The sequence below is a fragment of the Pyxicephalus adspersus genome, chromosome 1, assembly GCF_032062135.1.
Source record: "Pyxicephalus adspersus chromosome 1, UCB_Pads_2.0, whole genome shotgun sequence".
In the NCBI taxonomy this organism is placed as follows: domain Eukaryota; kingdom Metazoa; phylum Chordata; class Amphibia; order Anura; family Pyxicephalidae; genus Pyxicephalus; species Pyxicephalus adspersus.
Window position 1 is genome coordinate 45,798,760 of NC_092858.1, and position 72,089 is coordinate 45,870,848.

Here is a 72,089-nt window from a genome sequence, read left to right on the forward strand (position 1 = left end):
TAAGGCTTCACCATGAACATTACAGAATAATCTATCCAAAGAATTTGAATGCATGCTTGCAATCCATACATCAAACAATTTTACCTATTTATTTTTAAGCATATAGGACAAGCAAGCTTGTATAACAGGTTTGCTGAAATATTTAGGTGGAAATTTGATATATAAAATACATTCACAACTTTGGCTATACATTTCAAATAACCACTAGGGTCATATGAATGGGAGTTTATGATTAATAAGTGTGAACGCTGTGGTCTGCATACATTTTGCACAGAAATATTTTGCTTAGATCTCTCATCCCACGTGTCAAGAATTTCATCTTAATACTAAATATGTTCTAGATGTTTTCATGCACCATAAGTGTGTAGGTAGCTAGACAACCCACCTAATATATAATTATAGTCCTTTATTGCAATATAATTTGGAAAAAACCCTAATTATATTGATAATCTCTATTTGGTTCCTCACTGATGATTTGGTTTTCCTCTACATTCTGTAGATCCTGCACAAAGTAAACCTTTTGTTTCCCCAACCATGTGGTGTCATCATAATCTGCTCCATCAGCTGTTTTGTACATATTCTTTCTTTCCATCAGCTTTCTTTTTCCTTCAGCTGTTTTGTACATATTCTTTCTTTCCTTTTTATAAAAAGTCAGTAGCTAATCCTTCATCTTGAGGTCATTTAACCACCCCTCTGATGTTTGCACATCATTGTTAAGAAAAGACAGAGGGGTCCATACTATGCAGGCTGTAAGATCTAGTACATACAAACAGATCCACTACCAATATTGCAATTGATTGATCCAAAAGAAATTCCTAATGGTAAATAATCAAGCAGAAGTCCCCAAAAAACGAGGAAATAAAAGGTGACAGAGTTTAGCAGAGATTTAGTTACCTGACTATATACTAGTAAATTCCATATAAAATTAATTGCTGGTGATTTCTATAAACATTGGAACATAATAGGTTTAATTTAGTCTTGGCAATCTTACTTCTAATGCATTAATTACCAGTTGTTTCTAAAGCTTCTAATAGAAAATTTCCATAAGTGTCACCACCATAAATTATCCTGATACATATCAACTCTATTCAGGTCATGTGGGTACACTAAAGGTGCGTACACACTTCCAATTTTTATCGTTCCAATCGAACGACGAACGATCGATTGGGCAAAAAATCGTTCGTAAAAAAGTAACCAACGACGCCGACGAACGAGGAAAGTCGCTGGAAACGAACGACCGGACCGACGGATCGGATTGGGCGACGATCGTTGAACATCGTTCGTGTGTACGGTCGTTCGTTGATCGTCCATGGGCTGAGCATGCGTGATGAACGAACGTCCGTTCACTTTCCTGTCGTGCACATAGTTCCTCTATCGCTCAAACGATCGTATCTATTGTGTGTACAATATCTACGAACGATCGTGTCGTTAACTCTATGTGCAGGATCGGTGCTATACGATCGTTCATATATATCGTGCATGAACGTTCGTCGTTCGTTTTCCAACGATAATAATTGGAAGTGTGTATGTAGCTTTAGAGTATGAAAGGTCTGAAAAAGACTGGAAATGGAAAACAAGTAAAGCTACCACATACATATTTTTTTAGTAAAACTTTAAATGTACATGGAATGATTGAATAATTGATACTTTAACTTATTTTGTAGTAAAAACAGCCAAGCAAGAGGAGGGGAACAACTCATTTATGTGTGGTTCTGTGTCACGTATACTGAAGTATCACTTTTGAGTAGGTTTAACTCTAATTAGACCCAGAAGCTTTATAATCTTTATTGTATCTACTAACTTCTGACAATTTGCCCCTTTTATTGCACATTTTCTTGCTACTTTACACAAATTCCTCCTCTGCTTCTTGTAAATACATCAAAAGGAGGGGAGATGCTTGATTTAGGATTTAGCCAAGTGAGAAATTAATAGCAGTCTCCTTATGCCGAACATGAAATGCTGTTTTAATTATGTGAGTTTATTGATTGCTGAATCATTCCCTTGGAGACAGAAAGAAATCAATAAAATGGTAGTGCACTGCTGAAAGCCTTCACAGAAGACCTGGCTAAAATATTCCACCCTCTAGTTATCATGTTGATGTCTTAAAGAAGACCTTTTAGATTGTAAGCTCTTCTGGGCAGGGTCTTCTCCTCCTCCTGTGTCACTGTTTGTATCTGTCTGTAATTTGCAACCCATATTTAATGTACAGTGCTCCGTAATATGTTGGCGCCATATAAATACTTTATTAATATTACTACTACTAATAATAATAACTTAACCCATGTTGGTGGGGTGAGCTTTTGCCATACTGTGTATATTTGCTGATTATAGCATTTTATTGCCATTTTGTAGGTGCCTTGCAGCAATAAAAGGTCCAGGATCCAGTCATTGCTGTATCCCCCAAAGATGCCATCTTCGCCAACAAGTCTTCTTAGTCCACTCCAATCTTCTTAAACCATTGAGCAGCCACTGATGATGTTACACATGCACAGGAGTTGCATTATCTCCAGCAATCTATTCTCGGTTGGTTTATGTTGTTTTTTAATACTATGTATAGATCAAGGCTTCCGTACTACATAAAATTGTCTACATTAGTTCAGAAATGGGGATATGCATATTGCATTGAAAGTATTGCGTTGACTCTATGGTATATACCTTGTACGGGGTGCTTTGCAATCTGAATCCTAACTAGACAACATCTAAGACCCAGAGCAAACAGTCTTATCTGTTGACAGAAACCACTCAATGGAGATTACAGGGTAAAGTATTCCATCCGAAACCTATTGACAGGTACACTTGAAACCAAAAAAAAAAAAAAAAAAGAAATGATGATAATGATTATTAGATAATGATTTTGTATTTGTGTGGGTATTGACTTTTTAAGCCAGACCATCTGATATCTTCTATGATATTTTTCATATCATGAGCATTCCTCTCATCTGTTTATCATGATTCTGTTACTTTGTTTTAATTCCTTCGATAAACATGTTTGTTTTTTCAAGCTGACCTGGGTAAGGCTCAAGGTGAAAGAATAACAGTAGCACTTGTTAATTAGCAGGTATGTAAACAAAGCAAAATACCAACCCATCCCCACTATTTACCTTAAGAGTAAACTTGTTTTAATGTAATACAGCCTGATCCCCTTGTAGCAAAACAAGCTGGAATCCTGCATTTCATCGGAGTAGTCCCTACAAAGTATAGTTACCATACCATAGTGTACCATAGATGCCAATCCCCTATTAAAGTGTGAAAATCCTAAAGGCTGAACTTATTTGATTCACAAGTAGGCATCAGGATGAAGATGGTCTACTACAAAAATAGATTAAAATGCAAATACCTTGATTTTCAATTTCAATTAAAAATAAAATTCAATGAAATTTGATGTGACCTTATTCTGAATGAACCACATTAAATTCCTTTCATTGAATTTTATTTTCAATTTAAATTGTAATCAAAGGTATTTGCATTTTAATCAATTTTTGTGGTAGATAATTTTCATCCTGATGCTATCAAAATCCCTTTTTGTGAACTGAATATGTTCAGTCTTTTGGATATATATATATGTCCCTCCTTTGTTAACGTTTAGCTGTAGTACTGCTTCATAGTATGCAAAATCTTGTTGTGAGCATACAATATATATATATATATATGTATGGCAGAGCTTGTGAAACGTGATTAAAGGCCATTGGCTTAGTTCTCCAGCATGCTTGGTAAATATGGCATCAAGTACTATGCCACTGATTTATTAAAGCTCTCCAAGGCTGGAGAGGATACACTTTCATCAGTGAAGCTGGGTGATACAGCAAACCTGGAATGGATTTCTTCAAAGTAATTTGCTAGGAAAAGTTTTGAATCCTGGACCAGATCCATTACAGGTTTGCTAGATCACCCAGCTTCACTGATAAAAGTGTATCCTCTCCAGACTTGGAGAGCTTAAATAAATCAGACCCTATAAGTCTGTGATATGGATCCAACAGTACACAATATGTTTCCCTATAATTGGAAAGAGAGGGCTGTTGTGGCTTAATAAAGAAAATATAGCCGATCTTTAACATTGATGAGTAAACTTTACAAAAGAAAAATCAGATTGTGAATGACTATACTATGAAACCATATACAATAATGTGTATGCAATGAGGAAAGGGGGATGTGGTGCTATCCAAACTTACCTGTTCTTTTCAATGACAGATTTGTCAATGTTAACAGTAATTCTGAATAGTAAATTGCATTTTTAAAGTTTAAATTTTTTGGAAAAATATATTTCTCATAAGTGAAGTTAAACTTGAGATTTGGGGCTTGTTTAGTTTGGTTAAAACATCAAAATTGAGCTCAATATATACATCACATGTTGGTGTTTGGTGACAGGATGGAAACAGGCTATTAGGTTACTTACCAACATCAGATGGTAAGTGGATGTGCAGGCACAATTTGACTCCTACAAACGATCTATTCATACACATGCATGCCTACATCAAACAATTGTGAATGCATTTGCCTTTGGGGAATAGAGAAGAGTAAAAATTCCAGAAAAATATTCCCAAACTAGACAATCATTTAGCAGCCATCTAGGAAGGGTCACCTGGGAAATAGCTAGGAAGACCACTTAAGCCCCATGAAACAAAGTAGAAGCAGAAGTCATTTTTTTAACAATTTTAAAGAAAACCCAGGTTTGCAAATATTACTGTTCATCTGGAAAGTCAAAGTGAAATATCTGGTACTTCCAAGGAACCATGTGAACCATGAGTGTGTCATAGCGGTGATGTTTGGTGAATGCACCAAGCCAGGTAACCGGACTTGGCACATAGGGAATAGTTCTGATTCTTGTTTAAGTGCCTAGTTCCTTCACTGGACTACGCAAAAAAAAACTGTGTTGGTGGAAACAAAAGAAATGCAAGTATAAGCAACGGCCCTGTGATGAACCTTGGTTGCTTGGTCATTATTGGTAAAAAGACAGGATCACTTTTTATTTAGTAATTTTTTCTTTGTGATAGTTATATGTAATAGTAAAAGCAAAGCTTCAATTGTGTATATAGTGGTTGCAGATGAATGAGCATTAATGATCTTCAGCAACTAATCATATATATGGCTGGTTGCTGGAGATAACCATGCTTTGCATATCACTATTAGGCATACAAGTTCATTAATGCTCTTTGGTGCTATAATGAGCGTTGGGCCTCGGGAGGTTTGGCTTGTGACTGCATGATCAACCAACCCCTAGAAAAATGATACATATAGGAGTTTCTACCTTTTCTTATCTGTTATTAGGTCAAAGGACCTGATTTAAAAGAGCTCCCTAAGGCTGGAGAGGATACACTTTCATTAGTGAAGCTGGGTGATCCAGCAAACCTGGAATGGATCTGGTCCAGGATTGAAAACATTTGCTAACAAATCGCAAATTACTTTTGAGAAATCCATTCCAGGTTTGCTGGATCACACAGCTTCATTGATGAAAGTGTATCCTCTCCAGCCTTGGAGACCTTAAATAAATCAGGTCCAAAGACTCAGAAGTCCTAAAGTAATTGGTTTAGGATTCATCCTGTGAGATAGTAGGAAAGGTAGATCAGCAATGGTGGTTCCTGTATTTCTTTCTTTGTTGCCTTAAGCATTTTTGATTGTGCAATATCCAATGTATGATGTTGCAAACTAGCAGCAAGAAAAATCATTATAATACAATATTTTTCTACAGTATCATAGATATTTCTGGAAATTATTATTTTTTAAAAATTTAGCCAACCTATACCAGCTGTCATTTGGCAAGAGCAAGTGCAGACCAGGCATGTGGGAGATGTGCCTGGCAGCTGATACATGACTCAAAGTTCAATGTGTGACTTTATCTTACTCTGAGTCAAAAGATGGCTTGTACAATTATCATTAAATTAGTGACTATGTTTAATAGGTAGAGCATGAGGACAGACTGATAAGTTTCCACCTTGGGGATTCATTTTTTTCAGATTTGAACAAAACAAACTCTTACTCAATATTACATGTAGCAGTTTGTGAGTCATCTGACGTTTTATGCATAAGGATATTAAAGAACAGTAAATAGGGTCTGCTTTATATTTTTGAAAAGGCTTTATACTGGGGTGGAGTAAATAGACTGTTTTCATATTAAACACAATAAACATTTTTGTTATACATGTTATTTACTTCTTGTATATCCTAAATATTTAGAGGTAACATATATTCTATCTATATATTCTAGTAATCCATCAATAACAGTGACAATAGGGGTCTCTTCCTGCTCCTGTGTCACTGTCTGTATGGGTCTCTCATTTGCAACCCCTATTTAATGTACAGCGCTGCGTAATATGTTGGCGCTATATAAATCCTGTTTATTATTAATATTAATAATAATAAAAAATAATAATAGCCCATCCTTTACAAGTTTAGCCCATTCAGACCTATGCACTACTTAAACCTCCAGCCCGAGAGGAGCCATTTTCTCATGATAGGGGTATTACTAAATACATACAGTAGATATAAAAACAGCAGCAGTAAAGTGTACATTGAAAAAAAACGCAACAGTTAGTTAAATGTTTAAATTATATGCAAACAAAGGAAAAACCACAACACATCATAAAGGGAAAGAAGGGGGAAAATAAATAGGGGGAGAACCCAGACAGGGTAGGGGCAGGGAAGGAATAGGCACAGTATATATATCAGTAGATTATAAAAACAAGGGTCCCAGGACAGTGCCTCTGGGATCTCTTAGGCTACGGAGCTGGTTTTTATGTTCGAGGGTATGCAGTGCTCCCAACATCCAAAGATGTTTTACTAGTTGGATGACCCAACATCCCATGACTAATGGCTGTAGTCTATCTAATCAAATATACAGTATATCCAATAAAAGGTACTTATGTATATAGTTACCATTTATAGATTATTACAATTAAGAAAAAAATATTAGGAATATATTTATGGCTCATATTTAATCACTAATACAGAAAAATATACATTTTTTAGCAGTGCAAAGCACAGTGTTCTAAGTTTATAGCACTGTGCCCATTCTGATTGGTTGATTAGTTTATTAGGTTCCTTGCTCTATGTGCGGAGGAAGCACAATGATCCACGTGTGCAACCAAAGAGACAGAAGGTATCTTTGTTGAAGACCTTAATGTAATGAATCTTTAATGTTTTCCAATGGGATTCCTTATCGAAAATGAAAGCAGCAGCTCATAAGGAGGGGGGAAGGGGATTGACTTTAGCACAATAGTCAGGGAAGTCATGAATAATGAGAAAACAAGGAATGAATAGGAATAATAGGAACACTATAGAACAAGGGCTCCACAACAGTAACATTTTACATCAGAAAACCCTGACATTTTTTTGACAGTATCTTTAGATTTTTAGGTGTATCCTGAACTTTGTTATTTAAACACTACATTAGACTTACATAACCAAGGCAAATATCTGTCAGCTTGCTTAGGATTGTATAGCACAGCAGGGTGGGAGGTGGGTTGTGGCAATGGTCATTGTGTGTGACCATATGGTTGACCATAGCAACCATACAACATAAGGATAGAGGTGGGGGAATAAAAAAAAAATAACCGTCTCTTCTTTTGTTATCTGATATCTGCTTTTTGGCTTGTTATCTTATTATCATCAGTTTTATGGTTATATCTTATGGTCATCAGCACAGAGTATAATTCTAAAATGCAGACATACATACTCAGAATACAATTGTCTTGGTGTTAAATGGCCATAATTCTGTTATACATATTATTCAAAAGCAATTCTACATTTGAAGTGTATGATATGCCGGGTAAAATCTAATTTTCTTACAATCTGTTAATGTAAACTGGTCAAAAACTAGTGACTATGATAAAATAGTAAAAGAAAGTGTTACCTCATATAATACCTGCTTCCTAAAATGATCAATAGATCCAGGCACCTGAATGTATGGATCCAGGTTGGGGGATTCTGAATTGGCCCAAATGGGGGTAAACAGAGCAGAGATTGGAACATAGGTTTGTTTCCATTTGAATTTGTCTCAAATGGAAAGGCCATACTGAAGGGGTGGGCAGAGGATCTGCAGCCTTAAATTTGGAGAAACCCACATTTATTCCTCCATAGCAATGGGACATGAAAGGGCTTCAATAACCTCTCGCTAGAGACAGTTAGCAAATAAGATACTGCGGGAGAGCAGGGCAATTTGGGCTGTTCTGTTATATTATTGAAAGTGTAGAACACCCAGGCCTCCCGCCTAGTTCCCCTCTCAAAGAAACCCAAACCAAGGGTGGTCATATAAAGAGGACAAAATAATTAGCAAAGAAGGGGATCTTCAAATGAAAAGTGGCCACAGGAGAGTCTGGATCCTCAGCAAATGTGGCCACTGCTACAAAAGTGGAAGTTTTGTCAGCTTGCTGGTCAGGAGAGCTCAGGTGTGTGTCAACACAATGCCTAGGAGGGAAGAGATTAACAATAATCTTGGAGAAGCATTTGTTGCTGCGCATCAGTCTAGGAAAAATTATAAGGCCATTTCCAAAGAATTTAATGTCCACCATTCTACAGGGAGAAAGACTTTTCACAAGTGGAAAACATTGAAGACCAATCTTCCAAAGAGAGGACATCCCAGCTACATTTACTTAGCTACATAAGATCAAACCAGTCAAAAATGCCAAAAAAACAAGGCTTACATCTTAGATTTATCAGGCCTCAGACAGCATGCTAAATATTTATGACAGACTAAGTATAGCTTGTTTGGAAGGGTTGCCAGGATAAAGCCTCTTGTCTCTAAAAAAGAACATGGAAGCATGGCTTATGTTTGCAAAGTTACAAGCTGAAAATCAAACACAGTATATCAGCAGAAACACCTCATACCCACTGTCAAGCATGGTGGTGGGGTGATGTCTTAGGATCTTGGCACCTTGCAATCATTGAGTCAATCATAAAGTCCTCTGTATAATAAGATATTTTAGTCAATTGTGGGGGCGTTTGCATGACCATTAAAGCTTAGACCAAATTGCGTCATGCAACAGTACAATAATCTACAACCTAATGGCTGAAAATGAATAAAGGTGCTGCAATGGCCCTCCCATAGTCTAGACCTCAAACCAATTGAAATGCTGTGGCAGAACCTTACGAGAGCTTTGCGTTAACAAATGTCCGCAAATCTCAATGTGATTTGCAGACATTTGTTGGGGGTATATCCAAACCAAGAGTATAATTTGAATATATTTGTGCTTATTGCTTGCATAGTTAGATGGGGTGGCTGCATTTATTTTTATTAATATTTTAGCATTTTTGTTCCCCTTTATATTTACTTGGTAATTGAGCCAACACACTTCCTGCCATAGGGTGGCAACACTTACCGTGCTGATCTGTGGAGGAGGAATGTAGCCATGTAGATTTTGATGGATTTTACATAAACAAGTGTGTTGGCTGAAATATGTGGAATACGTGATACCATGCATCAAGAGGGTATACGATTCTGAGACAAATCCCAAAGACTCAGACCTTCAAGCATTCTCATAAAGGCTTAATGGATATATTTAGATATTACAGTGTGGTTGCAAAGTTACAAGGTCCCAAAAAGTATATACAACAGGTGCTACCCCTAACAATGCAGGGCATACCCTTTCCACCATGGAATCCCAGCCCATGTACAGTACAATGTACTGAGTGAAATTGTCTACAGGATTATTATATACTTTTGCTACTATCAGGATAAACAGGTAGCACTGTGTCTGCGTCACACAACACACTAAACTTTGCCATGTAAAAGGGCTGAGATAGGGCAGCTTCTCTTTTCTCAATTTGAATTTCTCAATGTGATTTCACAATGTGGTTATCTTGTGAACTTTCCTTTCAAATACTCAATACATTGCTTATCCTTTCTCCACCCATTTTGTTGCAGCCCCCTTCCCCTTTCTATGTAAAATGTGTTAAAGAAGAACCTAGAGAAAAAAACTTACACCTCCTGTCTTCAAGCGCTTTCTGTGGGTGCTGGTGATGCCACAAGGCCTTACCACAGGTTCTAAGAAAGGAAATGACTCCAAATCACATAAATACCATGCCATGGACCCATTTTGTTATGCACTGTAAATACCCTGGCTATATAATCACTTCTCTGATTCGTGTGAACCATGAGAAATGAGAAGTAAACTGCAGGAATTATGACATAAACCCATTGTGAATTGTGTCAGTTAGTTAGTTGCAGTTATTTCTGCACAAGGGGGGTCACTTTTAGGTTTACTTTACCAACCTCACCCTTGATTTGTCTTGTCATTTCAAAAATATCAACTAATAAAAAAACAACTCTTCACATAAAAACAACAATTTCAGCAATTTGTCTTTGTAGCTGAGTTGCAAGAGTACATCTATGTCGGGTGTCCCAATATTTTACAGCCCTGGTGCCCAAAAGGTGGTTTGGTATTGGTCTATGTGTTGCCTGCTGTGTTCCAGACCTTGAATATAAATCTGAAACTCTCACAGCTGCCTGCAAAGTTTTAGTGATCCAGCAAGTTTTAGTGCTAAAACTGCCATTTATGAAAGCTGCAGATTATCAATGAGCCCAGGAGCAAAATTTATCAGCTCTGATAGACCTCAAGTAAGGCAATGCCTCAGCTTAGGTGACATGATTGGTTCTTCTTGTCACTCCAGTCTGTATTTTATGCAGTTCTGTCCCTCCTACCCCTGCAGCAAACTGATCACTGTAATAGTGATCTATTGTTTGATAACAGTGAGCTACAGATCACTGCTGTCAGATTGATGGTGAATTGTTGGTTAGATCAGGTCTTTCTTGACCTGATCCAAACACACCTTAAAGGAAAAAAAGTAATTACCTTAAAGTAGAACTTTCTATAAAACACCTCATCCCCCTTTCAGTTGCTGAAACAGTGTAAGTTATTTTCTGTGCGGCTGGTAAATTTGCTGGTGTTTTAGTGTCCGTTCTGTAAATGGTTTTCACATGTGCACCTCTTATAAGAAGCTATTTATGAATTGTTTACAGTAATTGCACAAACATAGACATTTTTTCCAAGGGTCCTTTGGTTTGTCAACTGACATCATGGGTATTACCTACATATTTGCTGCCTAGTGACAAATAATACATAAACTTCATACATACATACATAAAGATAGCGAGACTGGATACCACATACTGAGTATGTCAGGGTGTGGGTGCCCCACAATATAACAGCTTCCACCTAATGTAACTGAAATGTCATTATCAGCTAGCTACTTTAGATGTATTGGCTTTCTCAGTCTGTGTACCCTTTTCATTATGTTTATGTTGGTTTGTGCTATTTATATACCAAGTTAGGTATATTAGATCCTTCAGCTTGCTTGAGGGAGAGAATAATTGTGACTTCTCTTGAAAGAGATGTGGTCTAGTCCCTTCTGTTGCTGGTTCATCTTGCATTACCTTTCTTTCCCCTCCTTACTCTTCCTTCCCAGGGCTTAAAGCGTACCTAAACTCAGAAATGTCACTTTAAAAAAAAGGATAGACAACCCTTTTATGTAAGTTAAAAATTCTGTTGTTTTTTTTAAAGCTCAACACCCTTTTTTTTAATGAGAATGAATGAGAGCGCAAGCCTCCCGGGATACCTACTTTACGTTACTCACGTTATCCCAGGAGGATCTTGGGTGCTCCTTTTGCACATGCCCGAGCATCTTGGACATGCGCATAAGCCTTTTTTGCGCAAATAGAAATTTTTCTTTTTATCCTAAGTCACCTGATCTCACACCTGGGTGCGAAGGTGAGGTAGGATGAAGAACCCATAAGAGGAGAAGATGGCGTTGCCCGTAGCGCTGGCTCCAGGACAAATGCTGGGACAACGCGGGACTAGATGAAAGACACCTCCGAATGGATCAGACTGCCCTGTGGGATTGAAGGTAAGTGTATTTTTTTTTGGCAGTTTTTAGTTTAGTTCCTCTTTAAATACCCAGTGTGACGGTGATAGCTCAGATGGTGACAATATGGCAGGAATGCACAGGATAAACACAGTCTCTTTGAAGGATTTTGCAGTCCCAATTTTTTTACAAACAAACAGCCAACAGAAAGTTCTGGCCAAATCAGCTACAAAGACAAAATCAAGCGTACTTCAGCTATAAATACCACATGGTAGGCTTTGGCTCAGCCTAATAACTCACAGGTTTGTATTTGATCCTGTAGTACAGTGGTTGCTAACCTTTTCGGACCTACGGACCACTAAATTTATGGTCTCCGGACCTCGCATGTGTGGGGAGCTGTGTATCACTCAAAGGGGAAGAAACTACCCCCAGAGTGCCGTCATGATGCCAGAACCCGCCCACCACCCTGAGCCTGTGATCCATATGGGGGACATAGTCCATGGTTTTGGCTGGCACCAGCCAAAGCCGCAGACCACCAGTTGGCGACTGCTGTTGTAGTGCTCTTTGTAGAGACCAACAGCAGTCTGTAAAGCAATACGCACAATATACAGTCTCACAAAACTTCCAGCATAGCCACTTCCTGTGAGTTTTTTCGAGCTTTTTATATTGAGCCATATATTCTGGTATGGGCAGATTGTGTGTGCAGTTCTTACAATTCCTATATTATATTAGCCCACTAAAGGTTGACTGAACTACATTTCTCACTAATTTTCCCTGGAGCCACCATCTGCATACTAGGCGATATATGTGGCCCTTATGCCACCATTTTAGACATTTTTGACTATACTTGTTGATCAAATTATACAGCCTAACCCAGTAATGTGCCCATGACTTTCAACGTAATCTCTTTGTGCGGGGCCCAAACTACTCAACAAAAGAACTCAAGCTATTACATACTTTCAATCCATTAACGTCATTAAAATTTGTCTTCAAGCAACAAATTGTTCTCATTTCTTTACACCAAAATACTTTAGTGCTTGGTGGTAACTTTTAGACTATATTGAGCAGGAATCTTTTCTTCCCTTGTCTATATAGTTTGTACTTGTTATGTATTCAAGTTTGTTATCAGCAGCCTCTGTTTATTGTACATCAATGTGTAATATGCTGCCACTTTAATAAAAAAAGGTAATAATGAAAGCAATAATTTTCATGACAAACAAAATACAAAATTTATAGGCTTTAAATAATCAACTAATTTCACTTGTCAGTCTGAAAGCCCCCTCAAGGTTGCTTAATCTACGTACACGTATTGCTCGAGACAAATAGTCTTAAAGGATCATTTCCAGTGACAATCATCTGATCTATCCAATATCTGTATGAGGCTATACTTTACAACACAGAGGATACAATAATCTCCTACTGATACCAATTTATGGCTTTTTACTTGATCCAAACATGTTCTACCTACTCTTGGAACTCCAAGTCTTTTTACAGAACCCTACTTTTCCACCTGACAAGGACTCTCCTCAGTCTTTTGTCCTTTGGTCCCCATTTGATTTGCCTGTTTGTACAAACCCCATATTTCTACAGATATGAAAACCCTTCCACACTTTAGGGAACAGAACGATCTCCATGCCAGGGAACAGTTTCAAAACCATTAAATTAGGAACTGTACTGAAGTTAATACATTTCCTAAATCACCATATTCCAGGTTTGCTGGATTACCCAGCTTTACAGATGAAAGTGTATTCTCTCGAGCCTTGGAGAGCTTTAATAAATCAGGGTCATTGACTTCACATGGCCTCTCAACTGTCTTGTGGAATCTAGCACCAAGATCTAAGCAGCAGTTCACTTGTTCTGCCGCAGTCACAGTCCTATATGCAGCTAAGCTGCAAAGCACAAGTGTGTTTTGTGTCTTTTCTATCATGCTCAGAATTTAGACATTTTTTAGCCGTTATAATGTGTTCATTGGCAAAGTTACTTACACCATTCTGCTAGCTATAAAATAATCCATGTTACTCATTTCACCTAACAGTGGTTTTATTATCTTGGCTGCTTAACTGATAAAACCAAAGTCATCATTCCTCCAAGATTTGATACATCTACAAAAGTTTGGATCAGCAATGCTTACAGTATATTATATTTCTTTATCAACCGGCTCACTAAAAAAGATGGAAGAGAAGATGCCCAACACTCATATCTGTGGTACACCATGTTATCTTTAGATCAATAGAGCCTCTGTGCAGCTTTTTTCAAAAGGGTTCAGCTGTGAGGTCATTGTATTAGAAAGAGTTTGAGCATAACGCCTGAAAAGCAACATCTTCTTCTGAACAGAAGATGTTTTTGGGATATTGAATTTGTTGTGCTAAGAGAAATGTGTATATTTTCTTTTCAAAGGACAAAACTAGACAGGTAGTTGGGTAAAAGAATTCTTTTTTCAGGGTTGAATCATTGTAGAGATTTGAGGCAGCTTTAGGGAATCAGCACAGCATACAGGAAGGACATCTTAGGACAGGAAACTTTTTTTATCATTTCCAGTAAAAAATATTTGGACCAGAAAAATCCCTGTATAGGAGTATCATGGAGAAAGGAGCTCAACAGTAAAGTATCTGAATGAATGAAAGCCAATCACATTGCTTTTTCAACTTCCATTCAAGAAAGCTGAGCTATTTTGCCAAAGACACCTAGAAAAGATGACAATATCATCATAAAACCAGCACATACCGGAGGAGAAATTATTGATTTGGGCTCTGCAATATACAGGGATGCCTATCATGTTGGCTGGTACTTTGAGCTTCGTAAACCTTGACCATTCAATATACAATAGGAAGGACAACTTACAATGCATATGCTTTGGGTAACACCAGCCCAATTGCCGAATAACTTGCTATTGGTTATGTTGATTGAGGGTTGTCAGTTTGTTAATTTCCATTAAAAATTCTAAAATACAGCTTCTGACACTGGAGATGCCCATTTACAACATGCAGGTAAAAAAAAATCACAGGCTAATTTTCCAGCATACAGGGAATTGTGCCTTTTATATGACTGTGTACATTTGTGTATGGGAAGTTTTAAATTACGTACACACAAATCCTAAAGGTATTTAAAAGAACACTAATTTTTTTTTCATTGTAAGGAAAATAATCTGCAACTAAAACTGACAGGAAGAAAACCCCAAACATATTGTAAATAAAATTTGCATGAGCACCCAAATAATAAATGAATAACATACTAGCTGACGTGTGTGTAGACATTTCTTGAAGGTCATATGTTGAAAGAAGAGCAATTACTAAATGTAAGGAACTGACTGAACTGTGTAATGTTTTCGGTATGAAGTGGTTTGTACCTACCAAAAATTGTCCAAAGAATAAATGGTGAACTAGCCTTTAGGCCTAAAGTTTCGGATTGTGTTCTAATGTCAAAGATGTATTGTAGTGCAACACAGTTTACTATGGAAATGCAATAGAACACAGGATTGCCCAGGCACAGATCAGCCAGAATGTCCACGGTGTTGCCTATCAACAACCAAAGCAATGTAATATGGGCACATAAGTGTCTGAACTGGACCATGGGGCAATGTTTGTGAATCCAGTTATCCTTTAGCTCATGTAGATGGCAGCTGAGCACACATCATTTACTTGAGGAAGAGAGAGAAGGATCCTGGAAGAACACAGGCTGAAGACTAAAGAAATGTGGCTGCCAATGTCCCAATACGTAGACACAAAGTATATATTAAAAAATGATGTTGTGTGATGTAAGAATTAAGGAACAAGAAGACACGTATAACATGAATAAAACAAATTTTTAATGTACAGCAGAAATTGGACAGCTTTTTATATTAACAAAAGATTTTCTATCATACATCGTATTTACAATTGCATACTGAGGAGGTAAAGTGTCTAAGTGGTTCTTTTACAGTTCTTTCCAATACAATGAAAACCTGGATGGTAAGAGAAGTACCAAATTCATCTCTTCTTAAGCCAACACCGCACAGCCAGTGTGGCAACAATATTTTGTATCTGACTTCAATCATATCTTTCCCCAGCTCTAATACGAATGGTTTAAAATCCAATTCAATTATTCTTCACTGCTTTTTATGATTAACAATTGATAACCTATACCTGAAAAGGAACACACTTGTGAAAAACTCAACATGATTTTTATTTGGAATAAGTACCGAGGAAATACATCACAGTGTAAAAATAAAAAAAATTAAATTACAGGCATTCAGCAATTAAACACCATTAAAGAAAACCTGTCATGACAGAAAACAGGAACTGTCATGACAAACTTTCATAATACTAGTTTCCCTGTGTGTCACTCGGTTCCCTTTGGCTTAATTAGCTTTCTTGTTTATTGTCAGTGAGTGACTTTCTCACAGACCCTGTACTGGCCTAAAATGTGCCACAATTAGAAAGAACTTAACTCAAAGCCAAAGGAAGCATCGAAACAGCAGAAACTAGCAGATCCAAAACACAGAGCAAAGTTACAAGGTCATGTATTTCTCAAATGACAATACCTTAAGTTTCACAATGGTTACCTGTAATACTTGGATGCAATAGTAAGGCTGCACACTTTAAAATATTTTTTTGAATGAAGCGGGTAAACCCTATAATATTTAATATACTTGTCATCTCTAGATAGATTCTTTAACAATAAAATTTCAATTCAATAGTAATAAAGACACAAGAAACTCTGGTGATTCTCTGTTCTTCTGAGAGATTTGACAACCATCAGCCTATCAACTCATATTGCCTTTACATGTGTTTGCACATGAAGATACTGCCAACAGCTAAATAAATCTCAGCAGCAGAAAGATCACCTCCTGTATAGCCCTTCACTTATGAGGTACGGCAGGGCCATTCTATACCTACACTAGGAAAAGATTCCATCAATGAGAGTATAATCTTGTGAAATGCATTTTTATTGTGTTACCAAATTGGTTCCATGTGTACGTTCTACATGAATTAACATTAAATTCTGCATGTTCCCCTTCGTAGTGCAGGCATGGAATCCTTTTATACGGGCTTAGTATTTCTATTCAAAAATATTTGGAAACAACCAGTAAATTTCCCACTCTATCTACATCATTTATGTAGCAGCACGCTTTACAGTGACCCTACACTGTATATAACATTTTATTTTCAAGCAGCAGCAACAACTGATTAAATGCTTTGTATAAATTCTGGACTAGGGGTCCCACCATACACAAGAAATTCCATATGTTGATATTGATCACATCATCAACCATAAAACTCAGTGAATACCCAACTGCATAAAAAATGGGACATTTTTCATACAACCGACCCCATTTACTACAGCAGAGCTGATCAGGCAATACAAATCATTAAAGTTTGCTGTCCCCGTTGATTATGTACCTATCTTCTGATTACTGTAAAACATTTTTTTTGAACATCCTGAGAAATGATTAGAATTCATGCTACAGTTCAACTTAAAAAAATGTGATTCTACTTACTAAATTATGTGCTTATGGCCTAAAAACTACCAATCAGCTGAAAGCTGTAAAATAGTTACCCTATATACATAAAAAAAATAATATATATATATGAAAAAAAGGAAAGGGCCATTTTTCAAACAAAAGACGCTTCAGCAAATCCCAAAAAATAAAAATACTAAATCCACAGCAGGCTGAGATGAATACTCTGTCATGTCAGAAAAGGAAAAAAAAGCAAATATCACCCCCAAATTATTTCATGTAGTGGTTATACAATAAATGCATTTTGTGACCAAACAGAAGCCCCCATGGATGCACTGAGATGATTAAAGTAGGTGAACAAGGCACATATCCATTGGACAAAAAAAAAATATATAAATACCTGGAATACTGCCCAGGAGGAGACGTGCCTTCAAAATTATGCTACAGAAAACCAAAGTAGTTAAAATAACAAAAAACATGCCAGCAATAAAAATGGATGGTTCTATTGCACAGGACAAAGTAGGCCCCTCTATAGGCACTGAATGAAGGGGACCAAACAATGGAAGAAATCTGTCAACTACAGACTTTACCTCCCAGGCGTCCTTTAGACAAACCACAAAGACAATAGATTCAATTGGGCGTAAGAGGCAAGAAAATGATCCTAAGGATGGGAAGGAAATTGCCTATTGCCTAGGACACTATACACTTTATGGTGGCTAGAGCCATTTTAGACAGGAGGGTTGGCACAAGGAGTTGGCCTGGATAAGGCAAACAAAGCATTCTGGGTCATAACTAAGGCCTTTGCTCCAGGAAGAATACGCCAAATAAAGAACATTCACTCACTTATTTCTGTCTATATCATATGTCACTGTTGGCGGGTACGACACAAACATTTTAATGCTGAGTTGGAGCCAGGACCATGCACCTGGCACAATTCTTTAGTTATTTAATGCATGATTTATTATTAATGTGCAAGAATGTTTCAATACAGGATCTACTTTGGTTGACTTATCACAAAAGAATAATGCTCCTGCACTACAAAATCAAAGCACACATGTATGTAAATGTATGAAATGTGCACTAATGCTAACCATGGCAACCAGAAACCTGCCTAAATGATTTTCTATTAGCATAAAGATGGTATTTAGTATCCGAGTGGCTGGTATGGATATCACCAGCATTTTTTTATTTTTAACCCTTTCTGCAGTAGTGCATTTTATAGCTATGTAATAACCTTTTTCACCTAAGGAGCATAAATAAATTAAAAAAAAACAAGTTTTATTTTATAATCAGCCAACCCTGTGTTAGTTTAAATTCCACTGGAAAGTAAAATAAATGGGTGGTTTCTATGGGGACAGCGAAAATGTGCATACTGCATAGAGCTAATAAACTGCAGGGCATTTACAGACAGAGAATGCTTTCTGCCTCTTTCCAAGAAAAACAAGTATCAGTGCTTGTTATCAAATTGGATCCCACAGAAGACCATAATAAGTGACGCTGGCCAATCTTACACCTATTTAAAGAGTCACTCAGTAACACCTAATTGAACTGAGGAGGATGATATGTTGCATATATGTGTAACTGCATTCTCTAGAAATTGCACAATAGACAAAGAATAATGACAGATGAATAAGACAAATACAACAGCTCGACTGACACAGACCACACACTGCACCTCCAAAACACTAAAAGGTATACACGCCGCCTCATTAACGCACAAGCCAGCCTCACGTTAGTATGCTAGTGAGCTGTGTGAGGCTTAGAAGCACCTCGGACAAAGATAACTGGGAGTTTATTAACAGTTCTGCACAGAAAACCAAAAGAAAAAAAAAGTAATAAAATATATATATATTTTATATTATAGAACTTTGGACACATCACTAAAACCCCTGAAGGATACACACAGAGAAATGGTGTACACCTGAAGAAACAGACAATGACAACATGGCATTATAAAAAATGTGACATGTAACTGTGAGGACCAATCCAGCGTCTTGAAGAAAATTTCATGTACAAGTACAAATAGTTCCAGTGTAAATATAGCTTGGCGCATTTGGTTTTTTTCTGTGATCTCTATACAAACAATAGACTGAGAGGTAATATTTAGACATATGCATGTGTGTATATATTTATATATAGAGAGATTCTGTTTTTTATTGTTTCTCTTTTTTACAAAGAATTAAAATACTTAAAAAATGTTAAAATCCCTCCTCTGTCCACCCACCCTCCCCTAAACATTTTAAAATAATAATTCAAAGAAAAAAAAAGAAAAAAAAAAAAAAGAAGACACTCCAGTTAAAAGTTATGGCTTCAGAGTTATTGGACTGTAGATGCTAAACCAAAAAAATCCTGCCATTCAACTAAGATCCTGTATTAGAATGTGATGTGTCGCTCATATAGCAACCCTGCTTCCAACCTGCCGCAGCTGAAGCCAGGCTTGGGTGACTGGAACAGTCTCTTTCACTAAGTCCCTGATCAAAAAGACCAAAAGCTCTGCATTTGAGTTCCTTACCAAAGGCAGGCTGGAAAAGGATCTACACCTCACTTCATGCCGGTCTATTTGATGAGCACAAACTATTTAAAATCCCTGCTGTTGGCAAATGCTTGACACCTGAGATTAATTTACAAATGATGATGGATTTTTGCAGGTTGTCCTCCTCGCTTCACATCCGCTGGGACAGCACAAGCTGAGGGTCTTTTATTGAAAGATTTCTATTGCCAATAGGTTTACACCATCATCGTTTTTCTCTCCTCTGGTAAGTGGATGGTTAGTGTTATGTTCAGACAAGCTCAAAATTTGGATTTTGTTGCTTTGCAAAAGAAAAAAAAAATTAAAAATTATGTGACAAGTGGCCCTGTATGCAAACTTTACATGAAGTGTCAGGTGATCTACAAACAGACACCTGAAAAAGTGGAGTTTGGGTTTTTTTTCTTATATTTGCGCATGCAGACAAGCTCACATGTACACCTACAAAAACACAGGTCAAAAAATAGTTACACACACCCTTGCACATGCACGGACGCGGGGTCTACGTGGATAGTGTAGTGTTTGCTCCAATGTCATTCTGTACAAAGCCTGAATTGTAAGAACACAGTCCATTGCAAGGGGGATCTACTCGTTTGTGAATAAGGTAAATCCAAGAGAAACTTCAGCTTGCCTACTGGGACCTGAACCAGTAAGAAGAGAATGGTCTGGTATGCTAGGCAATACCCTGAACCACTTGGACCAAGTTAAATGAAGTGGATTTTACCATTCACAGATGGAAACCAGGTGCCACCATGGTTGTTTCATTTGGAGGGAAAAAGAAAAAAAAAATAAATCAGGCAATGCGGCAGTCACCTGAATTGGATTCCTTATCTTCATGCGGTCACGAAAAAGAAGGAAAAAATATAGAAAAGAAAAGTTTCTGTTTCAGACCCAAACCTAGAATTAATTGAAGTGTGCTGTTCTCTTCCTTTTTGGCCAAAAGGCCCCATTGTTCAACTGGCAGTTGTCTGGGAAGAAACATTGAGGTAGGCCTCATACTTATGAACTACATCATGGCAGCTTGTATGATTTTTTTTCCACATTTTCTCAGGGGCTTTGTGAGCTACTTCAGATCTTTACATCTTCTTGTATACTTAGCTGTGACAGGGTTTTCTTTATGCGAAGAGCTGTCAAGCGAGCTGCTCCATTAGCGTACCAGCACTCCCTCATCATCTTGCCCATCACCCGAAGAGCCTGTCAATAAATTAAAACAAAATGTAATACTGTAAATTCTGACTGGTCATTTTAGGAACTAACAAAATAAAAACAAACATCACACGTGTTTAGGGGAAAAAATTTGGACATGGTTTTTGAGATTGAGGGAGGGGGTTCCGATTAGGGGAGGTCAGTGGGTTTTTGAAGTGCTTCCACTTGAAACATGCAATGCTATGAGTCACCATCGAGCAGCAACCGCCAACCGGTGGCTCTGGCTGGTGCACCCCCGAGTGGAGTCAGGAGAAGGACCATGCTGGGGGGACGCACCAGCCATTGCCGCGGACCACATCCCCCGTGCAAATCCCTGGCTCAGGGAAGTGGGAAGGCTGTATTTCACAACACAACCTGCCCACTTTCCCATCCCAGGCTCAGATTTGCGATACCAGAGTAGGAGGGGTTATGGTGATATAACGTCACTCTGGGGAGGTTCCTCCTCTTTGATTGACAACCGTCTCCCAGCACATGCAGGGTCAGGAGCTGGTAAATTTAGTGGTCTGCGGGACCAAAAAAAATCCAAAAAGGTTGGCGACTTACCTTGCTGCAATGTCGTCCCCCGTCGTCATGCTGGTCCCATCAGGTCCTGGGGACACGTCCTTCTTCGATATCCAGCCAGCGACTGCAGAGACGATCTACAGGGTTTCCCGGTGACGTCGGTGCATGCGTTGGTGTGGGCAAGTTGATCGGCGGGAAATTCAAATAATTTTGTATTGGATTCAATACAAAATAGCTGTATTGAATCTAACACAAAGAAATTTTCATATCTATATCTATCTATATCTCAGATAGAGATAGATAGAGATATATATATATATCTCTATCTATCTCTATATATTTGCTACTGTACACTTACATTACATGGAAATTTGGATGGAATTCGAACACTAGTGGGTCAAGTATTCAAGTATGAAAGTTCTAAACCTCGCTTGACAGCACTGATGATGGACTTTTTACAAAAGGCTCAGTTCATGCTGGCACCTCCACTTACAATTAAAAAGTAGCTTGTCTTATTGGTTTTCATTTTGCATTCTGCCAATGCCTTTCAGCTTACTAACTTCTTTTATCTTTCTTCTGCTCTGCTCCATACAGCTTTTCAGTTTACACATGGTTTAACCTCCCAACCGCTAACCCCGTACTTTTTCGTTTCCAAAATTTTTGCTATTTTGGATAACCCCGTACTTTTTCGCCTATAGTAAAATCCCACTTACCTGGTCCCGCTGTGCTCATCCAGCGTCGGGTCCGTGTTCCCTGGGAGTCTCCTTATTAAAGGGGGCTTCCAGATTCCAAAGTCCTGCTAAAAATGTTTATAAAAGCCCCCATTGTTTTCAATGGAAGCTTTCATTCTTTGAAAGGGTTAAAAGTAAAACTTTTATAAACGTGTCATAGGCGTTTATAAAAGTTTTTTAGCGTTTTAAAGTTAAGCTTTAAAACGCTTGTAAAAGTGCATAAAAACGCATATAAATGTGGTAGGAACGTTTATATGCGTTTTTAAAACCAATCATGTAGACCCAGCCTTGGTAAGGTTTGGTAAGTTTGAGCAGCCTCAGTTCTATCCAATGGCAGTAGGGATGCAGTGCAATCAGCAATAACAACCACTTACTTCATAACTTTGCCACCAGTTGGGTATGTTGGGTCGTAACTTCTGGTCACATACTACTTTACGCATTTCTTCAATGGAAGGATCTGACTGTACCAAATCATAGTATGGAAGCTGATATTCTTCGTGAAAACCTGTTGATAAAAAATATATTTTAATTTAAAGGAAAATGTATTACTACTGTAAAATTGACACATGTAAATTCTGAAGCAATAATAAAGTTGAACTCCAGACAAAAATGCTCAGATAAAAAACAAGTGGTTATTACCTGCTAAGCAATAATTGTATTTTTTCCCTTTAATCAATGCTTTGCTGCAAAACATTAGGTGGCATGGTAGAAGATTGGAATTTGTATTCGGCAAGGTTAACTGCCCCTTAGATGTCTTATCCATATGCAGCCTGTTACTCATCAGTGAAGGAGAAGCAAAACAGATAAGCTCATAGCTCCATCATGCTGCTTCCTCTGCCTACCAGCACATGAAAGCTCTGACTCCTTTTGCTACCTCTGTCCAAGTTTTAGCCCTGTTGTATAGGGAATGCAAGGAATAAAAACAAATACAAGTATTTGATGTACTAACGCAGTGATTTTCAACTAGTGTGCCGTGAGAGATGCTGTAGTGACTGGCAGAGTAATGTAATACTCTTCCATGTCAGTGGGTGGCAGTAGGTAGCTTAATTGCCTTGTTTATTCTTAGAGACAAGAGAAATAGCCACAGAGTGTCATTTTGTAACATTTTTGATTTGTGGTGTGCAGTAGGATTATTTTTAATGTCCACACAGATCTACACATTTCACTTAAAATATTAACCACTCATTTACAGCAAGATATCACATGTTTACATTGTAATGTGGTTCCCTTGCTAACAGTGGAAAACATCTACAATAGTACATCTGGCAACATTATAACAAATTACCACCTTTAATGTTTATCTGTAGTGGAAATCATAGTAAGCTTTAAAAGCAGGAAGCAACTTCTGCCTGAAAATGTTTTTGTTTTAACACATGGCAAAAAAATAAAATAAAAATAGAGATGCCATACCTTAAAAACTCGCAGTCAGGAATGAAAACTATTCACTTCAGCTACTCATTTTTTTTTTTTAAAAGGTACTACTCCAATTGTACATTTAACTAAACTGTACGTAGCTTACTTTTATTAGCTTAATCATAGTCAGAATTATAATCATTGATATTCATAGATATGTGAGAAAACATACCTCCAGCACTGCATCTACGGGCAATTTCCCAGTAAACTAATCCCAGAGCATAAATGTCAGCACACTTGAATGAGTCGAAGTGTTTCATATTTATGGTTTCATCTAACACCTCAGGAGCCATATATCTGCAAAAAAAAGAAAACATCTTCATTTTTTTGCTCTGCACCCTCATCCTCAAGTATTAATATTAAGTATAAGAGTACTTTCAGCCCCTAAACTTTATGCTCTGTAGACCCAGCAGCCTAGTTAAAGATGTAATTTGCATTTTTCCAATAGAAGGGAGTTTCACGGGGCGTTCATGTTGCCAGAAAAAAAGACTACATCATCCTCCAATCACCACTAGATGGAGCAAAATGACACAGGATAGGTGGATATATCCCAGTACAGAGTCCAGCCAGGAGAACCAACTGGAGAAAATAAACTGGGTAGACTCGACTCATCTCTGCCAAGCTGGTGGGAGGGATGCTGGAGTTTCCAAAGAATTGAATATAGATTGCAGTGCAAAAAGGCACAAAGCACAGTGCCCATCTAAGAGTTTGAAGAGACAAATTGTGCAAACACAATGTAGCCTAATATATAACTTTTAAAAGGTGGTGCTGTGGAATGGGTACCTGACCTTAAAAGATAAGCCTCAAATTTATTTGAACAGTAAAGCAAAGTAATGTAACATGCAACAAAAGTCTTGATGTAGAAGTAACATGCAATAACATAAATTGGAACTATGGCATGCTATAAAAAAAACATTTCATGCATGTTACAGTTGACATACAACGTCTTTTCCGCTCTATTAACAAACCATATCATGCAAAGGCCTAGCTGATTGGATACAAATTGAATAGAAGGTTTAGGTAGGTTCTAATATTCATTTTGTTCATTCTAAAAGAGAACATATAAAGATATTACTGTCAGGCTGTGTGACATGTTTGGGTTCAGCTATGGAGCTGGCAGATTCAGCACTCAGGTCTGTGAGGGTCTTCTGTTTTAGATCCTGGGGCTCAGAAGCTAGGTTAGTGGGTGGTCAGATATTTAAAGGTGTCTAAAGAATTTTTTCAAAGCCGGGAAAAGAAACACTACAAAACAAAAAATATATTACAATGCATGCAAAATGAACCACAGATTTTAAACCTACATATACAGAGGCTAAATATTCAGTGAAAAAAATGCTAATCTGTTAACAAAAAACGGATTCAAATTTGCTCTGAATTTTTTTCTTTTTGCTTTTGTAAATTGTAAATTTCATATGCTAACTTTCAACATTCATGTTATTACAATTCTCTTCACAAGCTCTAAAACAGTAAAACACAAGTAAGGGAATGTAAGCAGAAGAAAGATTTAGCTCACCGTTTGGTCCCCACTCTCTGATTGGGAGCAATGTCTATGGTATCTGTCAGAGAATCATGGCGCACAGCAAGACCTAAGTCAGCAATTGCACACACTCCATTCTTCTTCACCAGGATATTTTTAGACTTAAGGTCCCTGTGAGCAATTCCAGGCTTTCCTAATAAAAATAAATAAACCCCATGTTCATTTTAAGACCTAAATTTGGAACATGCAAATTGATTAAAATGTATAGAGAAAAAAAATCTTACCCTGAGTTCCAACAATTTCCATATGTAGATGAGCAAGACCACTGGCTGCTGAGAGGGCAAGCTTTATCATCCCCTCAATTGTCACTGTGTATCGGTTCAGAAAGTCAAAAAGTGAGCCATGTTCATGGTAATCTGAGACAAGCCACAGCTGGGTCCATGTTCCATTGTCTGCAAAACAATCCAATAAACCATTTTATTAATAGAATTGTAAAGCTAATCAGGCTAATAATGCCCTAAGATGGCTCAAAGGGGCTTTATTAAAATTGTGATTTCACACTATATAACTGTAAATTGTCACTGTGACTAACTTAGGATTTTGTAAAGTTGCCTGTAGACATGAAACAACAGCTCAAATATTGGGTTCCCAGCCGGTGTCTGTCCCATGGCCTTTCCCATAGAAAAGAATACATATAAATACCTGGCTGAACCTCTGGGCATTTCAATTAAGGCAATGCTGTGAGATAGATGAGCCAAGGAGTGTTGACTATGGCTTTACATCCAACCTCCCTCTCACATAAATGATACATTTTATACAAATTTCAGGGAGATTTTTGAAAATTGCAAACAAAGCTACATAGACAGGTCAGATGATTCTTGTCCTATTATCGCTTCAGGGCTGGTATCGGCCGAGAATCTGTTGTGTGTACAGCGCTCCTCCAACGTAGTTCATGGATCTGTAAAATGTAGGGGAGATTGCAGCAGGGTGCCGTTTGCTCGTTCTCACCCCTACTCTCCACATAGAACAGAATGGCGCTGTATGTACAGCGCTCGTTCATTTATCTTTCAGTCTTTTGTTGTTGCAAAGGAACGTGAAAGATGCTTTCCAACGACAAAAGTCTAACATGTGTACGTACCTAGTGTTTGCAATCAGTGATGCATGTTGGAGACATGAAATAAATCAAAAACTCAGTAAATCAGCAGTCAGTCCTGCAGCAGTGAAATTATTACAGGTTTTGGAAAGATAGGGCCAATGGACATGTTTTGACTGCTTAGTTTCTAACCTTATAGAGCAGAGTTAAGAAGATATTCTGCATAAACCTCTGGTTTCAAATTATCAGATAAACATCAGTAGTAATTTGGGGATCTTAAATTGGCAAACCATCACATTCCTGCTAAGTAATCTGGGATGCTGTAAAGCCACCCAATACCTTTTAAAGCATTAGAAATTTTGCACTTAAGCATTTGCAAAATGGAAAACTGACACAAAAAAGGTTAAAGTTCAGACATTTCTAACAGGTCTGAAAAAAAGTAAAAACAGCAAACATAACATGCAGAAGTATTGTACCTTTGTTATCTGCAGCAATAAATCCCAAAATATTCTCATGCCGCAGCATCACAGTCTGGTAGATCTCTGCTTCTCTGAACCACGACCTCTCCTCACGTGATGAGAATATCTTGACGGCCACATCTCCTCCTCTCCACTTGCCACGCCATACTTCCCCAAAACGACCCTTTCCAATTATCTCCTGTAGGACAATTGTCCTTGCTACAGTACGCTGAACAAAAAGCGGTAGACCTGTTGAAACAAAAAAATATTTCGATTTTAAAGATTGCTTCTATAACTTCCTAAAACCTTTTTTAAAAAGCCCCATTATTTTATGTGAATAATCATAAATCAGACAAAGGGGACGGTTATACACCAGATAAGCTTGTTTTCCTGGATTGCAAAGTAGAAGGGAAGCTTAGATAGACAGAGTACAGCATTATTTCACACACTAGTGACATGGAGAAGGTAAAACTGCAAACCTGCTACAGCTTATCAACAATGTTTTAGGTGGAAGAATTTCAGATTGTGCAAAATAAAAACAGCTTGAATAGAGTATACGTATTTTAAATATGCCTCTGTTAAGATTTCTTGCATCTTGACCAGAAACACTCCAATATACAAGTGGAATAATATTAGGTTTTAATTGATGTTTGCAGGCATTGGTAATGGTCCTGCCACAGCAGTTTTGTTGTGTTGAGGTGTGCACTTTGACTAGGGCATTGCAACACCTTGATTATTTTCTTTTTCAGACATTCTGTTCTGAATTTGCTGGTGATTGGGATCATTGTACTGTTCCAGTTTTGACCAAGTTTTAGCTCTTATACAGACTGCCTCACATTTGAGGCTACAATTCTTTGGTATACAGAGGAGCACATAGGTGAATCAATGTGCCCAAAGACCTAGGGCTACCAAACAAGCCCAAATCAATACCCATCTGTCAGATGGCTTGAAAACGGGTCTGAGATGTCAGTGCTGATATGCTGTGCTTCGTTTTCATCAAATGTATGGCTGTGCATTATGGACAGAACATCCTCAATTTCATCTCTGTCCAAAAGCGAATTGCTCCAGAAGTCTTTTGGTTTGTTCAGATGCAACATTGGAAGTCTAAGCCATGCTGCCATGCTCTTTTGAGAAAGAAGATTTCTCGTGAAAACTCTTCCAAACAAGCCATACTTCACAGTTTTTCTAGTTGTATTGTCATTATCATTAACATTACCATAATGTTAAACATATTACTTTTAAACATATTAACATGTACCATGCTTAGCAAGTCTGAGATTTAACTTTTTTTTTTTTTGCAATTTCTCTCAACACTGTTCGGCATGACCTTGGGGTAAATTTGCTGGATTTTAAATTGTTTTTAAATGATCTTATAACCCTTCTCATATTGATGGAGAGCAACAAGCTTCTCCAAGATCATTGCAGATATCTTTCCTCCTTGGCATTGTGTTAACACACACCTGAATGCTCCTGATCTGATTTTATAAAGGTGGTCACACAAGAATTATGTCAATTAGGACAATACCACCCACATTACGCTCAGCTTTGGCAAATCTTCATTCCTTTACCATAATATAATTCTAGGTCTGCAAATATTTAACCCTTCAGTAATTTATACTTTACTCCTGTTACAGTGGATTTTACCTGAGCCAGAACCGGACGTAGACAGGTCATAGATTAAATCTGGAAGAGTTTTATCTTTAGCCAGATACATTTCACATGATGGATCCTCCAGGTCTAGTCTCTGCCTGTTGTGATACACTCGCTGGTGACAGTGGAACAGGACAACCACAATAATGATAACACCTAAGAAAAACATTGGGCCAGCTATGACAGCCACAAGTTCTACCGGGCCCCACCCTGATGGAGGATCCTCTTTAGAATAGCCTATAGAAGAAGAAAAAAAAAAAGACAATAAGACTAAATAAACACACAAGAGCCTGATGGAATAAAACAGAAATTGAGGTAATAACTATAAAAAGGGCTTACAGTAAGAAAAGACGTTACAGTTCATTGCTTTCTAAATGTCTTATTACTTTAATGCAGCAATAGAATACATGCTTATTGCTCAGAACATTCACAAAGTAAATTAAAATTAAACTACCAGCCCTGTACAAAACAACTTTCATTGTGTCTTATAAGTCTCAGAAGTGATTTATCTGATAAAGAGCAACACCGCTCTTGAAAAAGTAATGCCAAGCCTCAGCTTTCCAATCCCCCCTGATGTTCGCCAATGCCATCAACACTAGTAACACAGGCGATGGATGGAGGTGGGAAAAATTAGGATCAAACAATAGTTGCTATGGACAACCAAATTTGATAAATATTTTGTTTATAATGTACCTGACATGTATGATGGAGATAGTATATTTGTTTTCTTATAAAAGGTATAAAAAAAAAAAAAATATTGAGAAACACTTAATATGAAACACCCTTTAGTTAAAAAATATATGAGTGCCAAAGAAAAAATAAAATAAAAGGTAATTTATCACATAAGTACGGGAAACACACATTGTTCTTCCTTATCATGGCTTTCCATTACAACGAAAGGGAAATTGCAATGGAGAAATGCATTCCCTATGAATCAGAGTGGAGTCTGCATTCTCTTATGCTGACCATATAAGGACTGGCGTGATTGCTTAGCTTGACCGGACCTGAAATACACAGCCACCAGGTATTCATACCGAAGGGCCGGATCGAAGAAAAAAAGCACAATCAAATATTAAAAGGCCTTGTGATTAACAGCTATCACTATTAGATGTATATGTGTGTTAAGGACTAGGTTTGAAAAGTTAGATTCAATAATACCGCAGGTTTCTTCTATGTAAACTACATTGTCCGTTTGGTTTAGGTCTTGAAGACTGCAGAAGTGAGACCTCCCTGCCTGATATCAACATGGTTTCTCCAAGCTCCTTTAAACACAAGGAATATCTTCTGTCCCTAATTTATAGATAGAGGAGGGCAGAAGTGGTACATCAAATATATTTTCCAGCGTGACAATAAAATTCTTACCATTTGGCACAAGGAGGTCTTTGCTGTTGCAGTCATCTGTGTAGCAGCATTCCGTGTTGCGGATATCTTCTGAACTTAGACAATAGAAAGGTTTCCCTGCAGGTACCAGTTCATTCTTGGAAATGCATGCTCGCATTTGATGTTTCATTCCATCGATGTTAGCGATTGAGACCATACAGGCTCCATCTGTCTCACACGTGTAGTTGGTTTTGATGCAGCTAGAGCACAGACACCTAAGTGCTAAAAAGATTTAAAAAGTATGATTAAAAAGGAGTTTCAGAGTAACTATTCTAATTGAAAACACAAGACCAGTATTTTAGAGTGTGTAGGATTGTTAAAGGTCAATTATCCTGACAAAGCCGACATGGAGGATGCTTTTTGACTTGCACCAGAAGTAGTATGTAGAACAACCGTCAGATAGAAATTATTTTAAGACAAACCTGCTAAACCAAATTTAAAACTGGATACAGAGAGAGATTTATCCATTGCAAATAAGATTTGTATACAACTTTAGCTGCCTAAAAAACCCCATCTACGGATTGCTTTGACATGATTTGTTCTGATCATCATCGTACACGTTGTTTAAATTCCTCAAGTTTTATATTAATTTAATAGCTTGAATAATTAATCCAGAACATGTATGCAGATAATTCTGCCTTTACATGTACTTCCGATATGCATACTTGTTTTGGGTCAGTAAATCTCAGTATTAAAGCCAACGGGCCAGCATAAAAAGTATCTCAGGCTTTATGGGCTGAGGTTAAGGCCCAATATGCAACAAGTGGCAAGGATCCAGGAGCATTACAGATATCGATTTAAAGAACAAAAACACAACAAGGTGTCTAATACACTTTAGGCCATTCCAAATATTGAGTACATATTAACCCTAAGTTAATAATTCTTTTCTTTTTTAAACATTGTGTATCCTGTTTTTGTAAAAATTCATTCCATTCTTGGATGCTTTTTAGCAATGATTGCATTTCTTACATGCTTTTAGCAGCCAATCTAAGTCTATGGATGCACTCCAGCAACTATTGCACATCATATCTCAGGGCAGGTTTCCTGATTATGACATCCGTGGATCGTGTACATGCAAGGTGTGTTGGCACACAGGTGATCATTGGGAGTGACTGACAAGGTTACAAGTGTTTATGCCTTTGTGTGTGTTAATATTGCCACTTGCATTCTTCCATCAGAAGCCCATGTGTCAGGGCGACAACTAGAAAAAAATCTGTAAAACAGGTCCTGATAGACCTGTGCAGCTACAGGCACTGTTAAGCAATTAATTCTGAAATTTACCAGCAGAAGCACTGAATTGAACAGAGCTGCAAATAACTTGGCCAAAGGTTCACTTTAAGTAAATGAAACTGCTATGAAAATCTAGGGGTATCAAACCTTCCCAATCAGAACCTAACTGATCAAAATGATCAGGCCAATTTATGTGCCAGAATAAGAATGCCATAATGATTTAATACCTGGGTTGGCAAACCATTATACTTAAGCTGTAAAACACTCATTTACACGAAACTGGCCATTTACATTAGCACATACATGCAAATGTGTAGTAATCATATAAAACCTGTGAAAATTCTAATTTACTGCTAGGTACTAGCAGAGCCTAACAGGAGGGGGTCACACTCTGTGTTTCATAATGCAGTATTTTCTATCCGTGCAGCAAGTTGCTAGTATGAGTGATAGACTCAAAATACTATACACAGCACAAATCTGGAAAGTCTAACTGCACTGGCTTTTTGGGAGGCTGCTTTAGCAGGTTTGGGCAGTAGAGAAGCACCTAGTCCTAGTTACCAAGCTTTTACATTACTATTTATTTCAGCACAGTATAAAATCACAAAGTAACAAAGCTTTAGAGGAATGAGTTCATCTACTTCTCATCCAACAATTTGCTCTGGAACTTCCTCTTCAACAGCTCTGTCAAGTACATTTCTTTCCCTTGCAGATTTTGCAATCACTTGCTTGTTGCGAAAAAAAATTGCACAATACCGTGTCATTTAAAGGTTTGACGGGAAAAGCAGGTCCTGTTTTTCCCATCAATGGATACAACATTTCTCTCAAAGGGCATACATAGCTGATAGAGAAACTATTTTCCTAAAATGAAAATGATAAAGTGCAGCATGTTAAAAATAGACAAGGAGCTCTCGCTACAAATGCTCAGATTCTCCCCATTGTTGACCCTCAGAAACTCATTCCTGCTGCTAATCTTACAGACTGAAGGAGATTCAATGATGGCCGGTGCCATGAACATACCACTTGGAGAAGACCCAAGGGTGTATCCCAAATCAGTTTTTGGTCATATTTGTTGGTTATTTTAAAGCAGATTACACAGATTGTCGTCATATTTAAATGCACTACTTGTAAATCAAGTATACAAGGTTTAAATATTAATAGTTTTCTAGGGAACAATAGGTGCAGAACCTTCCTATCAGCATAGGGGTGCATGGTCTTTAAACCCATTTTCATGTTTGTACTTGTGGCACATTTATTGTGATGTGTCAGATAGCTTTTATCTTCCAAGACATCTTAGCTGCAGCAGCTCAGCTATTTGGCTGCAAGAGAAATGTCACAGCTATTCCTTTACAATCTCACAAGTAGGGAAGAGGCAGATCACCATAGCTCTTAGGTTTCATAAAACTGAAAAGGACATGGCTTTAACCATTCATTTTTATATAAAAGCAACCTGAAATGTAATTGAAGAGGAATTCTTTTTCAGACGCCAAATTATTTTATAACAGCTTGAAGCAGATTACCTTTTTATACAGAGTATTGCATTCATTAATTACAGCATGCTCCTTTTGCCTGTATGTGTCAAGCTGTAATGAAGCTTGCCGCTTTATGAGTAATATGCTACACTCTAATAAAATGACAGTGGATGGAGTCACTCCAACAATAGAATATGCCATGAAATAAATATTGTTGCACACGTTGTATCTATTAATACAATTTATCACCTGCACATTTGTGTTACCTATCATACAATGGTATGGTTTTTATATTGAATTTCCCTAAATGCATGCTGCACAAAATTAAGGTGGAGCTCCATCCAAAAATAGGATATGAATGAAAATCTTACTTAATGATAAAACAAAAGAAGTGTACATTGAGCCCAGTAGAAGGGTTTGGGCAGCTTTACTGCCACTTCTCACTAAAGGCTGTACAATTTCCCTTTTTATAGTCATGACATGAGGGACAGGTCATTGGCAGTGAAATGGTTAGTGACTCAAGTGGCTGCACATATCTGCACACTTTACTATCATGATCAAATATTGAAGCATTTTACCAGGAAAGGTACATTGACATAAAAAAAAAACTCTACCAAAGGCTTTCATGAGTTAATGCATTTTTAAGGAGGAATGGGCAGTCCCCAGGAATACCCGTCTATTGTTAATATACCGTATGTTCATTGAAGGAATTATAATACTTTACAGTTCGGGACCATTGTTATGTTTTTATTGGCATTTTTTTTCGTTTTGTTTTTTTTCATAGTGGTACTCTGGTAGCTGGGTGTTTTTACAAAGGTCTGTACACACCTCAAAACCACCAGCTGTACATCACTATGTTACATCTACAGACTTTTTAGCTGAACAAAAAGGTATTATATAACTACTGTATACCAAAGAGAATAAAATAGGTGTCATTTTTTTTTTACAAAGACATTTTTTTAGAAAAAAAAATTAGGCTGGCTTTATTTGTGGAAACAATGCCTGCAATGTATGGTAACTGGACTGAGGTTAGAGCATGAAAAGCAAAAAAAGATATAAAAGCCTAACAAAATACGTAGCCAAATCACAGCCTTTTACAGAGCGGACACTGTAGAAATTCCTAAAGCTATTGATGGATTCCAGTAACAAGAAATGTGACCATTATTTTAAATTTTTTCCAGAACTCAATGAAAACATATTTTTTCATGACCTGACTAACTGGTAGATAGAATTTGCCATCTCCCAGAAAAGAAGCCATCAGGCAGAGTGTGTATTCTGGTATCTGGACTGATGTTCATATAGACTGGCAGGCTTAGTTATCTCCAGCATCTGACAACATAGTCCTGGGCAAGGGCTTGTGTCTATATTTTAATGCCTTGTTAAAGAAATGAAGAAAAAAATTACTTTCTGCTATAATCACAAAATTTGTGTTTATTGACCAAACCAACAGCAGCTATGATTTAATAAAAGGGTTTTCACTTTTTAAACTTGTCATATTGTTACTATGGAATGAGCAAACAAACAGGCTTGGCTGTGGATTCAGTATTTGTATAATTACAAGTGAGATTACTCCATCAACAAAGATACACTCATTCATTCACAGCACGAATGAATGTATCTCAGCCAATTACATGGGGTGGAGAGAGCTTGCCCATACAGAATTAATAAAGCCTGCTGGAGACCTATGAATCTGCCATCAGGCAGAACTTCAGCTGACCTAGAATGTAATTGTAATAAAAAAAAAAGAAACATTTCTATGAATGATCAGGCTGGGGGGGGGAGCATTAAATAAAGTATATTAATTAGTACATAGCACATTAAGACATATAGCTACACAATAACATAATATGTTTGCTACTGACCTACATTTTTTCATACTGCAGTTACATGACAAAGATTGGTCAGCAACCTTAACCCAAACTGTAAAAGAGAAATAAATAAACAGAATATTTTGCCTTCGCTGGTTACTTCTGTCTTCCTTTATCAGCATGTTGATGAAAATATTAAAGAGAACCTGTTTTCATTACAGACCTTATTTAAGACCAAGCAACATCATCGGTAGGTCTTTGTATTTCTCTCTGACATGCAGGCAGCTCATTGCTGGTGAAAGGATTTGGCAGGGAGCTGTACATAGGTTTCTATAAACAGGAAGCTGTGGTAACATCCATATGTAATACTATTTGAAGAACTTTACCACTGTTCTCTGTTTCTTTATATATAATAAGGATTAGTGACCAATGGCCAATTTTACTGTTCTGCAATCAGTGATATGCATAGTGACAATTTTAAATAAACTACTGTACAACGGTTTATTAAGTCAATAAATGAGTAGTAAAATGCACTTTAATAAAAATAAATCAAAATAACAGAATGGTGGACAAAATGGGGAAATGTATAACTACTATAGACTGTATAGGGTCTATTTTACAGAGACAGAAATGATGTACTTCAGATTCTTGCTTTGTTTCCAGCTCTGCTATAAAAGCTATTCCTAAATGCCATGAACACACCAGGTCTTATTTTTGTTCAGTCAGTCCTAAAATCAATTTGTAAGATGAAAATAGGAATTGTTGCTTCCATTATAACAGCAAATGGTCAGAAAAGCAATGTGCTGATAACCCATCTAAATTTTACCCTTTCAAAATAGTTTTCACCTTTTGTTTGAATTTTCTTAAAAGAAAAAAAAATATTTAGTTTATAGTTGGTCTGTGGGTAACCTGCACTGAGGGAATAAGGCATCTTCCAATGCTCTCTTCTATTTCTGACAATGCTAGCTTTCTGGCTATTATAAATCAGCTGGTCTGATTGTGTGTTCATTTTCTAACTACACTTAACTTTCTGGTCTCTACATTTGTTCCAGGTCAGGGACACAGCCAGAGAGAAAAGAAAATAGTCTAAAGAGGGGGATCAAAATGTCAGTTCTAATATTTCTCTGTACGTGAAATGTTCCGACACCCTTTTTTCATTTATTGCCCAGCTAACCTTTAAATACAAAGACTGCCCAAAACAGGAAAAGCCAAGAAATATGTGTAAAACCCATATTATCACATGTTATTCTGGTCTTGGTAGGTAAGGAATGGCCCATGAATTGACTGTGTTTAGGAGAACTGGCAGTGCACGCAAGCCTTCTAATGACATAGCATTACTGCACCTGCTGCCGTCAGCCCACTAAGGACGGATCAATGTATTGCCTTGCAAACTGTAGAATGACGTTTCAGCTAAAAAGGCCGATGGGTCTTACAATGTTGTCGTTCAAGATTTACAAAGCAGTGTTTGGCCACTCGGAAGCTTTTCTATACATGTTGTGTGCTTTTTTTCTCTTTTCCACCTCTCCCCATAACAATACATCTGCACTGTGTAAAGGCTCCTCCTGCATTCTTTCCTTAGTGAGTTATGAGCAGTAACAATAGCACCGTGTAGTCTGTACAGGTGATTCTAACAGACTGGTTTTACAGTAAGTAAAAAAACACACACAGTTTAAACCCTATTACCTTGTATCTATCAGACCTGCCCAAGTCTACTTTTAAACATGTCTGCATTCTTATAATACATGTGAAAGGTTGCCAAGGTGAAACAGTTCCATAACTACACCTTTTTTGTAATATACCTGTTTAATATTGCCAGAATATTTATTTAGTTTATTGCCTGTATTTCTGCTCCTGCTTTCACCAGCATACTATCCAGAGAGTATAAATTGTAAGATTTTTTATTTATGGTAAAAATGACTCCTTAGTATTTGTTTTACAGAAAATATGACTATCAATAATTTCCTATATTCCTATTCTAATTTCCTATATATATATATATATATATATATATATATATATATATATATATATATATATATATATATATATATATATCTCCTATATAAGGCAGTGGCAGGCATCAGCCTTATCTGTGTTACTTGCTCCAAAAAAGTCTGGGCCATGTAAAGTTATTAGAGACACTCACAGTATATTCTATTAGGAGCTAAACTGGTAATAGGGAACACTGTTTTGCAACACAAGGCTATTATAGTGTACCGTTTTCCTGAGAAATCAAACGGACAGCTGCCACATTTAAAGCAAACCTATCCTCACCATTCCTTTTCACCAATATTTTGGCATGGTCCCTACATGTTGCTCGATGCTTCCAATCACCAATCTTCCAATTCCAATCATGGTACCAATCACCAAATATACCTAGTATTCTGGACAATTGCACTACCCAGTGCAGGCATTTTCAGATTCTAATTTTGTATGGCTTATAATGTCTACACAGCTGGGTCAGAGCATCTAATAGCGAACCAGCTTTCTGACAAATTGACCTACCTTGTCACTATGTCCTACCTGCAGTGCTAAATCCTGCCATTGTGCCAGATGTTAATCTCGTCTTCTTAGTGCCTAACTTTAAAGCCTTGTTTTCAAGTGGCTAAAGCTTACCACCCCCGTGCTTCTTGGTGCTTAACCTTGCCCTCTTCCTTACTAATGCACAACCTTAATCCGCCTCCCTATATACTCCCCCCCCCCCCCCCCCAACTAATGCCTAAACCTAAGCCAAAAAATAACCTACCCAAACGCTAACACTTCCAATTACAGCTCAACTGGTTATTCTGACAGAACAAAGAACATTATTTTTTTTTTTTTTTTAACTATTTTTATTGAGGTTAAATTACACAACTGAGACATTATTTCCAGTTATATTGTATAATAAGGGATCAGTAGTGACAATGCTAGCTACACTGGAACAAGTACAGATATCTGTTTTTGAGTTGGAAGAAAAAGACTTTATCCGGGTTAGCTACCAATCAGTAAGTCTTCCTCAAAAGTGTCAAAAACCTGTGCCTGTGGTGGTCCTAATTAAACTACACGAATGCATCAATCTAGCCAAAGTGTGGCTTCTCAGAGAGCACCCCAGGAAACAGGAAATCTGAAAAAAAGATTATGGGATTTGAAGATCCCCTTCCAACAATCAAGTTATTTTTAAAGAACAAGAAACTAGGCATAGAAAGTTTTCTTTTATTTTTTTGGCTGGGGAGTATTGCCTTAAATGTTCTTTACCTGATCACATAATTTTCAGGGCTACATGCACATTTCAAATTTTTGTTGTTGGAAATGATCTTTAGTCCTCTTTTTCAGCAACAGAATGAACAATCACCGTTCATACAGCAGTATTCAGTTTTTTTAGAGGAGAGGAAATTGCAGCAGTTGTGCCTGGTCTATCGCTAAATGACTTCAGGGGATTGCCATACACATCCTAGATTTTTGCCCAAGATGATCACAATTGTTTGTCTCACGAAACAATTATCTGATTTGTGTTATGTAGCCCAACAGCACAACTGATTGACCCTGGAGTTCCAATCCTAAAATACTGAAGTTCATTATAAGTGACGTGTGCAAGCATATAACAATCCACTGTGCTTGCCAAAACAATTCTCCAACAAAAGCAGGGAAAGGTCTGCAATTTGTTTATGAACTGACAGCCAACGTTTTTTGTAATAAGGGTGTTAAAAAAATAATAAATTATTGTACATTACATTTGAAAGTATAAGAGGAAGGAAGTATGAAAAAGTTTTCTAAAAACAGTTTGAACAAAATCAAACCAGAAGGTAATGATCTTGAATCAAACATATTTTACTATGGATAATTGTCCATTTGCATTGAATACCAAATAAACATAAACCCAGAGTATTCTACTTTTTGAATACATGAGACAAATAGATCAACAAATGCAAACATCTCCCACAATTTTTTTTATAAGTAATCCTAGGGGTTAAGAAAGGTTCATTACCAACAGCAGCAGCTACACCCAGTTTCAGATGTACATGATCTGGAGTGTTTAGACCGATGTACAAGGCACCTCAGACAAAACAAGATCTACTGATAACACAGAACTGGCACATTCTTTCTCACGCCATGTAATTGCATGTTTCCACACCTTCACTCCAAGTTACTTTAATCCGCCACACACGTATATGACTGCACTTTAAACAAAGACTAAACAAATTACACTGCTGTATGCATTCTGCAAATATTCTAAGTAAAAACTATACAATTTTTCCTGTTTTTAAGAAGTTTTCCACAAATAGAGGAGATACAAACATTTATATACTCATAAGCCTGAACAGATGTTGTAAGAACACAATATCAAGCTAAAACTGATGAATTTCTACAAGCCCTATTACGGCCTGTTTTAAGGATAACGTCTGACTACAACCGTGTGTGTGTGTGTATATATATATATATATATATATATATATATATATATATATGATTTTAGCCCCACACAGAAAGCAATCTGAGAAAACCAACCATGTTAACAAAATCTTTATGTACATATGGGTATTCTGCACCTGATCTATCAACGTTTTGGAATAAAGCAGAAGCTAGGATAGTTCTGCAATCGCCTTTCCATAACATGGTGCAATATGGCTACACAGGAGCAGCTCCAGGTCTACAATACTGCAAATTTTATGAAAAAAAATCATGATGAAATCGATTTAGGCTACGCTCTTATCTGTGTGAGAAATGTGGTAAATTCTAGTCATGTTTTACATGTATTACACCAATGATCTATGAACACAACACACAGAAGTGTAAAGGCACCCTCATAGCCATGCAGGATTTGCATGGCCATTAGTGATTGTATATACAAGCCAGTAAACCATAGCAATCACAAAATGCTGTACATACTATACATGTGCAGTAAGGAAGGAGCCCTTTAGTGATCCAAACAAGGAGTAGCCTAAAGCATTTTGCCCCTTACACCATCACCAGGTTATCTCACAGTTGCACCACGCAAATGCTCAAATTACATAATGACCTCTCAAAAAAAAAAGGAAAAGGTTATAGTGGTCCTTTACTAGTGGTCATATATATATCCTAGTCAGTACTGCTGACATTGCAGCAGGGACTACAAATTTATATGTCTGTCTATTCTGCCACAGGAAATTAGTCTGCATGGTTGTTTTTATGCTACATCCAGATATCAGAAAAACCAATGCATCAGCCTGGATCAATGAGTGAAATGGATACACCAAAGGGAGCACATTCCTCTCCCTCCACTAGGTATACACCAGAAAACTATCAAGGCATGTTAGAAGAGACAGATTACAAGCCTGAAGAATGAGGATGCAGATAAAATCCTATACATCTTTTCGATAACATACCACCACGTACATCAATCAGTATTATGTATGGATTCTACAATGGGCACATTTATATTCTTCCTGTGCTAGTACAAATCGTAACACACAAGTAAACATCTCACAGAATCAAGCAACTCCTAGTCAACAATTTAGGGCTGTGTGCCTGCTCTGCGATTGAAACCCAACCTTTAAGGACCTGTTTTGACACGTTTAAATGCCAGGATTCCAGACAAAGAATAGAAGCTTTGTTCTGTACAGTTGTGGTGTGTGGTATTTATGGCAAAAGGAATATCGCCCTCAGCAACAGAATGCTAAAACATGCAGGTGCTACTACATGCACTGCTCCAGAGGTAGCTTAATTAAACTTGATGACTTCAAGTGAGCCCTAAATGACCTTAAAAAGTTCAGTGGAACATAGAAATAAATGGCAAACTTACAGCAAAGAACGAAAATGACTGTTTGGCCTAAAAAAGCAAAGAACGAAAATGCCCTTCTACCTGCCTAAATACTCAGGGTATCTGTAAAAAAAAAGTTTCAAAAAAAAAAAAAAAAAAAACACTGAGCGGTTCTTTTTAGTACTAAAATGTAAATGCTGAAAAAAAAATTACAATCTGCTATAATCCAGAAGAGTTCATAACTTGACTAAAAATTGTGGGGGGACATATATTACAGTGTCTTTCTATGTATTTTAGCAGAAATCAGAACCAATATGTATTTCTACGTATGTGAACAGAAATCAGAACCAATGCTCTGGATTAACCATGTTTAGAGGGAAAATAAAGTAAAGGCTTCTGCCTTCTCACCAACCAGCAATAAGTGTGCAACTACGAGTTCTGTCTGGTAAATAACAATAAACTTCTCTTATTTACACACTTTTTGTTAAATATATCATCTGTATTATCTCAGGCTTTTCTAATCTTGGTCTACAGAATATTTAACCTTCATGTTGTAAAAATGTAAGAATGGCAGATACTAAGTAGTAGAAAAAAACAAGGCAGGGCTGATGACGCTTTACATATAATTGCTGTTGTCAGCCTACATACGCCTTGACATATGCTTTTAAGCCCCTCTCCGGGCACAGAAAAAAACCCACCACATGTTCTACCAAGGCAGTCACTTGACTTCTTTTTAATTCAGTTTTCTTTAATTACATTGTTGTATATTGTGAAATGAAAGGAATTTATTCATGTAGATTTGTAAAGCTTCAACTAAGTCTGCTCAAAGTAATCCTGTGCTTCACTCATGCTGAGCAAAGTAAAAGGTTCAGTTTTAGGCCATGCTCCCTAGCAGAACGTCTTCTCTGCAACTCCATTTAGCTGTTTGGAACATGCTAAACAGCCTTACCGGAAAAAAGTTGGAGTTACCCATGTCAAAGTGACAATATGCTGTGAAATGCACCTCCATGCACCAGAATTATAGGGTAGTTTTTTCTTGCCATGGGAGCTGAACAGAAAGTTGTAATATAAGGTCTGCTGGGGAATGGGCATTAAAGCAAACTTGTGATTGGCCATGCATGGTAGCACAGATTTGATTTGAGGTGGTTTCAATAAAGAGGAAACAAAATGTTTCAAGCAACTGTAAACAATTGTTCTTGTTTTCTAAGATTCCTTCCCTGAATGGGTGTAAAAGCACCAAAAACAACATTCTTAACTCAAATTTCCCAGCTAGCATAATCCCAGTTTATCCCTGATCTGTTTATGGTATGTGGGCTGAAGGATTTACCTAAATAGCCCCCATTATTTTACTCCATTTATTTTTACACTGACTAGCTAGACAACAGACCACTGTAAGGAAGTGAAAATGAGGACTTGGCTGCAGAAATAGAGCTCTCCTTGTAACAAGCTTTTGATTCACACTTCTAAGTAAGAACTGTCCTTGAAGTTAACAACTGAGGAAATAATTGTGTTCATTACATTTTTTTTTAAGCGTTGTCTTTTGTATTTTGCATAAATCCTTCAGCTAATGGAATAATTAAACCACTTAATAGTTTTTTTTTTGTATAATACAAAACACATCTAGCACATCACCAAAAGAAAAAACACTAAAGTCCTGAATATATAAAATGCGGTATACAATCATGGGTAAAGTTTTTCTCAAGCCTTGTTCCCAAACATTGGGATTGATGTATGGATAGTGTAGAAACTATTTCATGTTATCCACAGCACCCAATCACAATCCTTCACTCACTTAACTGTAATATGGAAATAACAGCTGGAGACTTACAAAAAATGTATCTATAGCTTCCTTGTCTCTTTTGCTACTCCTTGATTACCTTCACCTCTAGACATAAAGCCCTGGAGAGATAACTAGATTTCCTCACTATAGAGGATGTTCATAATTGTCTTGGATGAAAACCTAACATCAGAAGCCCCACACGATCATTTTGCAATCTATTGCGCTGTGTAACTAAATGACGGACCATTAATAAAAACTATCAAAGTGCTTCCAGCAGGGGCTTCTTCTAGCTTGTTCTCCCCTTTCCCCTTCCATACAACGTAAAGTGCTGCCTGGTCTTGTATAGGGATAATTTTTAACACCGTCACCCAAAACAAGGCAATAACTGAGCTCATCTCCTGTCCCAACTGAAAAAATAAGTGGACTGCCCAATCCAAAAGACAACGCTCTAAAAGAGAGGGGCAATCTTTCCAGCTACAGCACAGGCAACAAGAAAACTGTAACAGGGAATGTAATCATTCCACACACTTTTTATAGGTTTTAATTCGGACTACTCTAAAACATATATATTTTGGCAATAATTATTAAAGGATTCATTAAAAGCCACCATAAGACCTGGGTATCATCACTGACTCAAGTGCTCCTAATATTAGATCATCTGTGTGAGTTATATTGGGTATGAAATTGGGAAACAAAAGATGGTGATAATCCTGATGGATATGGTTAAAATTTTCCATCCATAAAGATCGGAGTAAAATATGTTCATTCTTAGTATACAATGGATGACTTAACAATACTAATACTCACCCATGATTTAAGGTGTTAGTGTCTACAGTAAACAATGTACCCAAAAACATTACAGCCAACGGATGGCATTTAAATATTACCAACTTCTGTTCATAAATTCACACTTCTGCAGTACACCGCTATCCCAAGACTGCACTGGTGGCTACTCCACTGCCAACTTGACCTACTGTGAACTTAATGCCATAGTATGCAAGAAAATATTTTCTTTGTAACTTATCGATATGACAGCATAGGAATGTAAGCATTCATTGGGAAACAAAAGGAAAATGTTCATGGCCAGCTTCAGAAGCGTATTCCAAATCTACAACACCAAGACTTACTCCCACGTATCTTGGCAGAACAAATTTTAACAAATCTACAAGTATGTTTATTTAATGACATTTCACAATACATAATCCCTAACACTAAATGAATATTTCAGGAGCTGATAAAAGTTAGTAGTTAAGTACAATTACTTCCTTACATGGACCAGAAAACTGAGCAAGTATGTGGATTTTCTAAAATATGGGAAAAATAACATTATATTATATATACACACATACATATACACACACACACACACACACACACACACACACACACACACAGAGAGAAGATAAAGCCTTGAAAAAATGGAGTAAACTGAGTAGCCCACACATGCTCCAAAGAGAGAAAAAAAGTGAAACTGTGATATCCTAAAAGCTGTATATGACAGCTGTGAAAATGTCTGTCTAGCCTGTCCTTTAGCTGGGATCCATCATCAAAATGAGGTCTCAGATTGCTCAAGGCAGCCTGATCTCATGGTTAGCCCATGTGTGCAATTTAATAGCAGTACAGGCAAAAGACGATTTGCTTTTTTGAAAGCAGAGATGCCGATTACAGACATTCTAAATTTCTAATAAATGGATGCAGCTTAACCTGGACTCAAACCCAACCAACATATGAGACAACATTCTGGCTTCTGATATTTTCTACATATCTATCACAACAAATACAAAACAATAATTATATTAGTAAATGGGACAAATAACATGTAGACACTTATAAAACATGGTGCTAAAAGAATATTGCTACTTAATGTTTAAAACAGTAATTCTCAACCTTTGTAACACAGGGAACCCCTTTAAACTAACTCTGAGGTCCCCGGGGAACCCCTGATATAATTACTATGTCCACAGCTCACAGTATATTAGTGTGGAGGTCAGTGGGAAGAATGTCACCCTGACAGATAGCCAAAAAGATCATTGCTGTCCAGTAAACTGACCTGAGAGTCACAAATTGCTCAAGGAACCCCTGGCAACCTCTGGAGGAACCTTGGGGTTCCATGGAATCTGTCAAACACTGGTTTGGATGGTTAAAGAAAGCAGAAGCCTATTGGATTATTGCTTTTGAAATGTAAATGAATTGTGATGGAAATGAATGTAAACAGTTAAAAATGTTATTTGTGTGTTTGATAAAGCCCAAAAAACACCTAAATGAAACTGAAAACAATCAGCCACCGGAATGGTAACCACTCAGCAAAACTTCTGAGATGGAAACCAGGTGTTGTCACGTATGAGTAGAATTTATATTTCATGTAAAGCAATACACAATCAATGCATTTTCATTGAAAGCCATAAATGTCACCATTTCTGGTAAAGACACAACTATTCACAGCAGCCACAATGTTATTTAGGTGTATGTGATGCTAAGAGTCACCAGAAATATTAAATTTCTGTCTGTGAAAAAACAAGAACATTCACCCCAGAATTTGATAAGCGCATATTAAGTATGTCACTTCATGCAACTTGTATACACCGCCATGTTTAACTTCTAACAAAAGTACCCAAGTTATGTAAAACTCAACACTACAAACTACACTGAGAGATATGAAATCAATACAAATATTATTAGGGTGAGCATTTATGTGTTCTAAAAGCAACAAAGCGGCACAACATTTCATAGTATAGTACAGCGGTTCCTCCTTGGAGGTCTCAAAACACTTTTGTGGATCTGCAGTGCTGAGTATCTCCAATGTAAAACCTGGAGCTTCATTCATGTCTAAGGTCAGGAACATATTTTGTTCCTTGAAATGTTGACTTTCCTTTAAAATGAAGCAAACTACTGGTGACTGTTTTCTGTTTTCATTAAATCATTACACTGGGGATTCCTTCCGTACTTTACCATATCACAACAATGTTCTCTCGACCTATCCCAGGATTGAGATTATGAAAGGAGCGTACAATCCATTCTACTATAAATACAAGTGTATGGATCGCAGATCATTAAGCGGCTGATTTTGCCTCTCCGGGCACACTGAGACTATGAATCCCATGTTGGGTTGGTGAACCCAGGTGCAGGTTCTCATCCAGGACTAATCAGGGTCACCGGATAGGAAACAGAAGTATGTGATGTGTGGAGGTAATGGCAGGATCCTCCTAGGTTTGGGGTGAGTGTGGGTTAGATGTGTATTGTATATATATATGTGTGTGTATGGCTCCTGGGATCAGTGTCTGTGGCCTAGAAGGTGCTGTACACCCAGCAGAGCCCTCTGATCACCCCAGTACCAGGAAGGATTGTATACTCGTGTATACACAGGCTGGGCAATCACTTCCCTATGTTGTGGAGCTCACCTACCTACCCTGGTAAACAGCAGCACCCCCTGCCGGGCGCCTCTATGAGCAGCACCCAGCCTGCCACCTGCACATAGTGAGTGAGGGAGGCGCACAGCAGCCATGTACACTCCATCATGTACACACAGTGTATAGGTAACCTCCTCCCCTTCCTCAATGTCTGCACCCTCCTCCGGCTCTCCGCGGACTCCGCTCCCCCGTATACACACACACACACGGTATTCCCCCTCCCCTCGCTTACCGTCTGTCAGACTGGGGCCGCCGAACAAGAGGACATTGATAGCGACAAAGAGGAAGGCCGGCAGCTCCGCCATAGTAACCAGCGCACGGCTACCACTAACTGCGCGACCACAAGCAATCCAGACAGAAGAGCACTACGGGAGCGCGCCGCACAGCTCGGCCTCCTTTCACCTGTGGGACGCAAAGTCTGCGCCTCAGACCTCGTTCCAAGCGCGCCCCGCCCACACCTCAAAGAGTAGAGCGTGAGTGTGGATTGGTTTTCCGATAAGCCCCGCCTATTCCAGCAAGAGGGCGGAGTTGGGACTGATGACGTCAAGCAAGAAATCTTTTGTTTCGACTCGGTGGGCAGCGCGTATTCGGGTCGTGTGTGGACGCGCCTTAAAGGGGCAGTGTAGGCTGGTGCTGGCTGTCTGCCGGCATTTAATAAAGCGCCTGGCTGTCTGGGCCCTGCCTGCAAATAGACTCATGGCCGAGTCTGCTGCACCGGGGGCGACTAAGGCCACACCGGGGGCTCTGTGTGCCCTGCTGCTCCCAGGAGTGTGTGCTACTATCCCCGGCTTATATTACTGCAGCTGCCAGCAATGGCTTTTATGTGTAGGGGGGATTTATATAGAAACACAGGGGGGGCTGAGGAAGCTGTGTGATGTAATACATGCTGGCAGGTCAGCTGTGGGGTTTTTAAAGTTTCATGTTTTATACCAAGGTGAAGAGTTACCCCTGCCAGGTCATTGAATGGTGTCTGTGTACCCCAGAGGAGATTTCTCCTCACTTCCTGTCCCAGGGACATAACAGGAAATCAACAGAAATCTCCCTAACTAAATCAAACTCAGGCAGACGTTATCAATGCAAAATGTGCTTTTTGTGGAAATACATTTTTAGATTTATCCCTACTGAATGACAATGGTCACCTCATCTCTTCAAGTTATCAGTCAAGGAAGATGGGACTTGATATATATAACAGCCTGATAGCAGCTCTAACCCAATGTTTCTCAACTTTCTCAAGACACGGGAACCCTTGAAATACCTTTCGGCTCTCCTGCTATAAATACTATACCCTCAGATCACAGTATATTGAAATAATCTCCCCCCCTAGAGATAGTCACACGGATCACTGGTGTCAGTGATAACTGACCCGAGGGGTATAAATTGATTATTAGAGGAACCCCTGGCTGAGATACACTGCTCCCTCCCCTATTCTATCCAAAACTTAATACATTTTAGCTGGAGTTGGGCATAAAGTGTATCTAATGCCAGCAGTTTTTTTCATTTTGGATAGAATATAGAATTATTAAACCCTAGCTGTTGCTGTATCCAGGTGGGGAGATTCCCCTGCACCACCTCCAAAACAGAAAGTGGAGGAAATTACCTCTTAGTTGTCCTTATCATCAACTGTTCCTAATGGGAGATTCCCAGTCTATTCCTATGTTTGGAATCTCCTTCTGCTTGTTCTGGATAAACAAACCTATGTCCTCACCAAGGAGATTTCCCCACTTTTTGTGTTCTGGTGACTGCTGTCACTGGATGATCAGTAAGGATAAATTGAAGTAGTTTTTTTTTTTATCTAGAACAGTCACGTTTGGATATTATTTACAATACATTGTGTTTAGGTGGAACCCACCCAAACGTCTCCATGCTGGAACCAGAACCCACCATAGCAATCATGAGAGCAGATCTGCCAAAACATTTCCTCAGCTCCCTCCATTCTTCATTATCTAACCTGAGAGCCCTGCCCATGGCATTGCACTTTATTGGGAGGATTTTATACCTTGCTTCCATGTAATGCTGATGATTTAGGGTTGTGTCTGCTTAGCTTTTTCACCCAGATTTTCCCCAAATATAAACCTGATCTCCAGGTAAGCAGCTGTGTAGTCAGGCAAAAACAACACATGGAACTGTTTGATGAGTCAAAGGAAGTGAACTTTTCTCTGTGATCTACATGACAGGAGGTCAAAGAGGTCAATATTCATCTGCTGCAGCCCCCCCTTCCTTATGTATGTGCATGGATGTAACAAGCGGAAATAGGTGTACACATTTATGAAGGGCATATGCACCCCGGCTGGCTTTAAGAAATTCAGATCAAACAATGTTCAAATAGGACTTGTCAGGGAACGAGCTTGGGTACGACTAGCCATGCAAACCATATAACTGATCCAATGACTTTCACACAATTCAGGGTATGTCATGTCATGTGCTCACTACAGGACATTTATTTCTTTTTTTAATTGTACATTTTTAAATGTAATTTTTATCAACTCCTTCATCTACTTCTCTTACCATTTTTTAATATTTTTTATTTTGTAGTGCTCAGTTCTGTGTTACAGAACTTTCAAAGCTGACATTTTCCTTTAAACCAGGCTTTTTTTTAGCATTATAATTACAAATATTGTCCCATACCTGTGCAATGTTCAGTCTCATAAATGGCATCACTGGGCAAATCCAGGATAAGGATGAATGGGGTGACCTGGAAATATTAAAATGACATATAAATATATAAAAGTTCACCCAGCAAGTTATAAAGTGGTCCTTAGCAAAGGAGAGAATGCACAATAACCATATTGTACACAAAGTCACACATTCAGTAAAAAAAAAGTTGACACAATACAAATTCAAAACATGTAACACATAATAAAACAATATTACTTTTAGGGCCTTAAGATACGTACACACGTCCAATGGTTCTCGCCCGATAATCAGCTCGGCCAATATCTGACGAGAATCTGGCGTGATTCTTTCCAAGGACAATAATTGCACATGAATTGCAATCCAAATACCATACAATAAACCAATTTTATAGTCAGAGCCTACAGACAATAGATATGCATCTCATGCTGCACACCTCAATGGGTCATTTCCTGTTTTGATCACCTGTCTGAATGGTTAGCACCTCTCTTAAGTTTCTTTGACCTTTGTATAGGTCACATCTTCTGACATACAGTGCTTCCAAGCATTTCCTTCTGTGTCTCTCAACACCTTTTTCACACAAGGTACTTTCCTTTATAAGAGTCCTTTCTCCCTTAAAATATCACAGCTTCATTAACAAAAGGAGGGCCACACCAGAAGTCCTTGCATAATAATTTGATCAACTCTTTAGAGAGCCTTTGATATTCTGAATAGGGGATAGAGACTCTGTGTCTGACCTTTGGGAGAAATCCCCATTTAGATGCAACATCTCCAAACAAATGCAAAAAACTCCATCCAAAACAATGGACAAATTTTATTGTTTGCTCATATATATATTGTTTATTTATTCCCTCTTTATTGCTTTGATTGCCTGTTTTGGCATTCACATTTTTAACATTTTAACAACATCTTTCAGTATGTTGTTAAAACTACAGTTGCTAAAGTGATGCCCTCAACAGAAATATTTCCCCTTTTGTCAATGAGACAGGAAGAGAAGATACATTTCTCCAACAGAAACAAGAAACACATGGAAATTCCAACAGATGTTTTGACCAATCATTACTCTCTAAAATGTTTTTATTCCCCTCAATGGGGGCATTTCCTTGTTTTAGGTCACTTGGCATATCTAGTCTGTAAGAATGTCTTAACTTCCACATTGCTTTCATATTGTTTTTTCCCATCACTTAATTTGCCATTAGACACCACCCTGTTCATTGTTGTCAGAATGCAGGGACAAACCTATAATGGTATGCCCTGGAAAGTTAGCTTTAGAAAGTGCCAAGCATAATATACATAGGAAGAGTGTTATTCTGTAATAAAGGTTTCCAGCATTAAATTCAGGAACCAGTATATTTACTTTATGAGTTATACTATAACCTGGTTTCTCTTGAGTTTTGTATGTGGAATTGTAGGGGTGAGAATTGTATGTTAACCAATATAATTATCAATAGATTGAATCAACAAAATGAGCAATAATGGATTTTTAAAAGACTAAACTCTTGTTAACAGCTCCTGGAGGTAGACCCAAGGAGATCAATCTTCCCTTACATTGATGGTAAGTCCAGTTACCCTCAGGAAGATGTGTATGTGTGTTGGCCCATTGTATGTTACAGTGTTGGGGGGGGGATGCACTCCAGGTAAAAATCATCAGGGGGGAAACAATAATGATTAAAAAAGGATTGTCTCCTTCTCTGATAACTATTGTTCCAAATAGATAAACAAAATTGTCCAGATTTGTGTTCTGTCATTTATTACCTTAATATAAAGTTTAAGGATATGGAGTTTTGTCTGGAGAACCTGTGGAGCCATAAACAGTTATGTACTTTGCTGAACATTTTATACCCTCTCTGTGTAACAAGGTCATGTGTAACCAGGTTTGTTGTCTGTATGTTATTTACTTGGCTTCATCTGGAAGATCTAATATTAACTGCCGAACAGTGGGTGATGCCACATCAGTGTGTACCCAAGTAGCCAAATTGGGGTGTACCAGCTTAAAACTGTATTGATGGCAGCTAAAAATATTTGGGTAACCTACAGCCTGAGGCCATGGGCTGACCTAATGTGATAGAAGTATCCAAAATATTTTACGAAGAAGTATTAAAGTGACATTATGAACATGCTGCATTTCCTTTTTTTGCTCAAGTTGTAACACTAATTTGGAATTTTCCATTATTGCATAATTCATAAATACTGACAAACTATGATACAAGAGGGTTAAAATAGTAAACAATTTTAGGTTTAGCAAAGAGAATTATCATTTTGCAATGGCATTTTCACCTAGCTTAGTGAATGAGGGGAATCCCTGCTGACTTCATCAACCAATCACATGCAAGCAGAAATCACATTTTGTGAATTTTCACCACATTCATTAAGTAAAGTCACATTTCCCCCAATAGTGAACAGCCTAAGCTCATTTCATACATCAGCTCAGTGTTATCAACCTTAATTTTATAATGGAATCACAATCTGAAAGTAATGTGTTTTTTGGGGGACGGTGGTACTCATATAAAATTAGATTCTTGTTAGCAATTAGTTTGGCTCTGGTTAGCTGGACAGTAACAATCATATAGTCTGTTGAGCATCACTGGCAAATGGAAGGCAAGACATGACATGTGAAATAAGACATTCAACTTACTCTGTACCACACAGCTTTAAAGACCATTTCACAAACTGAAATACGACTGCTGCTTCTTTCATACCACTTATTCTGTAAATAGTGTTGTGATTTCAGAATTCTTCAGGATATTTCGATAAACCAAAAAATTATAACCGAAATGTTTGGCACAAACAAGGGCAAATGTTTTAAGTTAGTCTGCTGATCAAATGAAAATAGGAGATACATTAATATTATGAAAGGTTAAATATATGTTTATTGGGTTCATCATAATTGAGAAGAAGTCGGATGCAAGTGACATGATGGAATGGCAAAGTTACATTTGATTTATGTTTAGTGAATTGGGTACAAAGGTTGGAGCAGCCATACTTGCTGCTCATCCAACACTGTCATTGGTTATGCATTTTATGAATAGTTTATTAAGCTGCAGGCTGTATGTTATTGCACTTATATTCATTACATAGTGGGCAAGTGATATCGTCATAAAGGTGTCATAAAACTGGTCAATCTACAAAATATCTTACACTGGGCCTAACAAAGCTGGATCTCTGACTCTTAAATATGATAATTTCTGCAGTATATTTATGGTTTACTCATTGAAAAGAGAACAATGAGATCGAAATGTGGCATTTGGAAGAGTTGAGCTCAATTAGAAGCTCTCAACCCATTTCCAGTAACGGTACTGATGGAGAACTAAACCTTTGTAGGTACTTGGCTATATGGATCATCAGCTAGTGCTAGTCTGGTACTTCTAGTGATGCCTTGGGATGGTTTCAATAACTGAACATTTGTGGATCTTCTGCTGGATCCAGTTATAAAGTGGAAATATGCACCATCTGTATTTACTGTACTGCTAATCTACTTTCCAAGGTAAAACTTTACAGGAAGGGAATATGCATATTTGAGCTTTCATATATCCAAGGCCCATAGCAGCTTTAATGGTAACCCTACCACTGATATAAAAGTTTAAGCCACAATAGATTCTGTACAAACACACAGAAACATCCTGCGTTATAACAGTAGACTTTTTTTTTTTTGCGCCATGTCCTAAAAAATAACTCTTTTTATACCAGTGGTGCATACTGATAATAATAAGAAATGAAAAAAGATTGTGTTTTGGTTTATATGTTTTTAATCATTGATGGACAAACCCAACACTTTAATGGCAGCAAATGAAATTTATATAAACAATATTGCAAGCCTATTATAAATGATATATACCAAATAATTTAAACCATTTTATTACATTGTATACATTGGTTATCATTTGTTTATTTACACATTGAAGCTAGAAATATACAATCCAGTAAAATGGTGCAGATTTCCACTAAATTTGTCATTTACAGATTTATATGGTAACAACAGTGTATATATATATACACAATATATATATATATATATATATATATATATATATATATATATATATATATATACACACACTTTTTTGTGACATTTACTGGAAAAGGTCATTCAAGCCTAAAAGCATGTGGTATGTAATGTGTTTTGCATCAATAATCATTTCCTTTTAGTGAAATATTGTATTGTGTTACTTTTTGTTCCTCATTATTGAACACCTAGTCTTTTAGATTTATATTAGGAGGTTTTAAGGGTTAAGGTTACACAGATTAGCTTAGGGTTAAATTTAAAGAGACCCTGTCATCAGGCGATTTATTTAACAAATCTTTCCATGAGATTATATGTGCATTTAACACACATATGTTTAACAATTGAAGGCTCCTTTGGGTAGACATTCAAAAGCCATATGAATAATACTCATCTTGGATGTGATATCAACAGCCCCAGCGGACATTGAGTTCTCAGTCAAGTGACGCTCCTCTTTGTTCCCCCATGCAGCTACATAAAAGAGTATGTAAGAAGTTTAGGGGCAAAGAGAGAGTATGTAGACACTCCCAGAATAAGGTTATGCACAAGAAGAGAGGGTTAGTAATAAGTAAATGACTACTCACTAGCACGTTTGAAGGAACATTATAAGAGAATCAAAATAATTTTTAGGGGAAAACACTTTAAGAAAATGCATTAACTACTTCTTTTTCTGTGCATTTTTTTAAGTTGGTGGCAATCCAAATGCAGGATGATACTATCTAATGGACCCACCTGACAGTGTTGGCCAGGGCTGTACATCTGATTCCCTAATATATCAATTTATATATATAAAACTTTCACACTGAAGTGTGGCTGTGTTACAATTTCACTGTTTTTTTAATTTGGTGGAAGGGTCACTTTAAGTATTAACCACTAGTGGTTGAGTGTATTGGTTAGGTTAAGTGTTAGATTTCAGATAAGGGTTGGGTTACTGGTTGGATTAAATTATAGATTAGGGGTAGGTTGCAGGTCACGTTATTTTTTTATTTGCTTTAATGCCAAGAACTACAAGTTCTGAGATTCCAGCACCAAAAACAGCCCAATTTAATATTACACTTCATACTTATAAATCTTTGTTAATCTTAGCTTTAAATACTATTCTGTACCCAGAATCACAATGATTTAACCACCATATACAAAACATTTAAAAAGCAGTTTTCTTAGACCCCAAAGCAGATAAATAGTAATGGGAATACTGGGTATAGTAGTTTTCAGGACAAGGTTTTCAGCAGGCTGTGTGCAAGCATCATGCATTTCATTAGGGTAAGTTGTTTGTAAATGTTTGCTAAATGCGATGCTTTTCAAACAGCATTTACAAGCTAGGAACACCAAGGAGCATATGTATCAGGCTTTAGAGTAGCATGTGCTATTAATTTCAATATGATTCATTAGGAACCTCCATAATAGCACTCCATGTAAATGTAACTTTATATATCAGTGTGCTTGTCCTTTGTCATTTGTACCTAAAGACAATATAATATTTTTAGATGAAGCTGTTTCCAAAAGTTAAGTATTGTAAGCTTGATTGTATTACATAGAAAACACATCAGTGCTTGTATCTTATGATGAAGATACATTAGTACAGGGAAAACAAATTTACATTCTCGTGAATAAATTAACAAAATACATTTATAAAATACAACATACAACCAAGAATCAATTATAAAACTTTTAATGAACAATATTTGGGATATGTTATGTGAAAACATAAGAATAAAAATAATTGTATGGGCAGAGAGAGAAGATTTTAGGCTGAACAACTGCAAAGGTCAGTGGAAATATAAGACAATGCAAATAACTTGAAATTCACAAAGTAAATACTTGTACTAATTGTGGGCTGAAATGTCACAAAGTGGGGACACAAATAAAACTGTGGTATGTAAAAGACATTGAGATCCATAAACAGACTGATATTTGCAAAATGTAGTTACTGACATTCCTTACATGTCCCGTCTAAAAGTCTTTGTATGTTACAAAAATAATGAATGTTTCAGGTAAGCCAAGGTTGACAATGTACATTCATTGCTAAATTGTATACAAATCATTTAATTTTTCTGGTGAGAAAGGAAAAAGATGAACTTTGATCACAAAGTTGTTCCAGCATGCTTATTATAGGCCAGACCTTTTCCAGTGCTTGATGCAATTGCTGATAGCAAGGTTCAATCTGTAACAATGCTAGGAAAAAAGATTTACAAACTTTTTGTCATCTGCACCAGTATTCATGGAAAAGCAATATTATTGCTAACAAAATTCCTGATTTCGGTTTGTATGCACATAAACAAACCGGGTTGTTAAGGAATAAAAACAGCCTATGTATAACAGTTCTCCAAAATGCTTGGATGCAAAGAAAGTTTTAAAAACTTTTTTAAAACTTGTGCTTACAAAAATATAAAAATGCTTAAAATAAATTACAACTTATAATTCTATGATATAAATTAGTAAGACACGTAAGTGTAGCTCATAATTACATACCAGTCATGTCACTAAAGCGCTCCTTTGAGATCTGTCTTAAGCGACATGCCATATGTTAAAGTGAACAAGAATCAAAACAAAGTGACTAAATATTAAGGTACTTCAAAGACAACTTCTATCGCAGCTAAACATAAATGTAAAATCGTTGCCTTGTAATTGATTTATCTATCCATTTTATTCTCCATGGCCCGCAGCACATTTACTTATCTGTCTGCATTTCAGTTACCCGAATCAAATTTGATATACTTTTAAATTGGGATGGATTGCACCTACAACACTATTGTGTGTCGCAGATATACTGTCAACTTTATTTTAAAAGTTTGAATGACCTTGCACAGACTAGCTGTAAAACAGAAACCTGCCTATATTTTTAGTAAGAGAACAAAATGAAAATAATTTTTAATTGAGATATAAATGACCTGTATGTATGTTTAAAAGTTTCAACAGACACCATATATGTGGGTAGCAATTGATGGGAAAGCACTTTTCATTATTCGGGTTAGACATTCTAAATTGACGTTTTTTTTTGCCTTAAGACTGTTCTACTGCTGGGAGCATCTGCCCACTGAGCTGACTTTTTTTCCCTTACACGATCACCAAATTATGGTTTATTAAAGCAATTTGTTGATTGCAGCAGTTTTATTTACATCCACTGACAATGAGATTTGCCTATAATTTCCTCAGTTTCCAATAAGACTTATCTTGACATGTATGTGGTTGGGTATTGTTATGCCTGCCTGTCTGTAATGGGTGGTTGTTGTACATATTGTTGTACATATTGGGGTTGATTTCATAAAGAAGTTTCAATTGTCCAGCACAGTGAATTATCACCTTGCCAGGGAATTTTCACTTAGCTTAGTGATTGTGTAAATTTATTTTGCAAAGAATACCAAATCATGTACAAGGACATGTAAAAAAATAATTTTTGCTTTCACATGATCAAAGAGTTGATGTCCACAAAGCTTCACTTTATTTACTACATTAAATTTAATTGCAACAACAGTGAACAACCTATACTACTTTTGTGAATAAACCCCGATGGTTATTTAAGACTTTTTAGACTTTTCTTTAAAGCATAAATAATTGCAGCTCTGACCTAATAAGGGATCAGGAGAGCCTGGAAAGCATAGCAATGTCTTAAGCAGCAATGTGAATATTAATGCCAGAAGAATGCTATTATTTGGTATATTCTGTTCTGCAAGTGAAAGACCTTAAATATTAAGACCTTTGTGTGAACCTGTACGTGGATTTACTGGAAGGGCCCTTGTTCTGCCTAATAGGCCGGGTCTTTGGCAGGAGGCAAGGGTTGATCACAAGTGTTTTATGCACTATACTCTTGGAATACAACAACACCTGGATAAAAATGGTTCCAGCTGAGAAAGGCTGTTCTTTCTGTATTCATCTCAAGGCTAAATTTTTATTTCAAATAAGACTGTTACTTATATACATGTTAACAAAAGGATCATTGATAGAGATGACTGTTAGGCTATTAAAACATCCAGTCTAAGTTTAATGTCTATTGCTAGCTGTTAATTTTTTTTGTACTGGTAGCTAGTCATACATTAAAACCTGTTGCTTAGATATGTGTGCATTGAAGTCTCAGTTATATGCACACAATGAGCCTGATTTATAAAAGCTCTCCAAGGCCAGAGAGGATACACTTTCGACAGTGTAGCTGGGTGATCCAGCAAACTTGGAATGGATTTCTTATATAACAAGTCCTTTGCTATATGTTAGCAAATGTTTTAAATCCATTCCAGGTTTGGTGGATCACCCAGCTTCACTGTGGAAAGTGTATCCTCCCCAGCCTTGGAGAACTTTTATAAATCAGGACCAATGTCTCTAAATCTTTAGGTAGTTAGAAACAAATGGGACAAGAAAAGAAAAGCATTGATGGCTCCAATTATTGTTCATCAAACTTGAAACTGACTGTTCAGTTAACATTTTACATAGATAAGATGATCGCACATTTAGGCATTTTCTTTTCTAATAAAACATTACACTCTGCATAATGTTCCAGTTTATTACTGTCAAATGAACGAATGGGTCCTGTCAAGTTCTAGACAAAGAGACAAATTGCCTAAACCTAATAAGTGTCTCTTAAATTGTTTAAAATGTCCATGCTTCTGACAAACGTACATAGCAGGGTTAAAAGCAAAAGAGTGTTTATTTCCACTGAGGACACCCCTGAGCAACTCACTTGTCATCCGTAGCCCCAGGAAACAACTCAGTTTTATTTAGCAGTTGTTTATGCAGCACTGGTAGGTGTATTTTCCTAATAAATAATTTGTTTTTAAATTTTCTTACATTTACTAACTATATTAGGGTACAACAGGCCAATGGCATGAACAATGATCACTAGACTTGTAATTTTTTTAAAGAGTAGATGGTTCCATAGAAATTGGTGACCTGCCAAAAAAGCATATGTACAATGGACGTGGCTCTCCAGACAATGTTAAACATTTTGGGCTCTATTTATAAAACAAGGAATCTGACATACTCTCAAACATTCCTTGGTGGGAATCAATTACTGCAATTAAAACACATGGACCTGGAAGATTCCAGTGAGGGAATGTCTGATTGACATGTCAAAAAGCCATAAAGAACATAACCAGACAATGTTAAACATTTTGTTTGTCCAGTGTAAATTGGCAAAAACAATTGTTTCTACTTGTCTATGGAAGATGTTTTTTTGTCTTTATATATTAAATCACAGACAAGTATAAAGAATCAGAGTTACAATTTCTTCATACTGCTATCACCAGCTTATACATAGCTTAATGATGTATGTCTTCTGGGCAAATAAACAGATTTAGGATAAAAGGCTCAATTCACCAATCCATAACAATCATTATTTGCCATAATGACTGTGATTTTCAGCCATAACAGCCAATGAGAGATAAAAATATTAGTCTCACCGATGAAAATAAGAAATGCAATGGAAAATAACATATGCTTTATAGCTTAGTGAAATAAATTCACAGTAATTCTGAAGGTGATGGGTTCAGCAAGTCATAAATGCATGCTTATATCTATTGTTTACATACATACATTTACAAATCGTCAAAACAGGCACTTAGATCTTCAGCTTCAAATTGAAAATGTAATCCATGGTCCATCATTAGGTAATGCTGAAACAAATCTACCTAGCCAAACACATAAGGTATTGTTATATAACTGGAGCCTGCTCCCTTTGATCTGTTAATACCATTGCTGCTTGAAAATTACTTTCAGATTGGAATTGTTTCCATGAAAACAACTTTCTACAGTTTCCTGCCCACCTGGCCAGCTGCGTTTCTTATAAAACCATGGCAGGAATTCATGCTACTTTATAAAAGGGTTGTCTGGACTGGTAACAAAACTATCATTTTCAGACTCAGGCTTGACTTGTAGGAAGGAATTAATGTGTCTCAGATCTGATTATCAATGTAAGTTCTATATTAAACATATTCAAGTCACTCTATGCACTTGTACTGTCATACTGAAATTTTGGCTGTATGTATATCTTTCAGAATGTATCTAGAACAATTACTAGATTCCAGTCTTTAAAGGTTCCATGCCTTTATACATAATATTTGATAGTAAATATTGTCATTCTTTTAGTATACTTGTAAAATGATGTCTCCATTGTTCCAATGTTTTTCAACATGGTAACTGGGCAGGAATAAAAATTATATAATCTACATATAGCTTTGCAAGCTCTTGGCACTTGGTCCACTGGGGAAAACAGCCATCGGCATAAAAGAAATACTCAAAGTACATTGATATACTTGGATATATTAACTGAACAAGGAGAATTGTTTTTGGGACTTTATGAGGTTTATCTAATATATTTCTACCTAGCCAAAGGAACAAAGCTGGTACTACTCCAGACGTCTGTTGGCTTAAACAAATAGCTGCAAGTGCTATGGCTGCCAAAGGGTCTTTCTCCTCTTCCAAATTTCTTGCAATAAAAAATAAAGACTGTACACCTTTGACGTGTATGTGTTCTATGCTATTCATCTCCACACACACTAGATGATTGTCACCCAAGACAAACAATCATGATCTTTTTAGGCAAAAATTTAGCATGTGTAGAGAGGTTCTCCCGTCATCGTCCATCAATCTGTTCTGGCAGGGCAATGAATGACTGAACGGGGATTACCACTGTACTTTTCTATGGAGGAGAGTGTGGTGAAGTGCTACTCACTCGTTCTCTTCCCTCCCCTGTTCTAATAGAACAAAACATTTTTGTGTAGTTAGTGCTTGTATATTGTCCTGTCACTGGAAACAATCATGAAAGATTGCTTCCATCAACAAAAACGGGCTCTATTTATAAAACAAAGAATCTGACATTTCCTTAAACAATTACTGCCATTGAAACACATGAAATTGAAATATTCCTACGAGGGAAAGTTTATGGAAAGTCCGATTCTCTCTTTTATAAATTGAGTCCTATGACTATGCCCTGAAGGAGTCTGCAAAATGTTAGGGGAACAGCAGAGAAGAACATTTGAGTGACTCGGAACAATAAAATTTGTTTGAATTTGGCAGTGTGCAACCCATGTTTCATATTGCTAATAAATTGCTAAGTGCCTACAAGTTGTCTGCCGTATGTTTTTAGATAATATTATGATAAAGCAACAGAATAATTAAAACCAGATAAAATTAGTGCAAATGCAGATCTTATGCCTAAGTGGGCACGTGTTTTTTTTCTCTTTTTGATACTTGTAACACGTCTGTTGTATTATGTGCTAATTTTCTTATGGCTTAGTGAATCAGTCCAATTGCCTACACTAGTATTTTATATATATATATATATATATATATATATATACATGGCAACCTGTAGAAATAAATTCTAAGACCTGAAGATTTGAGAGGTTCACGTATAACACCAGAATTATGCAACATAAATTATTATTCCTTTTTCACCTTTCTGGCGTTTACTGCTGTTATCTCCTTTTTGTATAGTTATGTAGTTTAAAACCCATTTTTCTAGCTGTGTTAGCAGTAAAGCTCGAGGGGTTTAATGTTGGGGCAAATGTGCATGGAGTAATAATGCTTTTTCTGACAAATATGCTGTATCTATGCCAGTGCTAGCACTGACAAAAAGCTGGTATACCTGTAATACAAAAAACATGTTAGCTGGTGTCTTCATTTCTGATTTGGATTCTGTTTTCAGTCTTGTGTTTTAAGACGTGCATAGAAATAACTTTTCAGCATTCTTGTTTCCTTTGTTCCAATGAATTTTTTAGGTTGTTTAATGTTTTCTTAATCCTTAGAGCAGTAAGTCTTGCCGATGGACTCTGATACCAGCACTCCCTCATGATCTTTGTAAGCGCTGATAACACCTAGTAGGATGAATTATAGAAAAACAAATCACTATGAGAATGTGTGTATAGCCAAAACCTTTTATTTAACTTGAATAAAGCTGGGGGTGCGTTTGTTTTTTGCTGTCTGTGAATCTTTGGGTAATTCTCCCTTCACTTTCTGTTCCAGGGATACAACAGGAAATTAGAAAAATAGATATATTCCAGTGTTTGAAGAATTCCCCTCCTAGACATTTGTTCTAACAGGTGTCCCAATTGGAAGACTTCTGTTATCTCTTGCTCTCTGGGCATCTCTCAAATGTTAGATTTCTTTAACTAAAACTTTGATTTTAGGTGACAATGGTCATCAGGACAAATAGAAAGGTGAGTCTGCCCAACAGGGACACTGCCAGCAATAAAACATTCAACAGAGTGCCTAATACAGTGGTGATCATCTTACTTGACACAAAGTGCGACCCTGACACAACAAAGGCCCGCATATGATATTTAATAAATGCAGTCCTAAAGAAATTGAAAGACATGCAACAAGACCAGGGACTGCAAACATGTTATCAGAATTGTTGGAGACTGGGAACACACTTCAGGAGACAGTGATAGCTTGTACACATTACATGAGACTCCAAGAGATCACTTTTATGACATTCCCTTACAAATCAATGCTTACATATTTTTTACACCTTACAGCTGCCCTAGACTGTACTTGGGCTTTAACTGATATGTTTCTCAGCAAAAACCATTATAAAAGATCATAGAAAAAAAAAACAGAAAACAGAATTGTGATGGATATGACAGGGGTCACAATAAGTGCCAATGGACCACATGGGGCTGCTGGCTGGGCACCAGGGGTCTAACTCTATTAAAAAAAAAAACAGGAGGAAAAGGGTTCTACTAGGGAATCTTTTTATTTAACAATATTTTATTGAAACCCTAAAGAATTATTTTTTTTCTGTATCATGGAACGTTCTGGTTTCCCAGAGTTGCTAGGGGTTCCTTAAACAATTTCTGCCTTTCAGATAAATTACCACAAACTCGAATATTCTTCCGCTATTTCTAAGGTGGGACATTCTGCCCATTGACCATCAATGTAAGGTGCATTCCTATCACTTATCTACTAATATAAAGGGCCTTTCTCCCACTGACTGCTAAAATTATGGAGCCCATTTATGTCACTGATGTAAGGAGACAACTAGTATAATGGAGCACTGACCCCACCAATATGAAGGGGCACGACACTGCCCACCATTGTAAAGGGCACTTTTCTACTTACTGCCACAATAAACAATACTTTTCCTTTTTAAAATATTTACAGGTTATGTTCATGAAAATGTCAAGTAAGCAGTAGATATTTTAGGTTCCCTAAGATCTGAAAGTTATTTTAAGGTTTTCTCTATGTTAAAAAGATCAAGAAAGGCTGGTATATATAAATAAATGACAGAGAGAGAAGACAGTTTTGGGTCTCGTGGGGTACACTGAGGTTTTTGAATTCCTTCAACATTTCTAGAACATCCTTCCTCTTACAGTTTTCATGCTGAATTTCGCCACAAGTGTAGAGATGTGGACAGAAAGGGAAAGAAAATGTCATTGTGCTCTGTGCTGACCCCTCCAAGCATCCTAGCCTCTTGCCCACAAATGCCTTTATGGTAAATACAGCCATATTCTTATGCACGTGGTATTTTAAGTGATCAGGCTGTTAATAATCCCTTTGATTACCATAAAGTATCTGATCACAAAGCACAGCATTTCCCATTCCACAATGACCTGGCATATCCATAAACATGACCTTGTCTTTTGAACCCAAGAGAATACAAATATTTGAGATGCCGATGTTGACTTGTTTTTTTATTTTAATTATAGGTTGTATTGTATGGTATTCTATCTGTTTAAAACCAATAAATTATATTTTACAAAAAAAAATATAGGTTGTGTTTGTGTTTTGAACTTGGACTACCTTACCTCTGGAGTGAAAGTCTCACCTCCTAACAAAAATACAATGAAGGACTCTGCCCCATCTAGTGCACATATAGGGGACAACAGTTCTTTTACAGGTATCTGGAATCATTTCTAGACAATTCTTGTCTGGGCTAGTAAGAAGAATGTGTTTCACCCAAATCCACCCAACCTAGACACTTCCAGTAACAGTACAATCTATTTGTATAACCAAATGGGTGACATGGAAAGAGCAATAAATCATAACTGAAATACCACAACATTGTTTGCATGTTACAGAAGACTTATTATTGTGTATGTCTATCCAATATGTATTCCATTATGTTTGGCATCATACTTAATAAACCCAAAGACACCAGTTACAGCATCTCGTGTTGCAGGCTGCCACCACTAAGCCTCTGCCTTTCAAATATCTTTAGTGTTGTCAGCCTGCCCTAAATGCTCCTTCAATTGTCCATCGCGCTCCCTAAAAACCCAACTGCATGACAGCTAAGGAAAGCTTCTAGTGTCCTAAATTTATAGCTGACACTTAGTATGTATACCTTATGCATCAGTGGAATAACGTCAAGTGACACATAAGGTAATCCCTTGAACAATTTAACCTTCTACCTAGTAAGATACATAGACGGGGAAAACCACCTTTTCCAAGTCTGTATGTTACTATGTATGGCTCAGAACTACCTTTATTATACGGACAATCCTTTCTCCTCCAGAATTGATCACAGGGAGTGAAACCTAATTATATCTTTAGGAATAAAAACCCTTAAACAGCAGTCACCTTAAAAGTTTTTATACTCTGCACCATCATTTTCTTGCAAAAAACTGACTTATATTTCACCTTATTTGTTCTTCTTCATACTATCTTTTCACTGGAAACTAATATTGGCCTCAAAAAAATCCCCGGAGGAAGCCTGTTTGGTGAAATGTGTCGGGAAATAGGAGACAAAAGGACGAAATTATCTAAAAATTATCAATTAGATCCTGTCTATCTAATGGATATGCCAGGATCCAAAGCTTTTTTTTTTTTCCAAATTAAGAACACCTGTCTAGTTTTTAGGAAACAAAATCCCTCTCTACTGCATGATTCTAATGCAGATAAAGGAAGGGGTTTTCAACAAGCATGCTATTGTGATATTGTATAATTTAAATTGTCACATTGTATTCTATACTGTATAAAAAGCACATAGAATATATTTAGCCCAAAAAAAAACAACTTTTCTGTTGTATTCCTTCATACAATAATAGGTTTAGTGCATGGCAGCTTAGAACATCGCAGCTAATTGACAGGAAAATACGCATTGCCTTATTTGCCTTATTAAGTTATTTACCTATCACAGACCCTAGCCAACCTATGTACCATACCCCTCTCCTCTTCTTGGAATGTCTAATTACTGTACTGGGACAGCTTCTTGGCCCCTTTCTTCATCTTCCAATACAATGTGTATGCAGCTGCCATGGAAGGAGCACAGGGGAATACTATAGAGCAAGGATGCCCAAACTATGGCCCTTGGGCCACATCCGGCCCATGGAGCTCTGGTATCCGGTTCTCTTCTCATCCCTGCTCGTTGTCTTGCAGGAGACAGGTGCCGGCACAACAATAACAGTGCCCTTTCCCTCTCAAGACAAAGATGTGTCACAAGGTCTACGGCTTTCTCTGCTGACAGCTGAAGGGAGCGGGGAGAAAAGCAATGATGCTTCTGTAACCCCCCCCCCCCCAGCTGTCAGCAGAGAAAGCCGTGGACTTAGAATGCGATTCTGTGCTCAAGAACAGGATCGGAGCTCTGTTTCCATAAGGCGACAGGTCATTGAGGCACAGTACCATATATCTTAACAGTGTAATGCTCGTTGTCTTGCAGGGGATGGGGCGCCGGCACAATAATACCGGTGCCCCATCCTCCACAAGACAACAGGAACTACAACAATGAGACACATATAACTGTGCCTCACTGACCTGTCCGCATATGGAGCTCTGATCCTGTTCTTGAGCACAAGATTGCATTCTAAGTCCACATCGTCATTCTGTGCTGAGAATAAACAGTACGAATCTCGATCCAAACATTCAAAAGCTGGTTTCTCAAAAGCAACTGCAGACATCCCATAAAATGAGCACCACATGGTGCAGAAATTCTTGATTTGTCATTTCTTTTATTTGGTGCATGTATGTTACAGTAATCCAGGCCGTGAGTTTAATCTCAATGTCAAATGCACCCCCCCGATGAAAAAAAGTTGGGCACCACTTCTATAAAGCATCACTTAAATGACAGCTTGGGCAGCTCACAGCATATCCATCATGACAGGAATTAGGCATATAACCTTTATGGAGGAAATTTGTTATAATAAATAGTCAGGTGACAAAGTCGCTTTAAATTTTACAAAAAAAATACAGGGCTGACTTGATGCAAATTTACTGTCAATGTAACATCTGTATCCATTCAATAAGTTATCACTTTGTATAGTTATCATTTTTATGGACCTTTTCATATCTTTTCTTTGTTTATGGGAACAGCTTTATGATTAACTTACTTTATCTAAACACCAGGTGTTAGGTATATTTGGTCGCTGTTGATCAATGCAGACAACTTTTTTCATGTCCTCGAAGCTAGGATCATGGGGAACAACATCATAGAATGGAGGCTTGTAGTCTTCTACCATACCTAGAAATATGAAAAGATGTAAGTATGGTTTTGTGTGGATTTTCAGGAAAGATGAAGAACTAGTTTTCTATTATTTCAAAGAGATCTACATTACTTTCTTTTTTTTTAATGCAACATTATTTTCTACAACATAAAGTGATAAAGTAGATGTAAAAATGTAAAAGTAATTATGCTATAGCCACTTCACAACTGCACACATATGCATTCTAGTCTTTCAAAGTACCATAGTCTCATTTTACACTTCTCTGCCCTACACTATAGTAAATAAAAACTCCCAAATTAGAAGTCATGCCATGTGTGCCTATGGCACATTGCCAATCACCTGCTAAATTTATAAATGTTTATCTGGCACAAGTTAAAAAGAAAAACGACCCTTTCAGACATTCATAATTTAGACACGCTAGTCTTGCAATCTAACCAGGAATTCAGGACTGCAGGGATTGATATTTGTTTCTAGACACCTGTCTATAATATGGATGTGACTGAAGAACACCGACAAGTTCAAAAGACTGCAGGAATGTCATTAAGATGTTACTGGAGTGCACAAATCACTCGTACATAGACTACAAATACAGATGTGAATAGGGCAGAAATATTAAAAACATCTAGACCTCATGAATGTGTATTTTATCTCATGAGCTGATATTTTACATCCACCTGAAATGGCTAACTTTCCTCTTACCCTTAATAGACACCTCATAGAGCCTCTTATTTGTTGCTTGGCAGAAGGTAGGAAGCTAGTAATATTGAGGCAAATCCTCTCCAGGTTTACTCATGAACTTTTTCCAGCTTTAATAAATAAGGCCCACTGTGCTAAACTAGCCCAACCGGCCCCCCTCAGATGTATACTTATGAAGCAGTCCATGCCAGTGGCCCTCGAAGAAAAGCTAATGTCTGTACAATAAAAAGCTGCCAGGGGCACCAAAGGCTGCAGGAACATCAGGTCAAGTCAGGTATGACTTCCTCCCATCCACACCTTTATTTGCCCTGGTTTACTTAGAATTTTTGGAAATTTACTTATCATTTTTTCATTTTAGTTTAAGTTTGCCTACTTGAAAAATATGACGTTACCAACCATTTGTTTTGCACCTGGTATGTACCTACTTTATCCTGCACCCACTTAATTGTTACCGGCTTGATATTGTGCTGTCAAACTAAGCTACTGACAGTCTATTGAGCTCAGAATAAAGGGTGACGTTGGTTTTGGTCTGTTGGGCTCACTCGGTCTTGTTCACACAATCACACAGGAATGTAATAAGGTTTAATAGCCACATTTATTTTTCTTATACTGTGTATGTACTGACCACAGCTAGGTCCTTGATCACCCTGAAATCGCACTTGAATGAAAAAGATTTGTACAGATGAATGCAAGAAGATAGACAATAGACTGGAACTTCTAACGACCAGATTCTATGATCGTTTGGGAAAACATCACAATAAATGGTCTATTGGGTACTGATGTCAACCGGATATCCAATTAGGTGTATAATGAAGGTGAAATATTTGTACCTGATGTAAATTGCTCCCTCCATTTGATTTATGCCCTTTCCATGTTAGTCTTCCCCTTATAGCTTTTTTATAATTATAAGACTGTGGTGACTTATTTAGTGACATGGGAGTTTAGATGATATGTGTTTTTTACGATGGTTGTGGTTATACAATTGATGCTTTATTTATTTGTTACTGCTTATACCTACATATGTTCTGATGTGAATTTCTTTTTTTCTATATGTCAATCACAGCTTAGTGAGTGGGTACAGTAGTGGGTACACCTCCAATTAGTTATTATTAAGAAAATAACTGTTGGTGCAAAAAAATGCAAAGATCTGCTTTATCTACACCTAAATACAAATGGCATAGAAAGAAAAATATATAAACTTTGACTGAAAGTAAAGAGAAACGTACCTTGTCCCAATACCACTCCATCAGGAAAATATTGGATTTGAAATCCTACAAAAACACACTGTTGCAAAAGTTTGGAGAGCATTCTTGTGGCATTTCAAGCACACAGCTTTAACAGGAGGCATGGTGGGAAAAAGTGGCATCACCTGCATCTCTTGGGGGTTTCAGATACCAGGTCAATGTAACTTTTTTTACAATATTCTATTGGTTAAACTTTATCTTTGGTATGCTTTTCTAAAACTTTTGTATCTAATGCCCAACTCTAGGCAAATAATAACTCCCTTCCTCCCTTCTCCAGCACACCTGTATGTTTGTTTTTTCTTACCTCGTAAAACAGAATATATTTACCTAAGTTCTTTATCCAGGTACCTTGCCAGTGCTATTTTTGAATAGGAGAGACTGCTATTCCAGGGTTTCAGATGTGTCCCGTACAGTCCCCTTGCACTGGCATCATGGCTGCAGACTGCTCTTCTAGATCCTGAGAGCACCCTGCAGCTTGAGAGCCAGTAGGACACTTAAGGAAGAACCCTTCCTTCTGTAAGCAGAAGATGGGGGAAGACTTGGGACTTGTGCATAACTTGACCACAGGTGAGTAAAATGGCCAACAAAAAGTTTTGGAGGGGACGGATTAACATTTGTTTAGATTTAAACATTTAGGCATGTAAGAACATCAGAAGCACACCTTTCCTTTTAAATGGTAAAAAAAAAATATCACAAGCAGTACATTTTGAAAGAATATGTTCAGACATTTGTCATCATGCCACTATAGCTCATGTATACTCGTTTACAATCAATAATATATTTAATGTGTGCTTGCGTTATTCTTTTTCAATACAGACAATATTCATTTTGCTGATGAACAAGGATAAAAATATTTACTGCCAATCAAATGTCCTCACTGATGGTTGGCAAGGAATGCAGACAAATAACATGTCACCCTGTAACCACAAATGTTATTGATTGTCTGCAATCTTGATGATTGTAATGCATTTCCTCTACATAGAGCATTCTTGCTGTGGTGTGTGTGTGTTTTTGGAAATACTTGGCTCAGGTCTTTTCCTTCTGCTTTACCGCCCACTACACATTGTAGATTTGTTATTGCTGGAGGAATTCTGTGGGTGAAAGTCAGACTCCATATCAGCGCTTTGACTGCACAGCAAACTGGAAATGAAGTCAATGTCAAAACTAAGCCCCTGGAAGGTGTTATTTTCCACTTCACAAAATACACTTTGTGCTGTGGTGGCACTCTTTTGTGGTGGAAATGGTCCTGTATTTCAGATTTATGGCAACAGGCCGCAGGAAGCATGGCAGTTTTCCAAGTTTCTCTCTGATGCTGCTAGTTTTCTAATCAGTGTTGAATAAACAGAGTGCTGATTGAATGTAATGGCTGCTTTAATCATGGACCTGGGTGCTGACACCAGATTACAGTGTTTATAATTTACAGCTAATCCTTTGTGGAAAACAAAACCATCTGAAATCAAAGGGCTGATTAGCAGGCCTGCAGTGTCCGTTTTGTTCCAGTGCAAGTGGCAAATTCGGCCCTGACAGATTATTGAACTAAGCAATCATTTGTCATGTGTAAAGAGAATTTATTGCTCCTATCGATGTGTAAAACAGACATACAGGTCTGTGCAGGCTGTCACATATCTTAAACAAAAGATTAGCAGAACTCGTGAGGACGGGTTACAAGATGTCGCAGCTTTACTTTTAATACCCTATTAACACATTACAATTAGAGATGAACGAACTGATTCGGGAATCTGGATTAACGTAAATGTTGCTGATTTGCACAATCCAAATTGAATTGGATGGTCAGATGCAACTAGTCATTTCTGATAATATTTCATGTTTAATTAATCATAGCCCTTGTTACAAAAATACTATTAAGCTAAACGTTAAAGGAGAGCTTCAGGATTTATTTCTGAGAAGGACAGCAAAAAGTCAGAGTATTTTATCTCTATTCTGTCTGGAGCCTGGGCACAGCTGCACCATCAGCTCAACATCTCCAGTCCTTGTGCATTCTGCTTGGATCGAATTTGATGTGGCAAAGAACTGAATTTATTTAAATTTAAAATAGAATAGACCACAAGTAAAAATAAAAGGTGCACAGAATGACAATATATATTTATTGTAAGGAGGACAGGCTAAGATAGTAGTGGCAGCAGCAAACCATACTATAGTCTCAGGAACAGATTTGTCCTGCACACAGTTAAAATGCAGGACAGTTTTGTACAGCAGAAAATAAAGAAATACATCTGATCAGGCAGCACATTTACTTTTTAGTGTTCTGTTAGCACTCAACCTTTTCACCCAGTAGCAGACTGCCATGACAAAAAAGTAAAAGAACATCAGTTAGCTCACATATATAAAGGCTTGGGCACAGCTTAGACTAATATTGAGGTCTGCCTAGCAGATAAGATAGAGACCTAAAACAGATTAATCCTCCCAAAGCTTTACAAAGCCTTCGGGCTGAAGAGCACAGAACAGAACCCATGGTTTTAAGAAACATCAAATTTGTTTTCTTCAAATAAGCCATTAACCCTGGAGCCCCTTAATATGCATAGATTTAAAAAAATCTTATAGCGATAATAATATATAAATTACACATATACATTGTCCAAAATCCTGACAGCCAGTGCCCCTATACTGTATATCTATATATGCATAAATATATTTTCAGTTTTTGTATGAATAAGTACCAACCTCAGAGTGGGTACAGATAGCACATGAAAGAACATAACTTCTTCATTTCCTGGCTACTTCTGACCACCAAATGTTTTACAGCCATCCTTTGCTACTTGCCAACAGATGGTCATGAATGACACCTAAAACACTGGTGCCTATTCCTGTGCAGGGGGAAACTTTTTTACCATTGTAATTTCAGGTAAACTATACCAGGTCAGAGTATCAGGCTGGATCAATACAAAGTTGTTTGTAGACAAAATAGTATCAGGCACAGTAGGCATGAGTTTGTTGTCAGAAGATGTGGAAAAGTGTATCTCGTTAGACATTCTTGGGCACACGGCAATATGTGATAAAGAATTTGAATCTAAAGATGTGAGGTCACCAAGCTTGGCAGTGCTCAGATAATTAAGAATGTTATGATCTGTGTATATCAGAATTTAATGTTAAACTACCTCCCAAGGGTAATGCCACTGTTATAGATATGCCTTGAATGACAGCAGCTCACTGATGCTAGTGTCATAAATCCTTTCAAATGTGCAATGTGGAATACAAAATACATTAAAATTGACTTATTCGTTCTTACTGCAGTCTCTGAGACATCAAACTCCAGAAACAAAATAGAGTTAGATTGGGATACTATAGAACTGGAATGAAAAGGAGTCCTAAATTTGTCAAAGGCTGCTTGAGCTTTTGAAGCCCATTAAGGATGATGTGACTTGCTAATTTAGGTAATAGGTGCAATGTAGGAATACAAATTCTTGATACAGTTCCTGTGGAAATTGGCAACCCCAATAAGAAGAACTTTGCTTATTTGTGGGAGATAATTAGTCCAAATTTCAGAACACCAACGGGGGATCCATGGCTATTTCCACTGAAGGGATGATGAAGATCAACTGAATTTTCTCCCCCTCAAACCCACATTTCTCTGGTTTTGTATAAAACCCATGAACCTTTAAGTACCCTAAGACCTTTTTTTTGGGCGCTCCTTCATGAAAACATTGATTAAAAAGTCCTTCAACTACGTTGACAAAATGTTGTAATCGGGCAGATTACAAGACCAAGGGGCACCATCAGGTGCTCATAATGGCAATATGAAAACAAAAGGCGCTCTTCAACCGGTTTCACAAATGCAGACAAAGTTGTAAGCACAGAACCAGTTTTGTAAATAAAATTGACTCTTGAAAAATGTTTGGTTAGGCCAATGAGCTTACCCAGGGCACATAGTCTGGAAACTTCCCCCAGGTTCCCACCAAAGCACTCAACAAACATTAATAGATAGACAAACTATAGCCCTGATAATGTCCTGATGCACTGGGATACAAGTCTAACAAACACAGACCCATGAACCATAGGCACTGCCTCCAGCAAGCAGCATAGTCCAGTGACATGCGAGCATACACCTGCACATACCTAGGACCACAAGGACATTTGCACAGTTGGAAATTATGTCTGTTACCTATGGTAAGGGACATTTCTTATGGTTATAATTTATTTTATGCAGCAGCTGTTTTTAGTTAGAAAAGACTGAATATCAGAATATAAGTGTGTGGTGTGTTTTTTTCTTTACCATAAAAGATTTACATCTAGAAATCGCCCTGTCTAGGTTAGACTCAAACATTAGGAAACTTTAAAAAAAAAATTTTTTTTAAGTCATAAGATAAGTTCTGGAAATATTATTTTTGATTTTTGTCATATTCTTGATAAACCAAGACTCACCATTTATAATGGTCCTTCTGCAAATTTCCCACACAACTAATCCATATGCCCACACATCTGTTTGTTTATAAGATTCAAATGAGTCCGTTCGAACAGTTTCATCGAGGACCTCTGGTGCCATGTAACGTTTGGTTCCAACTCTTGGGTTATTACCAATGTCAAGATAATCACCAGTTTGGGAGTGAATCACTGCAAGGCCTGTAAAAAAGTAAATTTTATATGAGAATGTTTTCATGTTTAAAGTATTGCACTTAAAGAGATAAAGAAATATGGGTGAAAAATTACATATACAGTACATATCTCTTTGCAATAAAAAAAAAGAAGGGTAACTGCATATAATACTCAAATATAATATTAGTACAGGTTTAAATTTCAAAACTCAGAATATTTTTAAAAATGCAACTTTCTTTAAAAACACTTGATCTGAATATACCATCAAATCAAATCAAATCAAAATGTACACATGCAGTACCATATCGAAAATAATATTGACAAAATAATGCATTTGAGAAGACCACATCTTTATAAAGAACATTTGCTACACGTTCAAAAACACACCTAGGTCTGCAATGCAGCATTCTTTGTTGGCTTTCACCAAGATATTTCTACTCTTTAGGTCTCTGTGTGCAATGGCAGGTTTTCCTTGAGTGCCAAATATCTCCACATGTAGGTGAACCAAGCCACAAATAATTGACACTGCCAGTTGCAAACAATCTTCAGGGTTAAGGGTGTTCCTCTGAAGATAGTCATATAGTGATCCACTGTCATGGTAATGAGTGATTAGCCAAAGTTGGGTGCTGGAGTTTCTAGAAGTCATGTCAGATGCAATAAATCCTGAAAGTGAAAAATGAAATATTTAATAGTCAAAAAATAAACTTTTTATTGAAATTTTCATGCAAAAAAAAAAGTTAAAGATAAACTTCAGGTTCAGTAAAAACTTTCCTTTACAGTGGGGCTCATTTATGTTTAAGAATGTGAAAGCTCCTACATACCTCACTCTTCCCAAGAATACTTTTCATCCCTTTCTCCTCTTTCACCCCTGTTGGTCTTGCTTTGTTGCAGGAGGACAGCAGTGGCTGCAACCATATCTCAGATCTGGTTATATAAAAGGTTGCAGGGGAACCAAGAGTGTGGAATAAGGCTGCATACACATGTGCAATCATTGTCATTGGAAAGGATCCCCAACTCCCCACTGCGCACTCTCCCCCTTCACTTCCATTAAGATCATTCGTCCATTGTCCGTGGATCCGCCAGGATGGCCGTTTAGATGATGGACGACGGGCGCTGTACACACACCAGATTCTTGTCCGATATCGGCCTTGAGACGATTATCGGATGAGAACCATTGCAAGTGTGTACGTAGCCTAAGAAATAGCACTATTTAAATCACTGCTCACAATAACTCTGGTGCTGCTCACTGCCCACAAGAACTTTTAAACTTTGCCTCATTGCAAGAAGTTTTTTACTAAACCTGGATTTCAGTTTTAAACATTTATAAATATGTAATAATAGAACAATAGTACTAAATGTTTTGGTAAAAATGATTTTCCATTTCAATCTGCACTATGATTTTCTACATACACACACTTACATATGTGAGAACCATATGTAACCCACCGGGGGTTGTCTGTACATTTTGTTTTTGATCCAGCTGACGTGATTAGCTTATTGCTTTTCACAGCAATATTTTTGAT

The 72,089-nt window shown here is 37.3% G+C and overlaps 2 protein-coding genes across 2 annotated transcripts in view; both read right to left on the reverse strand.

Moving 5' to 3' along the window:
* Window positions 1–15,576: 15,576 nt before the first annotated feature.
* Window positions 15,577–45,488, reverse strand: ACVR1B (activin A receptor type 1B). Its single transcript, XM_072409696.1, has 9 exons — window positions 45,309–45,488; window positions 29,649–29,888; window positions 28,281–28,523; window positions 26,655–26,885; window positions 25,370–25,537; window positions 25,122–25,278; window positions 23,781–23,905; window positions 22,570–22,700; window positions 15,577–20,951 (listed from the first exon to the last, which is right to left on the reverse strand). Exons 1-9 carry the CDS (start codon window positions 45,379–45,381, stop codon window positions 20,826–20,828), a joined length of 1,494 nt encoding a protein of 497 aa, XP_072265797.1. The 5' UTR covers window positions 45,382–45,488; the 3' UTR covers window positions 15,577–20,825.
* Window positions 45,489–59,121: 13,633 nt separating this feature from the next.
* ACVRL1 (activin A receptor like type 1) overlaps window positions 59,122–72,089 on the reverse strand; it is a 48,483-nt gene continuing 35,515 nt past the window's right edge. Inside the window, exons 7-10 of the mRNA XM_072409712.1 lie at window positions 70,954–71,229; window positions 70,396–70,593; window positions 63,962–64,092; window positions 59,122–59,512 (exon numbers count right to left, since the gene is read on the reverse strand). Coding sequence (XP_072265813.1) covers window positions 59,378–59,512; window positions 63,962–64,092; window positions 70,396–70,593; window positions 70,954–71,229 — 740 coding nt within the window. The 3' untranslated portion in view covers window positions 59,122–59,377. The remainder of the gene's footprint in view (window positions 59,513–63,961; window positions 64,093–70,395; window positions 70,594–70,953; window positions 71,230–72,089) is intronic.

Excerpts from the sequence above, each read along its gene's own strand:
- ACVR1B (XM_072409696.1), bottom strand. The coding sequence starts at position 45,381 with ATGGCGGAGCTGCCGGCCTTCCTCTTTGTCGCTATCAATGTCCTCTTG. Across the intron at positions 28,524-29,648 it reads AGACCTCCTTGTGCCAAATG|GCTATTCTAAAGAGGATCCT; the intron begins GTAAGAATTTTA and ends CTTCTTCTATAG. Across the intron at positions 25,538-26,654 it reads TATTGCTGCAGATAACAAAG|ACAATGGAACATGGACCCAG; the intron begins GTACAATACTTC and ends ATTGTTTTGCAG.